Source organism: Pinus tabuliformis, chromosome J, assembly GCF_031772625.1.
Source record: "Pinus tabuliformis cultivar Carrire ecotype Pingquan chromosome J, CPIR1, whole genome shotgun sequence".
In the NCBI taxonomy this organism is placed as follows: Eukaryota; Viridiplantae; Streptophyta; class Pinopsida; order Pinales; family Pinaceae; genus Pinus; species Pinus tabuliformis.
Window position 1 is genome coordinate 347,138,946 of NC_142295.1, and position 72,089 is coordinate 347,211,034.

Here is a 72,089-nt window from a genome sequence, read left to right on the forward strand (position 1 = left end):
TTAATTGACGGGTAATTGTGTTAATTCATTTAAATGATCAACAACAGACCCACCTTCTGACATCTTCATATTAATAGACGCTTCATAAGAAATACCTTATTTGAGGCTGAAGGTTTTTCATATATTTTGGCCAATGTCGTCATTAAACCTTTTTTTGTAGTTTCCTTTGAAATGTTGAATGTCGTCGACGCTGACAGACACTGCAATATTGTTTCTAATGTCTTTCTGTCGAGAATCTCTCATTCTTCGTCTGTCATACTTGTCATTTTTTTTGTTTTTCCACTCAATGGTAGGTACAAATCTTTTTAATATAGAAAATATTCCATCTGCATCTTCCATAGCTGGTAGTTTTGGTTGTTAAATTTCTCAACCATAAACCTACCATCTACTACCATTGCTTCCCCTCCAACTAGGAACCCTTATCTCCTATGAGTTTATTAGCGAAATAGACCTTTGGCTTTGATACAAGTTGTTAGAAATTAATTAACGAAGTAATGAAATACACAAAATATTGCAGAAACACATAAAACAAGAGAGACACAAATATACTTGGTTCACCCAATTTGGACTATGTCCACGGAGAAACAACCAATCCTTCCTTTTATATTATCCAACAAAATGAAGAGATACAATGTATAACAATCCACTATAATTTCCTCTTCGCTCTCACACATCCCCCTCTCCCTCTTTCACTCAGAATAATCGTCCAAAGCCACAATACAATTCCCTCATATATCTGTGAGTTTCCTTCTAAAGCAAAAAACCCTAAATTAACATAACTTCTTCTATCAAATCATCTGCTTAATGAACGAACCAGATTGACTATGAAATTACAATATTTTACAATGCAATTTTTCATTTATTTTTAGTTTTTGGGGCACTGTCTGAAACCCCCGCTAAAGGGGGGCTCATAAAAGTTGTCGTTGCCTCCCTCTAGACCTCCCTAACAATAATTAAACAAGGGGCGTTGCGACCCTATTAGGAATAACGGTCCAACACAACTGAAAGAAAAACCTTTGAACAATCAAGAAGATAATCAGGATCCATACTCAACAAAAAAATCATAAAATAACATTTTTGGCCCTTTTCCACCAAAATAGCTAATAATAAAAAAATGGATGGCAAGGGCCAAGGGAATTGTGATGCTCAGGCTCTATGACCTAAAAGCACTATGATTTGAACATATAAATGTTTATTACAACTAATTCAATAAGTGGATAATCGTTGGTTGATGAATACATTAACCCAAATGCCCATGTTGCCTTGTAATAGTAAAGGAACATTACATCTACCATTGCCATGATACATGTATTGTTACCTAATCGGAATGTATGGCAATCAAATGCCAATATCAATATTGAAAATATTTTGGACATATTTCTTTGTTGACGTAACATTTCTCCTTATCAACTTCCAAACTTAGAGTTTGTTGAACTAAAATTTTCATTGCTAGCAGTGGTATATAAATCAAATGCTCAATATAACCCATTTCCAAAAATATGATAATATAGTTTGGCAATAAAAATCATCAATGCACACTACTCAAATTCAAGATTTTGAATCAATTATAAACGAGCATTCAAGATATGTTCTACATGCACAATTATATGATCACACTTCTAAACTAGACTCAACTTAAATATTCACATGGAATCTACTAATTAGAGAACTTGTTCACTCTTTCAAAGGTTATCTAAAGCCAATGCAAAGTTTAAAAGAACTTAGGTAGTAGATCTATAGAAATTGTAGATTCATGGCAACTACTACAAGGGATCCATATCAATCACTATGAGTGATCCATCTACTACAAATCTAATAAATAATGTGTATCTCAAAAAAATTTAAAATAGATACTCAAATTAACATTATAACCAAATCAACAACCACAAGCATCTCGTAGCAATGCCCTAATGGATCCGTAACAAATGCTACTATATCTTTTAAAGTACAATTTGGGTATCTAAAATTTTGGTGTATTTTTCCATCTACTTATAAAGTTACTATCTACCAAAAATCACATCTACCCATATCATATATTTTGAATTATAAACAAATCAACATCCACATGTGTTCTATAGCAACATTGTAATAGTTTTGTAGCAAAGTCTATAGGTATGTTAAACAACATATATCTTTTAAAGTACAACCTCAATATATGAGATTTTGGTGGATGTGTTCATCTAAATATGAAGTACTTGTCTCCTAAAAATCACATTTTCTAGATCATGTATTTTGAATAATGAACAAATAAAAATCTGCAGTATTTCATCATAACACCATGATGATTTCGTAGTAGCTCTACATATCTAAGAAAAGCATCTTACATCAAGGAATCCTTGCAACTCATCCAAAAGGGTGTATGTTAAAAATTATACTTTTAAACACAAAGATGAATGGTCTAGGAAACACAACATTCACCAATAAGAAAAATACTCCATATTTTGAATTTTCAAAAGGAAAACTCTTACCCTTCACCATTTATCTAAATTGTCATTGATGTCTATATGGCAATATTATGGATACTAAACAATGATGTAAAGCCAAGAAGAGCGTATACATGAAGCAATAGGAGCAAGAAGCCAAAGAGGAGAAACCATCGAGAAGGAAACAGGAACACATCGACAGAAAAACCATATCAAAGTGTTATCGGAGGAACAAAGAAAACAATGTTATATTAGCAAAGGAGCATAAACAATGTTGACGTCTTTATTACATGTCATACTCAAAACTTGCAATTGCGATACCATTGCGGCCCCGCTGCACCATTGTAATATAACTCAATAGAATATCGCATCCATCGCATAATTGCAAAAGTTTGTTATGTATCACCGCCCCAAATCCGTTGATTGTGATATGTGTATTACGAACCCAATAGCTCCATTACAATACTCCTTAAAGAAATATCGCACCCATCACATATCACAAGTCTTAAAGGGATGTCACGATGAAACCTCTGATTGCGATATACAATGCGGACCCAATGGCACCACTATAATATAACTCAATAATATCGCGTCCGTCTCATCGGGATTCATATCGCATGTCTTAAAGTGTGTCATCGCCTGATTGCCGATTGCGACATGTATTGCGAACGCGATGGACCTATTACAACACGTTCTAAAGTTATATCATGTCCACTTTGACAGGGGTCATATCGCAAGTTGTTGAAGAGTTTATAAGGCCAAAACCTCGATTGCAATATATTATGTGGACCCGATAGCTCCATCAGAATACACCTTTATGAAGTATCGCGTCCGGGTATTAAAAGACATTCAAAACATAAAGGACTATCACCGTTGGATCGCCAATTGAGATAAGCCTTGTGGACCCAATGCATCACCGATTGCGATAAGAAGTGTGGACCCGATAAATTATCAAAGCAAGTTTATTGAAATATCACATCCGCTCCATCGACAAAAGGGGATAAAAAAAATGTTATGTAAACCTCCAAAGTTGTGATTGCAAGATTCTCAAGAAAATGCGATGCGATTGAAGCAGTGAAGTGGCATGTGGTACCTTCTTGTGGGTGTAACCTCTCCTTTATGTGGTTTCCGTGAATAATCAAGTCTATGGTATACTTGATTGTAAAAGGCCCTCCAACATATTTTTTAAATGCCACCTCATGCTCAAGTCAGCCTCCCTCCAATAGACGTGACCTTTGGTCATTGGTCAAACTTGTATAAAAACAAGTTAAAACAATTCACTTTGGGTGTGGATGGTGGGGATTAAAACACAGAGAAAATTTCACAACTTGTGAACTTGAAATAGAGGAATCCAAAGGTCAAAGAAGTCAAAGGTGCAAAGGAATCCAAAAGTCAAACAAGCCGAAGGTCTCGCAAACGCCAAAGGTGCAACGGCATCTGAAGGTCGAAGATCCGAAGGTCTAGCACACACCGAAGGTGTAGCAAAATCCGAAGGCCTAACAGAGAAAGTATGCTGAAGGTCAAGCAAGCAAAGAGGAAGTTGAAGGTCGAGCGAGAAAGAAGAAAATTGAAGCTTCAACAGAAGTCAAAGGTCGAACACTCTATTGACTAGGTTATTCTTTAACGGATCAGACCTATAATAAATCTATGAAAGCGCATCCTGCAATCTGTTAAAAAGACTGGATAAGACAAAGTCACTTCTTAATTAAATACACAATCTGAAGCTGTAATAGTCACTCCTAAGCAGTACTCCTGAAACAATTACCGCAATAGTTAGAACAAAGGAGTAAAACAAAGAGTTGTTTATGTACAGAACCTAGTACAATTCATTGTAGACACATTGAAGTTGTGCGAAGACTATTCAAGACCATTATGCATTAGTCATCATGAGGTAGCCTTGAAGTAAGTGGTTGGGCAATATAAAAATTTGTAAAGACTCTTTCATATAAAGATAGGTTGTCATTGATAATGTAGCATGGAGACTACAGTGAAGTTGTAGATGAATAGAACTCAGTGAAGAAATTTTGAGAGACGAGAATTACTACAAAAAACATATCTAGACAAAAAATAGCAATGGGTTGGTGCCCTAGAAGTTGGAGCCTCAAACAAACAAGGTAGGTGCCTTGAAGGATAGGGTTGGAGCCCTAAAAGTATTAGTGTCCTCAAGAAAATAGGTCAGAGCCTGTACTAGAGAAAGGTTGGAGCCTCTAGACACAAATTTGGTGCTTTAAGAAGATAGGGTTGGAGCCTCATAAAAACCCAAGTTAGTGCTTAGCAACAAGTTGGAGCCTAAGAGATTAAAGATTGATGTCTTCATCAAGGCTTGGAGCCCTAGATTATAAAGATTATATTAATAAAAGCATTTATTCTTATTGCTCATTTTGTGTTCTAAATATAATTGATTTAACTGGTAAAAGTAACAATTGAAAAAAAATATTGATTCACCCACCTCTCAGTGTTTCCAACAATTGGTATCATAGCTAATACTTTCACTCAAATCCTAACAACTTGAAAGTTGATCAATTATAACATAAATGGCAAAGCCAAGAAAGTCTCCAATCCTCCTAAAGATGTGTCTCCCTCAACCACCAAACATGAAATCAATCAATTCAGGAAGACTCCGTGGTTCAGTGGAAACTTTGATATATGGGAAGCAAGAATGAGAAATTTCTTTAAAACTCAAAGCATTGAAGTCTAGAAATCAATGATTATTGATAGCCAAATGAGTGGAAAATCCAAAGAATACAATGCAAAAGCGATGAAAGCAATCTTGAATGGGCTACCAAATTGTATAAAGAACAATTTAGGAAAATGTTCGTCAGTAAAGCATATATGGGACAAACTTCATGATCTTCACTCAAAATGAGCATTGACCATGACCACTAGCCAACAAAATGATGGAAACCAAGAAGGAAATCTACAACCCAACATGGATGCTGAAAATAAGAATGATGACATCAAAGCTAAAGAAGACCTAGAAGATGAAAAGAATAAAAAAGATATTGAAAAAGATCTCCTCATTAAACTTATGGTTGCCATGGAAGAAATTATCAATCTAAAAAAGGACACTAAAGAACTTGAGAAGAAAGCACTAGCTAGTGACCGAGACCAGCAAAAAGTTGTTAATCAATAGAAAGAAATTAAAAGACAATTTGATTCAGACTATGAAGACCTCTTAATTCTAACTGTGGAGACAACAAAATTCAAATTGCAAAAACATAAAAACTTGAACATTTGGTGCATGACTATTTGGAATCTATTTGGAAGCATTGAAATGGAGCATCACACTAAACCAATTCTTAAAACGCTGCATGATAGGGGGAGCAATTTGACAAGGATAGGGGGAAAGAAGAATATTGCCATCAATGACAAAAGGGAAATTATTGATCTAGATTGCCATTGATGTCAATATGGCAATATTTTAGATACTAAATAATGATGTAAAGCCAAGCAAACCAAATCTATGAAACAACAAGAACAAAAAAGAGGAACACATCAATAAAAATTCATATCAAGTGTTATCAGAGAAACTAAAAAAAACAATGTTATATCAATGAAAGAGCATAAACAGTGACAACAACTTTATTACATGTCACATTAAAATCATGCTATTGTGATAGCATTGCAAATCCGCTACACCATTGTAATATAACTCAATATAATATCACATCCATCGCATAATATCACATCCATCGCATAATCGCAAAAATTTATTATGTATCACCACCGCAAATCCGCCGATTGTGATATGTGTATTACAAAGCCGATAGCTCCATTAAAATACTCCTTAAAGAAATATAACAAGTTTTAAAAGGGATGTCACAATGGAACTGCCGATTGTGATGGCGGTTCCTATATCCAACTCTATAGGAAAGTAATTGCGCCTAGACGTGCGCAGCAGATAGCCATATAACAAGCGCGCGGTAATGATTAGAGAAGAAAAAAAAAAAGATCCGCGGTGTTATATGGTTATCTCCAGCGCATGTCAGGCGCAATTACTTTCACTTTCCTATGGAGTTGGATATAGGAACTGCCGATTGGGATATACAATGCAAACTCGATGGCACCACTATAATAAAACTCAATAATATCACGCCCGTCTCATCAAGATTCATATCACGTCCACCTTGACAAGAGTGATATCGCAAGTTGTATAAGGGTTGACATGGCCAAAAGATTCATATCACGTCCACCTTGACAAGAGTGATATCGCAAGTTGTATAAGGGTTGACATGGCCAAAATGTTGATTGTGATATATTATGTGGACCCGATAACTCCATTAGAATACACCTTTATGAAGTATCACGTCCCAGCGTCGTAAGACATGCAAAACATAAAAGACTCAACGTTGGAACGTCGATTGAGATAAGACCTGTGGACCCAATGCATCATCGATTGCAATAAGAAGTGTGAACCCGATAAATTAAAACCTTAAACTCTATATATAAAATAAAAACACTTACAAGCATCATCCCTTCCTACAATATTTATGTTTGATTTTTATGTACATTATAAGTTAAAACCTAATAAAAGCACTTACAAGCATCATCTCTTCCTGCAATATTTATGTTTGAAATGTTTATAAGAATTAAATAAATATCAACCCATTTATCAAGATTGTAATCCAAAAGATTAAAAAAATCCAAGGTTATACAACAACAAAATGTATTTAGCATAAATTAAAACCTTAAACTCTATATATAAAGTAAAAACACTTACAAGCACCATCCCTTCCTACAATATTTATGTTTGATGTCTAAAATGCTTATAAAAATTAAATATTTTGAAAACTTTTTAATATTACAATAGTTGTTTTACTATAACATCAACTTCATTGAAAAGTAATAAATCATACTGTCTTACAAAACAAAAAAACAAAACTTATAAAATGTACACACTTGTAATCATAGATTAAAGCACATCTCACATTTGAATATGCAATTATAGACTAACACTTGAATATGCAAGGCACACTCTAATCATCGCGCATTGAGAGCTAATGGTGAATACCTTTTCCAACCTTAACATTAATAGATAGATTGTAATTACATTATAGCAAATAGATTCGTTCACTTGCCCCATCACAAAACTTCGCAATATCTTTTTAATTTATAATATACTATTGCCAGAGCTTTGCCAACCACGGTAAAATCCAGAAACTCCATGGCCTACCAATATACAAATATCCATTAACGAACTTTATAGTGATAATAATCTACCAACAGTTTGGTAGAGGGCAGAGCAATCATCCAGTTGGTTGACTGAATGATAATGCAACTCTAACAAATACATCAACCCATTTCTACTTCTTCATGCCAATTCTATTTAACATTAATTTCTAATTACAGTTCAGTCAATTCAAATATCAGATTTGCTTGCAGTTAGACATGTAACCGCCCTACCTCATTTCTTGGCCTTCTTTGCAGCAGGGGCCGCTGTCTTCGGCTTCAGAGAAGCTGCCCTCTTAACAGCCTTGGCGGGGGCAAGCTTCTTGGGCTTCGGTAGAGCCACCTTCTTCACAGCCTTGGCAGGAGCAACCCTCTTGGCTGGAACTGCCTTCTTCACAGGCGCCGGCTTTTTAACAGGCGCTGCTGGCTTCTCTACCTTCTTAGGGATCGTTGCAGGCTTCGGCTTGGAGACTTTGGGAGCCTTGGCTGCTTTGGCGAGGGTTTTGGAGGGCTTCAAACCCTTCTTGGGCCCAGGGGTTGCCATGGGCTTAGCTGCGAGCTTCTTGACAGGGGCTTTAGCCTTTACAGGCTTGGCCGCCTTCGGCTTCACAGGCTTCCTCAGTTCCTCCGAAAGCTTGAAGGAGTTCTTGACCTTGGTGAGCTTGCCGGATTTGGCAAGATTTCTCAGCTGAACTGCTAGCAGCTTCTTGAAATTGGCAGGGAGTTGGGACTGGTACTTGCTGCCAATATAGGCTGCTATGGCATACTGGCTAGACCCGGTTCTCTCCTTCAAAGAAGTAATCGCCTCCGTGCTCATCTGAAAGAAAAAAGGGAAATTGAAATCCCTGCGTTCAAAATCTAATGTGAGAAAAACATTTCAGCGGCCAAGAATTGAAACCTGCAAATATGTGGGATGAGAAGGTGGTAGTTTCGATCCCTTGGAAACCCTCGGCTTCTTTTCTTTGACAGCATTGATGACTACAGGCTTTGCAGTTGTCTGAGCTGAAGCCATTGTTAATACCATCAAATTGCTCAAGAACTACAATAAAAATGATACCAAAAAACAAGAAAACAAGATCTTCACAGACACTATCGAGAGACAAAACCGTTCGAACTTCGGATGATAGAAATTGGATTGTTATTGCTGGTCATATAGAGGGGAAGGCGTAGGTTACTGGAGATGCTCACCGCTCCCTGAGCGGGCGGCACGTCTACGGCTCATTTTTCCGCCATGCAGTTGATCTGACGGTCGTGAGTGGGCCGGCCATCCTCCCACGGATCGAGTTTTAAAAGAGGAATTTGCTGTCGGCCTTTGAAATTCTCTGCAAGAAATCTCACGGTGCTCGACGAAATCTTACAACTTTTTGTGTTAAATAATGATTTAAAATTTTATTAAAAATAAATCTTATTAACTTTTCCTGGGGTGCTTGAAACATATATACCTTACCTAAACGAGGTGGTCAACGTTCCTTTAGACTGAGAAGCATACAAGTAAATTCAGTGGTTTCTTTTCCGATTAAAAATATATTTTTTTACTTTATGGAATTATCTTTGAACTTAGTTTTATGTATACAAATATTTTTAGTTAATTAAATTTATTTTCTAAATAATAATAAAATATAAATTAATTAGATTATTTCGATTATTGAACCGTTAAATTGATATTCAAATATTATTATAATGGCTTTAAATTTTATTGCTACATAATTTTGAGCTTCAAACGAATATTTTACTTTACAAATAATATAAAAAAATCATAAAATACATTTTCTCTTCATCTTTTTCATCTAATGCTACATAATTTTGAGCTTCACAGAATATCTTACTTTACAAATATTATAAAAAATCATAAAATGCATTTTCTCTATCCCTTTCTTGATACCTCTTTTACCTTTAAATTTTTCTCAAAAGTATTATCAATGTTATTTTTGTTATTTCTTCTTTCGTTTTAAAGATACAAAATCTTTAGCATTTCTTTATATCTAATATTCATTTAAAATGTATCATTAATATTATGAGATTGGTGAATAAAATTTCCATAATTTTTTTTTTAATAAAATATATGTTATTTATATTTTTCTATTTAAATTGAATTTTTACCAATAAAATGTTAAATTTTTAATGAAAAAAGTTTATATATATAGATATCTAAGCTCAAAATATTTCAACAAATTATATTTACAATGTTCTAGTTTGAGCTTAAAAAGTTTCATTAGATTGTATTTACAATGAGTGTGTGCTTTTAGCAATGTATTTTTTCTAATCACTTACATCATCCTCCTTAATAGATTGTGTGTTTGGAGATTATGATTGGATGAAAAGATCTACTAGGTTTTCAAATGCATGAGATTTAGGGTTATGCTAGGTGAAGAGTAACAATGTCAAAGGAGACAAAAGGACGTGTAATTTGGATTATTAGGATGACTCGAGGGCCAACAAATATGGACCAATTTGTCATATTACACACCTAGAGACATGTTAAATTCTCAAAGGTCATATTGCTTGGGGTTGCAACCATGAGACATGTCAAATTCTCAAAGGTCATTTTGCTTAGGGTTGCAACCATTGGAGGACTTGGACATTGTGGCCATCATAGGTGAAACAGAAAAATATTTAGCTTACCATGTATGAGGGTTCATGCTCCATAGAGGGATGAGGTGATGGGACTAGATGATGTTACTCATGAGGTTCTTTAATGCAAGGTAAGTATATCACTTATGATGTATGTCAAATTAGATATGGATGATCCTTGTACTTTAATCCATGTGATAAGAAAGGACATGGGGTTAATTTGGTCTCACAATGGCATTGAAACTACTTTTCCTCTAGTCAATACATGCAAAGATTTCAAAACCCTCTCTTATAGCGAAACTGCAATAAATTAAGTTTTAATTAAGCTTAGGCTTATTGGATAATTATTGGAACTCATACATTTGAGTGAACCCTCAAACCCCATTTTAGAGTGTTTAGGATCATAGAACCTGGAGGGAATGAGGAACCATAAGCAACATGGAGATTATGATTGGATGGAAAGATCTACTAGGTTTTCATATGCATGAGATTTAGGGTTATGCAAGGTGAAAAGCAACAGTGTCAAAGGAGACAAAAGGACAACAAATATATAATTTGGATTATTAGGATGACTTGAGGGCCAACAAATATGGACCAATTTGTCATATTACACACCTAGATACATGTCAGGTTCTCAAAGGTCATATGGCTTAGGGTTGCAACCATTGGAGGACTTGGACACTATGGCCATCATAGGTGAAATGGAAAAATATTTAGCTTACCAATGTATGAGGGTTCATGCTCCATAGAGGGATGAGGTGATGGGATTGGATGATGTTACTCATGAGGTTCTTTAATGCAAGGTAACTATATCACTTATGATGCATGTCAAATTAGATATGGATGATCCTTCTACTTTAATCCATGGGATAAGAAAGGATGTAGGGTTAATTCAACCTCATAATGGCATTGAAACTACTTTTCCTCTAGTCAATACATGCAAAGATTTCAAAACCCTCTCTTAGCGAAACTGCAAGAAATTAAGTTTTAATTAAGCTTAGGCTTATTGGATAATTATAGGAACTCATACAATTGAGTGAGCCCTCAAACCCCATTTTAAAGTGTTTAGGATCATAGACCTGGAGGGAATGAGGAAACATAAGCAACATAAATGTGTTAAAAAATTGCAAGATCCTATCAACCTAAAATTGGGAAGAAAGTTTGGGCTCAATGAAATTACAAATTCTTGTGGGATTTGGCACTCATAAATTAATTTCGAGGTAGAAGGATGAGCATTGAATTGCTAGAAGTATGAACTAAATACAACTTTGAGCCTAATTTCAATTACAATCCTCAACCATGACCCAACAAAAGGGTGGATGGTTTGGGTCTTCAAGATTATTGGAGAGGTTGATAAAATTCTTTATCAACAATGGAAGTGGGGTTCACAACTAATTTTTCTAAAAAATGAGCATATACACTTCAATGCTTGATCTACTCAAGTGGATACCCTCCCAACTTGGGTCAGCCTCTAAGGGTCCTTCGAGTTCTATGTTCAAAGGAAGTGTTTGAGGAAACAAGGAATGACCACAACATCTTTTATACAGTTTGTTTGTCTTTTCACAACTCAAGGTATTTTGGATTGGCTTGTATACATGTAGCTCTATAGATGAGTAAGGCATTGGAAATGACTATGACAACAAAAAATTGTGTAAACTTATTTAATCTGACCTTAAACTATGAAAGTACACCTTTTAGGTGTGGTGTCGGTGATGTCATAGTTATAGGCACCTAGTCACTAATTGTATATATCCAACTTATATAAATATGTGGGCTTAGGAGTAGTCGAGAGATATGGAGGAGGGAAAACAAGGAATAGTCCAAAACTCAAGTACAAAGGAGAATTTGTGAGATAAGATGACTTCTGGATGTCCTTCCAATTGTGCCACCTCTCATTCATATACCTAGTATAAAGGATCCCCAGTTAGATGAGAAATCCCTAAAATGGTCCTTTACAAACTTGAGTATAGCACTAAATACTTTGAAGACATTTTACGATTAACCTTCTTTGGAACCCTCAAAATATAATCTCACCACTAGGAGCAAAGGTACTCTTGAATTCCCAAGTAATGTTGTCAGAGTTTAGGATTCACTGAAGATAGAGGTCAAAAAGCACATTAAAGGGGAAGGAAGTCTTATAAGTCACTAGCCCAAAAACAAGCAATTTTAAAAATCAAATGTGAGAAACAATTGTCATTAATAGGGGCTCTTAGAGAAAATCCTGCCCAATGAGGGTTTTAAATGATTTATTTTGTCATAAATTGCTAAGGGTTGGCCAAATCCTCAAAAAAATTGTCTCTAAAGAGACTACAAGAGATAACAAACCCATCTATCATCTTATTGCAAGAAATTATCATTTGTGGGGAGAAAATCACTCGAGAAATTTAAAAAATGATAGGTAGTTGGGAATCCAATTATTGATGCCACTGCAAGGTCATGGGAGCAAGGGGGACTCTTATGTGGAAGAAATGTTCATTTACCCTTACTAACTCAAGATATTTTACAACAAGTATGGTGGCATCCCTCTTCTCTCTAGATATGATAAAAGATACTGCTAGTTTGAATGTTTATGGACCTTATATGAATAGAGTGGAGTATTGGGATAATTTCTTCAAAATGGATTGTGCACAAACTAGTTTATATGTGATGGGGTGAGGCTTAAATTTTACTCTAGGAGATGTAGAAGTGTACTAGATGTACAAGTGGATTGCCTTTATGGTTATTTTGTAAAAAGGTTGGTAGAAGTAGGATTGTTCGATATTGAACTTACCAAATTGACTCCATCCTAAGGAGCAAGAGATTGTGAGAGGCTCATATTAAAAAGAGATGTGATTTCTTCTTTATTTTTGAAGCATTACATGATGGTGTCATTTAGGTTAAACTATTGATCTCCTTAGGGACAAAGTCTAACCATAATATAGTAATTTTAGAAGTAGCTTGGCCTACACAAGAGAAACAAGGCAATCATGTTAAATTGAACATAAAATTCTTGAAAGAGGAGGAGTTTGTAAAAAATGTCAAAGTTGTATACAAACCTTATGTTAGAAACTTAATAGAATCTTCTCCCATATAATTTCGCTAGAACTTGAAAGAAGGAAAAAAGGTAGTTGCACAAAAGAGACAAAAAGTTAAAAGATGATAGAACTCTTAAGGAAGTGGAAGATGCCTTGGCACCACATTATAATAGTGAGAGTTTTAGTTATATGATTGAGGAATATAAACATGAGGTAATGATACTAGAAGACAAAATATGACATATCCTTATGTGTTTACTTTTGTTCCATGTTGGTTGTAGAGTTCCTCTTTAACCAAGGATACTTAGGGAGGAAATTTGGGCTTATAGTAAAAAACAATCTAGAAGGCATTGGTATTTCTCTTTCCTATGAATTTTTATTCCCCTCTATCTAAGGCTACTTGATTATGTTCCTATTCTCCCCTAGCATATAGAAGCTACTACCTCTACATTGCATCATTTCCTCAGATTTTCTATCCTAGAAGAATTTCAACTTTAAAGATGATAAGAGGGAATAAGACCAAAGACCAAGATAAGGAAAAAAAATGTCTAGTAGAAGGTGCAAAACCAACACCAAAAACTTCCCTCCCTAGGAAGCTCCTTGCTACATCACTAGAGTTGAGAAGGAATCCTAAATATGTTGAAAATAGCAACAAGAAATGATAAAAATAGAAGTGCTAAAAATAGCACTGCTATAAATAGTAGTTCGGTACCAATGTTGGACATAGCAACAAGGAATGAAAAATGGAAGTGCTAAAAATAACATTGTTATAAATAGTATTTCGGGATGGATTCCAATTTTAGTTAGTCCGTGAACTAAAATTTAGAAGTAAAATTTGAATTTGATTAGTTGTTGTTTGTAAAATAATTAATTAATTCATCTTGAGTTAATTAGTTGGAGAAAATCAAACATGAAGTCTATGTGAAGATATGCAACAATTTCTCCATTGATTGAGGAAGTTATCCCTTGATTAAAGGAGATCATGATGAGTTGTACTATGAGTTGTAATTAGTTAGTTCTCCATTGATTGAGGAAGTTATTCCTTGATTAAAGGAGATCATGATGAGTTGTAATTAGTTAGCTTAGTTATCTGAGTTAGGTCCAGTTAGATTAGTTCAAATAGTTTGTTGAACTAATTGTGAGTTCAATTAGTTAATGCTTGCATGCATGTAACTGTTGCTCCCTAGATAACTTAATATTCTCTCATAAATAACTCATGCATGTCAGTTCAGTCAGAGACCTAGTTGAGATCAGAGGATGGACAATGTACTATCAGTTGGAGGATTCTTCCTATATAGGAAACTCATTCATGCAGAAGGAATTATCTCCTTCAGGATTGCGCAGTTACTTTTGAGTTTAATGTGTTGTGTGAGAGGTAAATTCACACAAGTGGCAACATTGGACCCTAGGAGAAACTGCACAAGGAAATAGGAGGCTTGGAGGGCATAGGAGAAGGTTTGTGAGAAGCCTTTGACTGTCTATGCGCAACAGAGGGATTGTACTGAGCGTAGGATAGCTTGTGAGCTAATGCTTTGTGTAATCCAAACATATTTCCACTTGTATGATAATATAGAGATCGGGGTTTTAGGCTGAGGCTTTCCACATAGTATTCTTCTGTGTTCGTGTGTGATTGCTTTGTCATTCTCTGTTATATGTTTTCTAATTGATCTTGCTCATAATCGATTAAGCTTCCGCAAGTTTGTTGTAGAAGTAGATCTAGTATTTTGCTTTAGTATATTGCATAATCTGTTGATCTACAGTGAGAAATTATACAAAATACCGACTAGGTATTTTCACACTAAGGTCCATGCTCAAATTAAAGTGGAAATATACCAAACAAAAACATCAACCAAGGAGAAAATAAAAAGAATATCTAATGAACAAATTGATGAAATTTTTGAAGGATGGATTCCAAATCCAAGATTCTTTAGAACTAGGGATACCAATATTTTTAGGCTTACTTAATCGTATTAGATGAACAACGATTTTATTAATGGAGTAAAGGGGCCCACAACAACAAGTCAAACTTCACAAACTTGAATTAATGGACATAAAAAATTCAAGGAAATATTTAAAATAGTATATAGTGTTAACATTGAAGTTTCATCACCTCATATAATGGCCATTGACACAATTGAGACCAAGGAAGAGTATCCAAGCTCAATTCCTAATCAATCTAATCATATCCTCATCCAAGAAAGTCCTTTGCCTCTTCCTAGATATTAAAAGGGGACTATCGAAATGCAAATAATCCAACTAGAAAAAACATTGCTTTTCCTAATGTTTAATATGGGACTACCACTCCCCGGATGCGGGTGATTAATTGTCCAAAGGACATACAGGCGACGTATCACATGGGCAAGTGTCAGCCCACATATGCCACGAGTCAGGTCGCAGGGAAAGGGAGATGGGCCTACACAAATTCTTTAATGCGGCCATTACTGCGCTCATCCATCGTCTCGCACGCCGTGTCCTGCCGCTCCTTAAACGCTCTTTGCATAACAACTTCAATGCATTCCACTGTCGAGTTTTTGCTTCCAGTTCTGGGCATTTCTCTGAATCACTCTGCAGGGGTTCATAGACCGGTTAATGTGCAGAGTTTGTATGGTTATTGGGAAGTTCCGTTATTACCCAGCTCAGAGCAAGCAAAAATGTCGCGCGAAAGAGTCAGGTTGCTGAGCAGAAGAGGGGGCTCCGGTGGTCGTGCAGTCTCGCAGCGATCTTCAGACACTCTGGAACCTGAGCGGCGCAGTCCACCGGCTACGAGGAGCGGAAGAGGAAGGGGTCGTGGAAGATCTGGAGATGCAGTATGTGAACATGCTGCTCACCATACTGCGCGGTATCGTTTCCCTTGCTCGCTCGATAATGCTACTTTCATTATTTCAGTCACTATCGAAAAGCGTGAAGACAACAGAAATTTGGGAGCGGCCCAAGCTGAAGCAACTGCAGAACAATGGACTGTAAATCTGGAGGATCACTTGAGCCCTGTCATGGAGAATGCTTCGACGCTGAATCCGGCCAACCCCGTTGGCCCAGGTGCGTCCGTGCGTGGCGATCCCACCGGCTCGGTGGCTTCTCATTCGGACTCGGAGGACTCTCTACGGTATGGGTGTTTGGTTGTCAAGGAGGCCTATACTACAGATGATGACTAACCTAGCATAATTCTGTGTGTCTTCGTTGCTATGATTTTGGCTCAGGTTCCTGCTTGTCAATGTGTCGTTACTACATACACCAATTGTTTATGTCTGTCTCAGGGCATGGTCTGTCCATGTTTCTGTCCGTGTCAGGGCGCTGTTTGGCAAATGTAATGGTTTTGTTACTGTTCAAAATTGTAATGTGTCGTAGAAGAAGTTTACACACAGCTGAAGATTCCAACTGCACTGATCTTATGTGTTTTTTTGTAAAATGCCATCAACAGGCTGAACTTTCAAGGCCAAGGCCTTGCTGTAACTTTTTGTATCAATAATAGCAGTAGTCATATTGAGAAAAAAAAAATATGGGACTACCACTCTTTCATCTAATTTATTTGTTATGTTAAAATGCTTCTAAGAGACACAATTATATCTCTATATATTATTGACTATAGATTGATAAGAATGCACAAAGTTGATTGTTAGAAATCCTTTTTACTAATTGCGGTGATAGACATTCCTCAAAGAAAAACACATCACCCACGGGGGCTTCATTGCGGACGCAATACCATAGCACGTGGGTTCATATTGGGGGATATATAATGAGGGGAAATTGACATAATATATTGGGGGATATATAGGGGGTAAAAGGTTTTTATATTGACAGGTATAAAAAATGGAGCTCAAAGTTAATGAAAAAATATAAAGGGGTATAAAAAATGTTAATGAAGAAATGGATACCTACAATATCTAGTAAAAGTAGGGGTTTTTTAAATCGGGGAGGTGTATTGGGTTTATATTGGTAGGGGGTTAAATAATATGATTTTTAGAAGTATTTTCCAATATGTACTCAAATTAAGGGTATTGTTTAATATTCCATAATCGCACATGATATGTCAAAGGTTCATTAAGTGAAGCCTCCGTGACATCACCCCCTAGCGCTATTCTATGCACATACTTTTCCAATGTATTAAGGATCACGTCAATTGAAGTTCGTATGTAAAAGTTACGCCATTGAGCAGTTGACCTTCCTATTTTGACCACCATGATTTTAAAGGATGCCATGTCAGCCCCAATTATTCAAGTAAGAGGGGATAAAAACGGGATCATGATGAAGAAGACTCTGGAAGAGTTAAAATTGTAACTCTAGTTAAGAGTTGAAGGAGTTAAACTTAATCATTATTAGGTTATTTTGTTGTGTTATAACTGCGACCACTAAGAGAAAAAGGGGTTCAATTGTATTCGAGTGCATTTTGCTCCATAAATGAACAAATTAGTTAAGAGTGGATAAAGAGAGAGAAAAATGAGAGGTTTTGTGTACTATAGTAGCCCATGGGACACATTTCTCACTCCTTTGTACTTGCATCCATTTCCATTCAAAGAAAGAGAGAGCAGAGTAGCTTCACCTTCCAACTAGATTTTCTCCTAAAAGGGTTTCCTAGATTATATCATATGTTATTATGGTTGTGAGTGATTGTATTTTTGTTTGTTATTTATTTTCTACATTTAATATATTTCATGCATGAAGACAATAATTTAATCAATCTTAAAGTCTAAAGAAATAACCCTCATAGTAAAGATTTCATATTTAAAGTATAATTATATTTGATTTGTTGTGATGAATTGTCTAGTGGAATATCCACAACAATTTACACATAATACTGGTATTAAAGCAAGTTTGTTTGGGTATTTTGTGTGAAGTTGTAGGAGCTCTAGATCAACTTAAGTAGAAATTTGTAAAACCCCATCCATGACCAACGAATAATTTTATATCCCTTGAGATTTGGTAAAGGAGCAGTTCTCAAGGGTGGAAGAATAGGCCATAGACATCAGTTATAACATGAATCTCCTTATTTTGAATTTAATGAACAAGTTGGGAGTCAAAGAAGACAAAGGCTCCAACTCATAGGTCAGATCAAAGGGGAAAATGAGGGATGGAGAAGAACCAAAGAGGGAGTCTATGAAAGAACTCAAAAAGGAACAACCAATTTTGGGTGCCATGAACCATTCAGAGTCCCTGTTCAAAATGGAAATGTAGGTCAACATCAAGCAATATTAAGGTGAGATTGATGCTTTAAAGTTAAAGCATGGGTTGCAACAGTGAGAGGTTTATTTGGATGGCTAAAATTAAAGGGTCATGCCTTAATGTGGTGGGAAATCCACATAGAAACCCTAAGGTTAGAGGGAGATCCTCTAGTGACTAAGTGGGGGGATTTCAAAACCCTCATAAAGTCATAGTTTTACTTGATCGGATATGTAGAGGACCAGTGGATCCAATGGAATTACTTCTGGAAAAGACAGGGGCAAAGTGTACAGGAGTACACCATAACATTTAGAAAGATGGTCATAATGTTGGGTATCTCCCCAAAGAACCCATATGCACTTATAAAGTATCTAAGGTGTCTACATAGCCATTTATGGAAGAAAGTTATGATGTTCAAACCAAAAAATGGTGGATGAGGCTTTTGTATTGACATGATACCTAGAGAACATGGGTAAGAAGAAAGGGAAATCAAGTGGGTCAAAGCAGAAAGAGCACCAAGAATCTTCCAAGGAGGGGAAGAGAAAGTGGAAAGATGGAAAAGACAAAGACAATAATGACAACACACCAATGCAAAGATTCCAGAGGACAAGTTTTGGAAGTTGCATCTAGATCTTAACCTGAAGAACTAAAAGAAAGATGCCTAGAAGAAAAATATTATGGCCATGAAGGGAAATCAAGTGGGTCAAAGCAGAAAGAGCACTAGGAATCTTCCAAGGAGGGGAAGAGGAAGTGGAAAGCTGGAAAAGACAAAGACAACAATGGCAACACACCAATGGAAAGATTCCAGTAACCATTGAAACCACTATAACATTGATGGTCACACAGAGGATAAGTGTTGGAAGAGCTCAACCCGAAGAATTAAAAGAAAGATGCCTAGAAGAAAAATATTATGGCCACGAATATGAGTAATTACGTGGAAATAAACTCAGACATTGATGAGAAGATTGTTGAACATTAGTGAAAAATGGGGTGAATCTAAGTACCCTTTAGTAATAGGAAGAGGAGGAAATGACCAAATTCTTCCATATAAAGATATAGGTCAAGAAGGAAAAAATTGATGCTATATTTGAATCAGGATCTTAGGTGAATATCATATCAACAAATCTAGTCAAGAAACTAGGTTTGGAGATTCATGACCATCCTAGCCCATATCCATTGGGATGGGCCAACAAGTAGGTAGAGATAAAGGTAACCAAACAATGCAGAATCAAAATTTCTATCAATGTTGACTTTTTGATGAGATAGAACTGGATGTAGTTCCACTTTATGTATGTGGAGTTATGTTTGGGAGTCCCTATATGTACATGTGATATGCAATCTTCATGCAAAGAGTGAAATGGTATTTCCTCATCAAGGGAAAAAAATCCTTCATTAATAATGTGGACAAGGGAAAGACAAAGATCTCATTCGTAAGTTCCAAAAAATATTGAACTTGTTGGGTGTGTAATGACTGGAGGGTATTAAACAAAATTGCACTCAAGAATAGTTACCCCCTACCTAAGATAGATTATTTGTTGGATCAATTTCAACAAGCCAAATACTTCACCAAGCTAGACTTAAAGTTGGGATGTTACTATGTTCAGGTCAGAGAAGAAGATACTTGGAAGATCACCTTTGAAACCAGGCAAGGTTTGTATGAGTTGTTAATCATGTTATTTGGCCTATAAAATTAACCAATTACATTTATGAGACTAATAAATGATATATTGCACCCTTTTATAGATGCATGTGTTACTGTGTATTTGATGATATATCGGTATATAATTGTTGGCTTATAGGGTCCTGACCCAGGTTCGGAAGAGTTATTTAGCCAAACAAAACCCGCGCTACCGGCCCTTTCGGCAACAGTCCATGGAGCGTAGACTGAAGTCTCACCCAAGGTAGTAGGGGGGTGCTAGAACCAGGTTTCCGCACTGTGGGAGTGTCTTGGAGAGGATTTTAACTGTCCGCGAATTGTATCGCAACCTTGCACCCTTTCGTTTCGCGTAGATCAGATGTTTTATTATATTACTTATACCATTAATAAAGTTCATATCTACTTCTTTTAATATTTAAGCAATCATCTCAACCAATAATAATAGTGTGTGTGTTCATTCAACATATACATTTGCAGAACCCAATCATGAACATAACAAATAGATCTTAAACCATGCATAAACCAGAAAAATAACATAACTGCAATTTTCCATAATCACTTATCTTTATTAATATGTTTAGTCCAGTACATTCCACTTTCGCCCTGCGCACACAGTTGCAGACTCTACTAGGCCTCTGCGCACAAAGCTGCGGAGCCTCTGTCTCCTATCACCACACCAGACTCGGACTTACAGACTCATAGCTATATTCGCTTCTTCAAACCCATAACACATCAGATCTAACAAAAGCTACATTCTACCTTAGAGCCTCGCTCTATTTATACCTTCCCCTGGTCCGCGGACCAAGGGTAGGCCGACTCACTCCCTATTTCTTTACATTATTTTTCAGGCAGACAACCCTTTGACTCGACCCATTACATTTCACGCTTCGCGTTTTTTTTTGGAATTTTACCACATCTTTCCCCTAAACTACGGACTCTATGCCCCAAACCGTTACGCGGGGCCTCCGCTACCCAACAGGCCCCCAACACAATCATCTTGACTCGTCGCGAGTCACTCGTCAGTACGACACAACGCTCTGCCATCGCTTCGCGATCCACCATCCCTCTGAGTGACGCTCTACGTATTGGTGTTCCTTCTTGATCTCCTGAAACACTTCTGCAAACTCCTGCTTCATTTTCTTTACTACCTTGCGCAACCAATGATTCTCATTCTACTCTACTCGGTTAACACAGAGCACCCCCTCATAGGATTTTGGCTCAAGCTAGGGTGCCCCATACAGGAACTCTTCGTGCCATAGCAGCCAAACTCTTCGCGCCATAGCAGCCAATCTCCAATCTCTGATCTGCTACTGCTTGTGTTGCATTTTTCCAAGAACGATGCTGCTGTCTGCGAAATCCCAATCTTCAAGGTATTGTGGAGGCGAACTTGTAACTGCAATTCCACCTTTTGTCTCCTTATTCCCGGTCTTTTCCTTTTCATTCATGGGTCGTTGGCCAGTCCGTGGGCTAGGAAACGACATCTGGACCAGTTCTGCTTCGTGTCTATGAGTCGCTGGTTCCTCCCCTACCATCGACACGGCACTTCCCAGAGGGTCCTGCATCTTTATTGGCCATATAACGACCCCCGGGCTGACCCCCTCGGCTTCAATGATCAACACCCCCATAAAAATAGACAAGCAAGATAACTTACTCTCTTCACAACCGCAGCTCGTTCGGTGGATGCTCCCTTGTAATTTATACGCGATTCGAAATTCAAATTTAGTCATTCCCTCCATTTATGGCACTGTATTTCTGCATCGGTGAGGGATCATTCCAAATCCGGCTCGTACCGGGTAACTTAATTGTCTGTTGCCCAGTCCTTTTCGCCTTAGCTCAGATATCTTGTCATGAACAGTGACAGCTGTTGTCACTTCCTCGTTTTGCCTCGCAGCCTCGCATCTCATTCTGCGCAACCGCGAACCTTGTACCATATTGATCCTACGCACACCCTTGGTAACGTGAAGCTTCCTTGCAAACTTCTTTATCGTCCTGTGCTCTCTTCCAACTGCCCGGAGCGGTGAGACTATACATCGGGCAGTTAGTCAGGTGGTCGGCCCACTCATGTAGAGCTTTAGGCTACTGCCATTTACTCTACCCGAGAAGGGTTCTCCATTCAGCTTGGCCAACTGGACCGCACCTCCATCAGTTACTTCCTTGACAACATAGGGTCCCAACCAATGCATTTGAAGCTTTCCAGGAAATTTGTCAAACTTGTTGTCGTAGAGTAACACTAAGTCATTCTTTTTGAATGTGTGCATCTTTATGTGACGATCATGACACGCCTTCTCCCGTGCTTCTGTACCTGCTGATGAAACCTTCCCAGTAATCGTTCCTCCTCCGTACCAATGTTCACTTGTTTTGTTTTCAGCAACACAGTGATGTCGGGGTCCTCGATTGCTGGTCCACGAACCTCGCGACTCCCCTCAGTTTCCGGAATATTGATGTTCCTAGGGTCATCCTCATCATCTTCTACCTACACATTGTAACATTCCAAGGCCTGGCTTAATTGTTGCGCCCATTCCGGCTGCGCTACTTCTTCTAATTTTGGTGGATTTCTAAAAATGGCGTCTTTGACTGCTTTCAGCGCATCATCAACCGTATCCATCCATTCATCTTGGAACATGAATGTTTTCAAGAATCCTTCGTGCAAAATATCCCACTCGCCAGTACCATGTCGCAGCTCTGTTTCAATATACCAATTTCTTGGGATAACATCCAAGGTATGATAGAATAAATGTACCCACTCCGGCTCGGGCTCTTCCCCATAGGCTTTGGTCCATCTTGTAAGGTGCATGTGCGGGTCATCACGTCCATCGTACTTCATGGTCAGTCTTAGTTCCGGTTTCCCAAACCTGATCTGCATCATTCTTCTGTAGTTGCGCCAGTCTTCAAAGGTTCCTTCATGTGTTCCCCACCAACGCGCAGGCGTCGCGTGCAATACCCATTTTAATGCGTCGAACCACTGGTGCTCTGGTACAGTGTTCTCGAACTTGGTCAGGAATATGCCGACCTCTGTCAGCCCATCATACTTCGGTAGCTCGTGATCTTGGGCTTTTACACAATACAGTGACTACGTCATCATGTTGCAGTTTAGTGTGGTTACGTTGCTCAACCGGTTACGCCACCGTTCATCTTCTTAGTCTGAGTCTGGATCTGCGTGTTCCTCCATCATCCTTCCTTCCATGGTAAAATTTACCCAATCCTGCCCTGGCATGGTTATCTTGTAGATGTGATCTAAGTCTATATTCCGTTTGCGAGCAGGTTCCGTGCAGCGCGCTCCTTCTTCTGGGTCGAGCGAAATGACTACGCGTAGGGACTTCTTTTCAAAGACCATCTCCCTTTCCTTTAAATTGATGACTGCATTCATATCTGTGGCCCGGTCGACCCCTAATAATGCAGGATAAGAGCTACGACCATCCATGACTTCTATTACTTCAAAGTCTGTTTGTGTGCTAGTGCCGACTATATCTACTGATATTCCTTTTAGTGTTCCCATGCGCAAAATCATTTGTTTGTTCGCCATCCGTAATTGAATCGGCGACCACTGTAATGCAGGTCTGCCCATGCATTCCCATGTCTGCCTAGGTAGGATGTTTTCATCCGACCCTAAATCCAGAATGATCTGGTCCATCTCATAATCGCCAATCCGCGCCGTTAACTGCATTTCTTTACCAGTACGCAACACCTGCTTCCCCAGTTTCCTGATTACGCGAGGTTCACCCAACCCTACGCATCTATTCATCAGCTCCTGCAAGCCTTTAACCGCCTTACTGTTGAGTAGCAACTTCATACATGTCTCTAAAAAGGTAGTTAGCATCAAGGAAACTATTTCCGATTCAGGTGAGTCCCTACTACCTGGGGTAGAGACCTCCATGAAGCTCTCCCTAACTACCAGTCTTGTTTCCTCGCTGACACCAACGTCTTCCTTGGTTAGGCTTCCCTTATCCTCTCCTGTGGTCGTGCCACTACTGCGCATAAGGTTTACACGGGCATCTTCTTCGCATGGCTCGGATCTCATCATTTGGACATTCTGCGTCGGTGTTGGTTGGGCTGCCCTTTTCTCGTGTATCTGCGCTATCAGCGTGGGGCAATCTACCATTTCATGATCGAACTATTTACAATATGGGCATGAAAATCTTGTAGGGTTAGCACAATCTCGCGCGTAGTGCCCTGGTCCTCCACAATTATAACAAATCAGCTGGCTGCATCCCCTGCCTGGGCCCATGCCTCCCCGTCCTCGTTCGCGTCCTTGGAACCCACCGCGCGCTATCGTCGTGGATAAATCCTGTCCTTGTGCCTCAGTCTGCATCCTGTAGGCGGGTGTTTGATCCATCAATAATTCATAGCTATGGCAGTCTCGCTCATCATGCCCTACCGATCTACAAAACTTACAAAATAGTTGCTGGGGGGGGGGGGGTCTGGGTGAATTTTGGCAGCAAGTGACAGTTGTCCGTGGTGTGCTTTCCTCCCACCTGACAGATCGCACACCAGAGCGAGGGCGCCACGCTTGGCCCTACCGATGCCTCTGGTCGCAATGGCATTGGTCCCCCCACGATCAAGTAGTTCATAAACACCGGACAATGATCTTTGTCGTGACCCTGACCTTTACACTTGATACACCATACTTCTTCGTGCGCTTTTGATCTAGGTTCCTTTTCCTGTTTCAAATTCTGCATCTCTAGACATAGATTTTGGATCTGCGCGTGGACCTTCTGAACTCTGAACCTATGGTCTTGTATTGGCATCTCATGCAACCTCATCGTTGTTTCTAGTGCCTTAGCTTGGGTCGGGACCTTCTGTTGCGATAGCGCTGTCCTGAGGTGTGGTGTGAAAGACGCCACAAACCATGCGCAGTGCTGTGCGTCCGTCAGCGTCATGTTAGCTTCCTGGATCGTACTCTTCAGTATCTGATCCAGATCCCATGGGGTTTCACCCAATAGCATCACGATCTCCTTGAATCCGATGATCGACTGTGTTTCTGATTTCGGTCGACTGAATTCTTTGTTTAATGCATCCTGAATCATTGTTATTCTCGCATTCAGATTATCGCTAGAATGTTTTATATACCATGTCAGTACCCGATCCTACAACGCGCTTACCAAAGTGTATTTTTTAACATTGCCGTCTGTAACTCTGTGCACTTCCCATACTACCTTCACTACAAACCAAAATTGTTCTGGATTTTCACTTCCTACTCCCTTGAACACCGGTAACTTGATCGTGTTTGCCATGTTATCTTCTGATCTAGTCAATCTTCACTCCTTTTCTTCGCAGTGTCCTTTTATTCCACCACCAGACAACCCTCAGGCAGATTCTGGTCCCAGCAACAGAACCATTTGTTGGCTTATAGGGGCCTAACCCAAGGTCGGAAGAGTTATTTAGCCAAACAAAACCTGCGCTACCGGCCCTTTCGGCAACAGTTTGCAGAGTGTGGACTGAAGTCTTATTAGGGTCCCACCCTAACCCCCTTATTTATGTCATGGGATCACGTCATAGTCAAGAGTCAATAAAGCCCATATTAATATTTGTAAGTGGTTAACCCGCAATTAATGACGGGACCACAGTTAGTTGCAAATGGGTCGTAGTATTAGATAGATGGTATTAATAAAACCCACGGTAATGGCCCGTGGTATTGCATGTATGAGTCATATTTAAAGGATAGAGACTCCCTGCGAGGAGTATCGTGTCTTATTTTGTAATCGAGCTCTGCTCTATTGGAGGTTGCCCCCTCGAAGAGGCAAGTGAACATTACTCTCTGAATAATAAAATCATTGCTATTCTGTGTTCTGGGTATCTTTTCTTCGCATATTCTGTATTGGGTATCATTTTGCAGGTTAAGAGCATAACAAGTGGTATCAGAGCACTTTCCAGGGCCGGTGGGATCTCCAATTCTTAGCAATTTTTTTTTTTGGCTAGAGACGTGTTCCGGCGTCTTTAAACCACGGGATCTGTCGTTGAGCGCATAAACCTGCGGATTTGGGGAGGCATGCACGCAGGAAATACAAGAGGTGGTCACGTCTGTTGGACTCCCTTGTAACCCCTGTGGGTACCCCTTCGAGTAGTAGCGCATTAGACAGAACCGCGCACGGACTGTCTTCCACGTACCCTCTGGGTATATCGGAAGCCCCTAGGCTCCCTTGAAACCTCGCCATAGATAAACCGTCGGCCGTCTTGTGGCTACAGTACACCGAGAACAGCACTCGGAGAGATTACTCGCCCGTACGATAGGGTAGTCGGGTTGTACGGCTAAGGGTACGGTCGATCCTCCTTAGTTAGAGCCCTGAAACATTGGGCCGAGTACTACTGCCAGACCCTTATGTATATTGCGATCTGTAGCACCTGACACTCCTCAAGACCATAGTTCCCTTTTCTATCGGGGGATCGCACATCATCTATTCCAGATCCGCTGGTGCAACGGGGTGCAGCAGCAGCCGACATCAGTCCCGCAGTCTCGAGTTCGCAGATCAGTCATTCAGATCTATTAGAGCCAGCTGATCCGCAGCAGCAGTTTGTTCCGCCGCCCAGAGCTATCCGATCTGCCATTCAGATCTCTCAGATCCACCAGATCGGAGTTGTTGTGAAGGGTTCCTACACCGAGGTATAATTTTCGCAGGACTTTTGGCCGCATTGACATTTTGAGGATTTGGCGACTGCAGTATTGATCAGGAAGGAGTAAAACTCCGTTAGGAGTTTTCAAAAAAAAAAAAAGTCTGAGATCTTCCAGGGCGCTTATTGGTGATCTAGCCCATCAGAATCAAGACGACGAGCTGAGCACGGTGGTACCATTCGATTATTAGTGCAAATTTTTAGGCGGTCCCAATTTTTCATCAGGTTGGTGTATGGTAGAAACTAGAGCTCAAGCAATGGCCAATGACAGAATGGACAAACTTGAAGAAATCGTCCAATCCATCAATAAGCAGCTTACCGGACTAAGTCTCTAGGTCCAACAATTACTCTCGAAGGGCAAGGAGCAAGCCCATGAGGAGGAGTATAATGACAATGAATACAATGAGTGTGAGTCTAGCCACTCTCCTCACATCTGGCACACCCATCCACCACCCAGTCAACGACGTCCCAAGTTGGATATGCACAAATTTGACGGTTCTCACCCGTTCGCATGGATAGCACAAATGGAGCAGTATTTCAAACTGAATCATATCTTAGATGATGCGACTAAGCTTATGTTGGGGAGCATGTACTTGGACAATGAACGGTGGCAATGGTGAGAATGGCATCAACGTTGCAATGGACCTTTTAAGACTTGGACCCAATTTACCAAAGCTCTTCGAGACCGCTTTGAACAGGAGGACTCTTATTTGGGTCGTCTTACTAAGCTCCGATAAACAGGTATAGTGGATGAATATATTACAGCTTTTGAAGCCTTAGCCTTCCGCACTTGGGGTCTCTCAAATGTTGACACAAGGCAAACCCTGCATTACCCAGAATCACAACTCACCCGATACATATAGAATGTATCTCAAATCTGCCAAATAAAAACTTCAGATTTCTGGCAATTTCCTGTACTATTGTTGTGGAAGCTTATAAGTCATCATTTCACTATAATTCAAAATCCCTCGGCGTTTACATTCCTTTCTCGAACCCAAGTTCCTCAAATTACATATGCGCCTTTTCCTCTTTACAGCGTACCAAGCTGTCTCACGCAACCATGCATCCACATCACCATCTCACAATTGCTATTTAATACTACAACTCAGCCTCATGTGAAAGCTACAGTTCACTACATTTACTTCATATTCACAGATCTGACCGATCCGATGATTCACTTCAAACTGCAAGTCGACAATTCTAATATGTTTTCCCAGTCATCGACAGTTCTAACAATTTTGATGCAATGTAACTCAAATTACTTTGCAATTGGCAACCAACACAGCGCTATATTTGATACACTTTGACACCAAAAATTGTGGCAGCAGTAGCTCTGGATTCTTCCCCCGATTACTCACACTTGGATCTGCTGTCAATAATTTCACTTTGAACAGATCGGACCCAAAGTTCCTTTTATAAATCAAAGAAATTTAACTCTTTATTAACTCCGATCCAATATACCTTTTGAACTGTATATAACATCATTAAACGCCTTTTATATACAAAACTTCATTTGAATACTGCGCTATCCATTTAAATGATTGAACAATTCAAAACATTTCAGAACTCGAAGGTTGGTAATACATTACAACTTCCCTTTGCGTTCACTACAGCAGCTGCAATATGATGTCAAATTAACAATCAGAAGTCGCAGGGAATTAGATATCAAAGCTTCCGATCCGATCCAGTCGGAAGTCACCAATCGCCCTCTTACAATGGGTTCTTACTTTTAGTGCTCCAAGGTTCCGATCCGATACCATCGGAAGTCACAAGTCGCCGAATTCTTTAATACACAAACCTGTCAACCGTTCCTCAACGCCGATGTGATATAATTTTGAACATAATTTAATTTCTAACTTGATTGATAACTCTACACGTCCAGTTTGATTGTAATATGGTGAGATATTGAAATCTCTTCCGCTCCAATGCGTGCTGAGATGATCTCAAGCGGCGATTACAATCACTATGATTAGTGTCACTATCGACTGTTGACAGCTTTCAGAACCTCGATATGAATTCAATCAGAATTCGGTGATGGCTATGTTCCAACGTTTCCTTCCGTGATCTTAGCGATATCATCCGGCCTAATTCACTTCCAACCCGACTTGTGTTATTTCGTGTCCCATTTCCATATTTAGATGCTGAGATATGGATCACATCTTCAATCCAATGCGATAGCTATACGGACCAGAATTATTTCAAAACTGATATATATATCATTTCAAAAAGTGGTATGAGGTATTCCTTTACTCCTGTTCTCTGCGTTATTAGTTTTCTGCTCGTGGACTTAACTAATTTCACAGCGCCCAATTTGCAACAAATATCGACCTCGTATCGGTTTTTAATAAAACACAATTTGAAATTAATTCAACAATCAATCAGAAACAAATGCATCACTTATGCTCATCACATCGATGTATGTAACATTCAATTTATTATAACATAAAAGGGCAGAGTTTCAGCATCCGCCAATTACACAGGAAAATAACTAAAATAACTCCACTCACACAACACAGTTCTTCGCTACTCTCTCTGGGCTATCACTCCATTCCAGACCATACACTAATTTCTAACAAATCCACCCGTGGCTTACACACAAAAACTATCTCCTCCTCCTACCTCGCTCTCTCCTCTTTTAAAAACAAAAGAGATTACACATATCTAAATTAACCATCTCCTTCATATTTGGAGGAATAAATTAATTCACACCTTATCCTAATCTAAACAAATTATACTACTTGGCTTGATCTCCACGCAGGGAGGATTACTTGCCATTTTATTCCCAATTTCTATTCAAAATTAGCCCACTCTTAACTACTTACATTTAATTAAAATTAATACAAATTTAACAACCAAGTCTACCTCCAAACTTGTATTAGCCACAGCATGTGACCATTTCATCACATTGCTGGCTAGGTCTAGATGCTCCTGCATCAAATGTGTTCTACACGGAATGTTTTATCAGTGGTCTTAAAGAAGCCATCAAAGCTCAAGTCTTACTGCACCACCCTCCCACTTGGACAGAGGCTTGCAAGGTAGCCCGTAACGTGGAACATGCATTAGCAGCCCAATACAGTCGCCCAAATTTCCCCGCTAAATGTCGTCCCCCACAGGCTCACAACACGACTCAAACACTTAAGTTCCAAAAGGTGTCACCAGCGGAAATGGCCAAAAGAAGGAAGCAAGGACTATGTTACTACTGTGATGAAAAATACTCCCCATGTCATAAATGCAAGGAGCCCAAATTTTTTCAAATAGATGCCACTGACTACAGCTCAACAAAGGAAGATCCACCACTTGAGGAACATGAGGCGCTAGAAGAAGACAACCCAAAGGAGAATGTCTCTGACAAACCAGTTATTTCGCTGCATGCGTTGGCAGGGATTCTTCCCCTCAAACTCTCAAAATCAGGGGTTTTCTTAAACATCGCCCAGTAGTAGTCTTGATTGATAGTGGAAGTACCCATAATTTCATCCATCAAAAAATCGCAGAAGCAGTGCATTGTTTTGTACGAGCAGTTTCTAACTTCCAAGTCCAAATTGCGGATGGGGGCACAATGAAATGTGAAGGCCACTGTGAAAATGTCAAACTTCAAATGGGGGATTATCAGTTGAAAACCCACATGTTTGCCATACACATGGGGGGTTGCGACATTGTCCTCGGCGCTGAATGGCTCCGCACTCTTGGGCCAATCACAATGGATTTTCAGGAGTTATATATGAGTTTTAAGCAGAACAACTACACACATACCCTCCGTGGACTCCAGGCGGGAGCCCCCTCTATCATCAGCTCGCATCGGATGGAAAAGTTGTTAAAAAGGGGCAATAATGGAGTGGTAGCTCAATTTAATGCCATCTAGGTCGTCGAAACCAAGTCTCTGCCAATTCATCCTAAGATGCAACAGATTTTAAATAACCATCTGCCGGTCTTTGACAAGCCTCATGAGCTTCCACCCTCGCGAGGGGAACATGATCATAGCATCACCTTGGTTCCAGGGACCCAACCCCCAAATGTGCGGCCATACAGATATCCGTTCACCCAAAAGAATGAAATAGAAAAAATCATCAAGGAACTTTTGGAAGCAGGTGTCATTCGTCCCAGCATTAGTCCTTATTCATCCCCAGTGGTCATGGTGCTCAAGAAAGATGGGGAGTGGCGGATGTGTCCCGACTTCAGGGCCCTCAATAAGTTGACAGTCAAAGATAAATTTCCCATTCCGGTGGTTGACGATTTGCTGGACGAACTCAATGGGGCTCAATTATTCACTAAGCTGGATCTTCGCTCAGGCTACCACCAAATTCGCATGAAGGAAGTCGACATTCCCAAGACTGCTTTCCGAACTCATGAAGGCCATTATGAGTTCCTGGTCATGCAATTTGGTCTTTGTAATGCCCCCTCTACTTTTCAGAGTCTTATGAATCACATTCTCAAACCATATCTCAGGAAATTTGTCCTTGTCTTCTTCGATGACATCCTCATCTATAGTGGCACTTGGGCTGCACATCTTCAGCATATAGATCTACTTTTACACCTGCTCCGCAAGCATAAATTATTTTTCAAGATGTCCAAGTGTTCGTTTGGCATGGAAGAAGTTGAGTATTTGGGCCACATTGTGGGGCGTGAAGGTGTCAAGGTGGACCCCAAAAAGATCCAGGCAATGCAAGAATGGCCTCAACCTAAGACCTTGAAGAGCTTGAGAGGATTTTTGGGTCTCACAGCTATTATCATAAATTTGTCCGCAACTATGGTTGCATAGCGAAGCCCCTCACTCAACTCCTAAAGAAAAATTCCTTCTTCTAGAATGAGGAAGCTCAACAGGCATTTACCGCTCCAAAAAACGCCATGTGTTCCACTCTAGTCTTAGCACTACATGACTTCACCAAATCCTTTGTCATTGCATGTGATGCTTCGGGGACCGGTATTGGGGCGGTCTTAATGCAGGAAGGGCGACCTTTGGCCTTCACAAGCCAACAACTAAGTGGGAGGAATCTGGGCCAATCTACCTACGAAAAAGAAATGATGGCCATCTTACATGCAGTCAAGACCTGGCGACCTTACTTATTGGGGCGACGTTTCCAAATCCGCACAGATCATCACAGTCTTAAATATTTTTTGGAGCAACGCCTATCCTCCCCACAACAAAATAAATGGCTCGCCAAAATGCTGGGATATGATTATGAGATCATTTACAAGAAAGGGAAAGACAATAGTGTAGCAGATGCATTTTCTCGCCAATTTGAGGAAGAAAGTACTCTGCTAGCAATTTCCCTCCCCATTCCAGAATGGATTGAAGAGGCTCGCAAGGAATGGTTTTCACACCCCGGGCTATCCCAACTCATTTCTCAATTGTAGGTAGATCCAAATTCCACCAAGGGCTACTTGTGGTAGGATGATATTCTTCGCTACAAGGACAGAGTCGTAATATCCCCAACATCCACCCTCAAAGGTCGCATTTTGGCAGAATTGCACTCATCGCCCATTGCAGGACATTCGGGCTTTCAGAAGACGTATGCTCGCACCAGAAGATCATTTTTTTGGACAGGCATGAAAAAGGACATCCTTACTTTTGTAGCAGAATGCGATGTCTGTCAACGCCACAAAGGGGAAACCGTCAACACTCCAGGCACATTACAACCATTGCCCATTCCGACATCAATTTGGACGGAAGTTTCTATGGATTTCATTGCAGGTCTTCCAAAGTCTGGGAACAAGTCAGTCATCATGGTGGTTGTGGACTGACTATCGAAGTATGCTCATTTCTGCGCCCTACCCCACCCATTTACACCAACTTTGGTCGCTCAATATTTCATGGATCAGGTTTTCAAATTGCATGGCATGCCCACTTCTATTGTGTCTGATCGCGACCCGATCTTCACCAGTAATTTTTGGCAGGAACTCTTTAGGATGCAAGGCACTCAATTAAAACTCAGTACTTCCTATCATCCGCAAACGGATGGTCAAACTGAAGCCGTCAACAAATGTCTAGAAACCTACCTTAGGTGTTTCACTTCAGAAAAGCAACACCTTTGGGTACAATGGTTACCTCTGGCTGAATGGTGGTATAACACCAACTATCATGCCACCACCAAAATGACTCCCTATGAAGCAGTATATGGTCAACTTCTGCCTTCCCCTACCTCTTATCTCAAGGGGTGCTCCAAAGTACAAGCAGTGGATCAACTCCTACAACACTGCGCAACCATGCTCGTCCATCTTAGAGAGAATCTTCATCAAGCTCAGAACCGCATGAAGCAACAGGTAGACCAGCGTCACTCAGAGCGCTAATTTCAAGAAGGGGATCAGGTCTTTTTGAGGCTGCAACCATATAAGCAAACATCACTCAAAGACAAGGGTTGTCAGAAGCTATCTCCAAAATTCTACGGACCATACCAAGTACTTCAGCGCATTGGAGAAGTGGCTTACAAGTTGGCTTTGCCACCTACTGCAAAAATCCATCCAGTTTTCCATGTATCGTGCCTCAAGAAAGTGATCGGGAACAATTGCCGAGTTCAAACCAGTCTACCTGAATTGGACGAAGAAGGGTCAATCTGGCTTCAACCCGAACAGGTTTTAGACACAAGAGACAAACCCCTGCGGGGCCGCATGATTAAGGAAGTCCTCGTCAAATGGAAAGACACCTCTCCGGAAGATGCAACTTGGGAACCAGCCACTATTCTTCAGCAGTTTCCGCAGCTTCAGCCTTGAGGACAAGGCTAGTCTTAAGGGGGAGGGCATGTTAGGGTCCCACCCTAACCCCCTTATTTATGTCATGGGATCACGTCATAGTCAAGAGTCAATAAAGCCCATATTAATATTTGTAAGTGGTTAACCCACAATTAATGACGGGACCATAGTTATTTGCAAATGGGCCGTAGTATTAGATAGATGGTATTAATAAAACCCACGGTATTGGCTCGTGGTATTGCATGTATGAGTCATATATAAAGGATAGAGACTCCCTGCGAGGAGTATCGTGTCTTATTTTGTAATCGAGCTCTGCTCTATTGGAGGTTGCCCCCTCGAAGAGGCAAGTGAACATTACTCTCTGAATAATAAAATCATTGCTATTCTGTGTTCTGGGTATCTTTTCTTCGCATATTCTGTATTGGGTATCATTTTGCAGGTTAAGAGCATAACAAGTCTCACCTGAGGTAGGAGGGGGGGTGCTGGAACTAGGTTTCCACACCGTGGGAGTGTCTTGGAGAGGATTTTAACTGTCCGCAAATTGTATTGCAACCTTGCGCCCTTTCATTTCGCGTAGATCGGGTATTTTATTATATTACTTATGACATTAATAGAGTTCAGATCTACTTATTTTAATACTTAAGCAATCATATCAACCGATAATACTAGTGCGCACATTCATTCAACAGATACATTTGTAGAACCCAATCATGAACATAACAAATAGATCTTAAACCATGCATAAACCAGAACAATTATAGAACTGCAATTTTCCAAAATCACTTATCTTTATTAATATGTTCAGTCCAGTACATTCCACTTCCGCCCCACGCACACAGTTGCAGGGGTCTGTGCACACAGCTGCGGACTCTACTAGGCCTTCGCGCACACAGCTGCAGAGCCTATGTCTCCTCTCACCGCCTTAGACTAGGACTTATAGACTCAGAGCTATATTCGATTCTTCAAACTCATAACACATCAGATCTAACAAAAGCTACCTTCTACCTTAGAGCCTCACTTTATTTATACCTTCCCCTGGTTCGTGGACCAAGGGCAGGCCGACTCACTCCCTATTTCTTTACATTATTTTTCAGGCGGACAACCCTTTGACTCGACCCATTACATTTCGCGCTCCACACTTTTTATGGACTTTTACCACATCTTTCCCCTAAACTACGGACTTTATGCCCCAAAACCGTTACGCAAGGCCTCCGCTACCCAACACTAATCCTATCAAGGCGGAGCACATCTCACATTTGATGTAGGTGCTAGAGATATTGAAGAAGCAATAATTGCTGCAAAATCTCAAGAAGTGTGAGTTTTCAAACAATATTTGGTATATATAGGATATGTGATAGGTGGACAACCTAAGAAAACACAGGGCATTTGAGGAGTCAAATAAGAAGACCAATCAAGCACCAACTTTGGCATCACTGAAATTACAACAACCTTTCGAAGTGGAGATAGATATCAATGGTTATGTTATGGGAGTGGTATTGATGTAGGGATGAAGGCTTGCATGCTACCATACATAAGTATTTTGTAGGGAAGTTCTTAACTACCCTACCCATGACAAGGAGTTATATGCCCTGGTGCAAGTTGTGAATAAGTGGAAACACTACTTGATGGGAATGGAGATAATAATCTAGACTTATCGCCAATGAATATAGTACCTACAAGCCTAGAGTAAGCTACAATAGACTAAGCATTACAAGTGGATGGGGTTTCTAGAACAATTTCATTTAGTTATCAAGAATAAGAATGGAAGCACAAACAAGTTAGTTGACATGCTTTCAAGGCAACCCACAAAAATGATCATAGTTTTGGAACTCCAATGTACCTGGAATCATTCTCCCATGAGGTCTACAAAGATATTCAGAGGATGAGGAATTCAAGTAAGGTGTTTTAGCCATTGGAGATCCAAAGTCGTGTGCACGATGGTGACAACACCATTGACTACCATCTCCAATACAAGTTACTCTACAATTTGAATAAGTTATGTGTTCCTAAAGGTGAGCAAATGTAGTGAATCATAGAGGCTCACCCATATAAGGTTGCACGGAACTTTGGTGCAAGGAAGATGATGGCCAACTTGCAGAGGTATGTCTATTGACCCAAGATGCAAGAAGAGGTAGCTAGGTTCATAAGAGAATGCATGTTTTGTTGTAACAACATGCATAGTAATAGGAAACAAGGTCTATATCATTGCTTTCTTATACCCACTCACCCTTGGGAAAAATCTTCCATGGAGTTTGTGGGAGGTCTTATTAACAACGAACAAAGGACATGACTAATTGTTCATGGTAGTTGAAAAGTTCAACAAGATGTGTGTTCTAATTCCCTATAAAAATACCATCTATAGAAAATAAGAATTGAACTTGTACTTTGGACAAGTCTAGAGGATTGTTTCAGATATGACACAAGATTTCTCAATGCATTCTAGACTACATTGTGGGAGAAGATGGACACGAAGTTATGTTGAAAATGCAGTGAGAAAATCTAGTTTTGAGTTTGCTTTGGTTAAACTAGATTAACATTCGAATTTCAATTTCAACAGAATACTTGGAGGTAGTTAACTGAGGTGACATGGCTCTGGTCACTCGATTAGCTTAATAAATTTGAGTTAGAGACACTTGAGCTCAATTTTACATGATTGATTGCTAATCTATAGCAATCCATTTTAGTTAATTTTAGTTATTGTCAGTTTAACTAGTTCTAAGTTTCAAAAGAACTGGAGGAGGTCAAGTTGTGGGTGTGTAACTTTTTCCACACTTAGCCATCATCTAGTTAACCCAATTAGCCCAAAATAATTGTTGCATGCCGAGAATTCGAGTTACCCAATTGACATTGGAGTTCAAGGGCAATGTACTATAAGTTGTAAACTAATCCAAGTTGTACAAGTGGTGCATGTAGTTAGAGGATTGGCCTATGGTATTTGCCTGATTCCTTGGTGTGAAATTCCTAAATAATAGGGGCAATTTCCCAAAGGAACAACGCAAGGAAATAGGAGCTTACGAAGGATTGAAATTGGCTAAGTGTTGGGCCAAGTTCAGTTAGTTAGATAAAGAGATAGTCTATACTAGTGCAGGGTATTCCCAGGCTTGAGCAAGCATTGTATTTCTTCTCTATTCTCTTATTAATGCAATACATATAGTAAGCGATTTTGAGTAATTGCTTTCTCGTAGATAAATCTATGTGTATGTGTGTGTTTCCTATTACATGTCAATGATTCTTGTTTTAGATGGTGAATTAACTTTTGCAGAAGAGTAGAGTAGCTTCAAGTCTTTTGATTTAGTAAATTTCATGAGCAGTTTTGAAACTACACATTAATTTCTACAAGTTGAAGAGGTCTACAACATTTCATCCATAAATAGATGGGAAAACAAAAGTAGTCAATGGGACTTTGTTGTAGCTTTTGAGCGGTTATAATCAGAAGCACTTGAAGACTTGAGATGAAAATCTAGTATATATACAACACTCTTATAATAGACCAATCAAAACTTCTATTTGTAGCTCCCCATTTGAAACCTATTTTGGATATTTTCCACCTTCACCTTTGGATATTACATGTGGGAAATGAGTGAGGGAGGACATAGACTCTGCCTTGAAAGACAAAAGGCTCAAAATCGTCTACAAAGTTTTCAAACCCAGACACCATTAAACAAAGGAAGAGACACAAATATAGCCAAGAGCCCCAAATCCCTACTCAATGCACACAACCCCAATACACTGCCCACCAGGGCCTTGCCTCACTATAACCTTAGGACGTCGACACCCTAAATATTTAACCCATTCAATAACAGACTACCCAAACTTTGACCAATTCCAGGGGCCTCCAACCAAGAGACGCATACAAAATGACAAACCACACAATCCTTAACCAAAGCCGGAGACTGGTGCTCTAGACACAAAGGAAAATGCTCTAAGACCTTAAACCCAAACACGACACTGCAAATAACTAAAATAACAATACACATAAAGAAAACAACCTAAGATTATGTGAAGGAAAGAACAATTGATATTGATGCCATCCCACCAGACACTGAAGTTCCCAACAAAAATACATAGACTAAAATTCCCAAGAATCTTTGTCATTTCCTCCACCACCTTCGCAAGACATCGCCTTCACTTCTCTATGCCACAATTCTTGAATTAAGTCTCAACGCAAATATCTACATTAGCATAGGTAAGATGGAATACATGCAACTAACATAGGCAAGATGGAATACATGCAATAAGAGGCCGAGGACCAAACCTCGCCTCCAATAAAACACTGACCAATTGATCGTAAACCTGCCATGTGGCCTCAGTTAATAGTAGATGCCAATTGGAGTGTTCCGTGTTGATGCATGTGATGGTAAGTCGATTCCTCCTCTCTTAATTACTCATCACGTTCAGGTGGTGGCGAGCACTGCCTTAAAGCCCCCACTTCCACGCCATTAACACACCCATCGGGGGTTGACCAACTTGAATATAAATCTAATAAATATTTTATTTTCCTTGACTAGTATAGTTTTATTCAATACTAGTATTTAATGTTTTATAAATTTTACTTTATTTTATATTTCTTAGTAAACTTTATATTATTTTAAAATCCTTACAAAACATTGTCATTTTTTTTTCAAATATTGCTCTATAGTTTTAGGGTTTCTTCTACATAGTCATCCATGCTCAACTCCACGAGAGGGGGCTCTTCCCCCTGTAGCCAAATTATTTTAGGAGTTCACAACGATTCTGGATCTATTGGTATTCCCCTCAATCTCTTCATCTTTGACATCCTTTTCATGGAGTAGTTGGGCAAAGTGTGGTTTCTAGTTTCACAACAAAACCTCTACAGGTGCATCTTGGCAAGCTAGAAATCTAGGGCATTGGCTGTCAAAAGCGGTACAAGATCCAAAATATGAGGTTAAATCTACTAAGATCAGAGAATATATCTAATATATGCAAGATCGTACTTTAATATACAAATTCATTGGATTATGGCCCTCTGAAAGGTATCTGATTAGGTGGATTTGAAATAAATGGAACCTCTACGGTCAAATAGAATTGAAGCTAGGGGCAAAAGGATTCTTCACAATCATTTTCTCCTGCTTGAAAGACAGATCGAGGGTTTTTGAAGGAGGGTTGTATTTTTTAAACAATGCAGGGATTTTCATGTGATTTTAGAGAAGACTTCCTTATTTCCCCAATGTGAGTACAACTCTTCTCTCTTCCTAAGGAATATTCGAAGGAGGAAACCCTTGAAGGCATTAGCAATGCCATCAGAAAATTTGTCAAAGTATCAAAGGCTACTAAGAGAGAGAGGTACACATCATATGCTCGGATATATGTTTATATGAATATCTCCTAGCCTCTTCCAGCCTCCATAAATATTTATTATTAAGATAGTGTTTGGAAGCCGTCTCTAGATTATGAACATGTCCCCTTTAGATGTAGACGATGTCATGAATACAAGCACTTTATTAGGGACATCCAATGAATACGCATGAGTCGCTTGAAGAACACCCTTTTCAAAAAGAGAAATATGTTTTGGAAAAATTCTCCCAAAGAAGTAGAAATTTGAGTCCTCGGGGTACCTCAAATCTTGACTAGATCCCTACATCTAGAAATAGATTTGAGTCTCTCTACTCTTCGAATGAGCCTCCAAAGCAAGACAACATTCAATCAACATGCAATTAACAAAAGGAAAATCCCATATACCCCTACTAAATCCTACAAAGTCCATGCAAAAGTCTCTTGACGAGCACCAACCAATTCGATTACCACGTGAAAAGATTAGCTCCCTATCGGGAAAAGCTAAAGTAGAAGTCGTACTAGAAGATATGGATCTAGATGATCCACAACTTACTACCCTTGCAGAAGAATGACATGGAAAATATTTGAAATACATACCAGCTCATCAGGCTAGGATTTTTTACAATGCATATCTTCAAAACAAGTAAAAAGACCATCTGGACTCAAGTTCTTCACAGTCCGATCTTGGGGTTCACATGAAGGATTTCAAGGTGGTCTCAAAGAAAAACAAAGAAGCCAAAAAACAAGGCCACAAGAGCAGTACGACATCGATCCAAGAAGAGAGTGAACAATTAGCCAACTTAGGGAAAATCATGCCAATGTCAAAGACATTTCTTCCCTTCAAATCTTGAATCTTGAAGGAGTTTTTTATGTAGCCATGATTGTCGTAGTTAATTTCTATGCAACTTGTTAATGTCAAGAATCTCTTGGATTTTAGTACTCTTTTGAAAATCCAAGCTATGTAATTTTTTTTAACTAATAAAAAGATACATTTGCCCACGAAAAATAAAATCCATACACTTTTTTTAGAAAATTATTGTATTTTTTCAATAATTGTTATATATTTTAGATAAAAATAAAATTTAAACAAATTTTAAAATTTGCTATTAAATATGTTATTTTTTATTACCAACATAGATCCATCTTAACTCGAGATCTATCAAGCGTTGAGAGGGATCAAATCTTCGAAGATGCAAAACTCTTTTTGAGTGCAAAATTTGAGGAAAGGTTTGTGACCTTGAGAGATTTGGCTTAAGATGGATCTTTGATGGTTTAAAATTAATTTTGAAATATATATCTAGAGTTAAGATAAATCAATGTTTTGAGCAAAACATTAATAAAATGTTTTAGCTATAAGATTTTTATTTTTATTTATTTATTTTTTCACTTGTTTTATATAACAAGAAATTTTTTTATTTTCACTTTTTTTAACTATAAGAATTTTTTATTATTATTTATGATTCACATTATTCACATTAAAATTCTAATACATACCCCATCATATTTTATGGAAAATAGAAAACATCTCTCTCTCTCTCTATATATATACACACTTTTTAAAATGTTATATGCCAACTCCAAATCTTGCTCATACATTGAATTAGAAAGAGCATAATAATGGAGTAAGAACTTTCTTGTTTTATTATCCACATTAAAAAAATGTTATTAATATTTTCATATGTCAAATGCTTATTAAAAATGTAATAAATTAGGCATCACCCTCACCATTTTTTAAAATTTAAATTACTTTATTTTTCTTTCTATAAAGTTTATTAAAATATTTTATTTATGGCTAACACTAATTTTCTGTTTTAAATATTATATGTGAACTTAACATCAAATGAATTACACATTATATAATATCAATAATATTATTCTTACATGTCATCTATGAATTCCATATTAAGTAGTGAAGGAACTTCATATCTCCCTCATACCAAGAAGTAAATTAATCTTGTGACTTTCAATTACTTTTGTAGAAATTTTGAATAATATGACACTTATTCACAGAGATTATTCTGATTATACACTATTGCGGAATGCATGCATAATACATAACCTCCTCTATGTTGATCATCAATTTTGCAGTATTTAGAAACAATCGCATGCGCACATTGAAGCATCAATCACACATATCAACACAGTATATCACGGGGAAAGCATACAGTTGAAAACCCCCAACTATCTATATATTATATTGATTGAGAACATGTAACAATACATAGTACAATACTCCTCGCAAGTACTCAGTACTATCTCCACCTGTTACACACAAACTAGCTTAGATCTGAATCAATCACAAGTTCAAATCTCCTCCGCTGCTTGCCTGCCTCTACTGCGCAATCTTGCATGAGAATGGATGAGAATGATTGATCCAAACTCGTATTTCCCTTGGCTGAACCACGCAATCCTCATTGGCAATACTCAATCCATTGATTGTGCAAATCTCATGCACAACTATAGTCACAACTGACAACTGTCTTGCCCTTTCACTCACCTCTAACACTTGTCTCCACTGAACTGTCCATGCACTGAGTTAACTGATGTATTCTTTAGTTGATTTATGAGTTAATAATTAGTGAATTAATTAATAATTAATTCACATCACTCATCACTAGTGTATTCTGCAGTTAGACTAAATACAACTAGTTCAACTAAGTCAAACTGAACACAACTCCATCAACTCCTCAATCAACTCCACCAAACTCAATCACTTGAGTTATAACTGAAGTCCATCATGCAATAGCTCAACTGACCCATAAGAAAAGCGTATATCCTTCTAGCAGTTGCATGTGCCACATTAGTAGCTCGAACTGAAGTGCTCCAAGAGGATAAGATAATGTTTATAGTCTAAATATTATTAACAGCTAATAATATTCGACTGTTCTATTTTTAGCCTGACAGTCTAAAAATAGACTCTGCCCATATGTCTAAAAATAGAAGTCCATATATTTTTACCAACATCACCAATCATTCACAAATAGCATCCTGCAACTCATAGACCATGATCCATATGTCTAAAAATAGACTTTGTGCCAAAAATAGCCCGCGGGCCCACTTAGTGAAGGCAAATCCTTTTCACTAAGCTCCATCATCTTGTTGCATTTTCAACACTCCCTCTCAACAATATATGGATTTTGCAACCCCTATCCTGCAACTCTGGAATGTTCTGCATGCAACACATTTGCCCGTTCCACTTGCTCCAACAACACTTGGAACAAAAACACTCCCAACTGACCACTATGTTGGGCTAGGAACATACTCTGATGCTGAAGCTCTACCTGCTACTGACAAGTGCTCCCTCTTTGACATCTGCGCTACTGCAACATCTCCATGCATCTCACATCATTGCACACTTCTCTGTGCCACCTAGCACTGTGCAAAACACTTGTGCTTCTTGCATTGCTGCAGCTTGCTAGCTATGCGTTGTCCTGGGATTCCCTACACTGTCGCTCTCTATGCTGCTCCATCCGCATCTGTCTCATCCAAGAGGTTGGGTACCTCAAGGATCCTGCCCCTCCTCCTTGGGACGATCACTCTATATTGCCCCACCTCCTACCTGGAGGTATGGCTGCATGTGATCCCTCAACCCACCTGGCTCAAAGTTTCCCCCTACTAGAGGTCTCTGCATGAGTAGATGTCTCTACTCGATCTCCTCTCAGCTTCTCTTGTTGTGGCTGCTGCACAACCTCCTGAAGCTGTTGCACCAATCGTGGCTCCTCCACAATCGTCTGAGACTTCTTCTGGATCTGCATGTTAAGAGGTAATATACGTTGCCTCTCAACCACCAAGTCTCCATCAGTTGCCTCGCTGCTCAAGGCTTTGCATGCATCTTGAACCTCAAGAGCATACAGGTTCTTGACCCATGAACCAATCTGCTTCACTTGTCTAGTGATGATGTGTCTAAGGAAAACCTTTCCCTTACTAAAGACTACATCATAGCCTCTGTCTTCCAGCATCGCGATCGACACCAAGTTTCTCTTCAGTCCTGGTACATACTTGACATCGGTCAAGGTAAGGCGAGCTCCATGCTCCCTCTGAAAAATAATCGTGCCTACACCTGAGACACTATACTTCTCATCATTACCCATTGCTATGAGTATCTGGAGATCTTTCTCCTCCAAAGTACTGAACAAGCTCTTGTCACCGATCATGTGGAAAGAAGTTCCACTGTCAAGAAACCAACCACTTCCCACCATGGATGAAACCATGCATGCGAAGAGTATGAAATCCAACTCGAACTGTGAAGCAAGTGCCTCACCTTCAGATCCTTCCTCGGATCCCCCCTTGGATTTCCTCCATGGACAATTTATAGCATAATGGCCCACCTCATGACAACGAAAGCATCGCACTTTCGATTTGTCAACCTTCTTCCCATCATTGGAAGAACTGGATTCAGAAAGAGAACCCATTTTCCTTCCCCTTCTTTGCTTTGGCAACCAAAGTGCAATTATCTTCATCAGATGCCTTTGACAAAGATTCGTCCTTGGTATTTCACCTGATCTCCTCCTGCACAAGATCTGACCAAAGTCTCTCCCATCCTGGCAATTTCTCCCGACCATTGACAAAGCCCTGATAGGAATGCCAACTCTTCGGAAGACCAAGTAGAGCCAAGCTCACCAAGTCCTCATCATCGACAGTCACCCCCACACTTCCCATCTCATCTCGGCACTTGGTGAACTTCATGAGATACCTGGGCATACTGTCTCCATTCTCACACTTAATGTTTCTGAGTTTATCCTTGAGCACCAACTTCCTCTGGTCGCTCTTGCTTTGGAATAGATCTGTCAACGCTTTCCACATCAAGTATGGAGAAGACTTTCCATGCAGGTTGGATACAATGTGATCCTTCACGCCCTCCAACGGAATCCTTCGACACTTTGCTGTATTCTTTTGCCAAACCTCAACGTGAGCAGCATCAATAGGCTTTGGGACCTTAGCCTCTATGAACTCCTTCAGCCCATTGTGATCTAACACCGCCTCCATCCTATCTTTCCATGCAATATAATTCGAGTTGCCCTCAAGAGCATACTCCAATCGCAATTCGTTGAAAGACATTTCAACTTTGACACCAAAAAAACATTGCGGAAAATTCGAATTCCACCAGCTCAAAACTCAACCGCTTCCGATCTAAAATTCGTGAGAACAAAGTATTTCTCGTACGAAGATTGACTGTATGGGCTTTTACCGGATATCTCACCTTCCAAAGGAAGGATGAATCCAGAGGCTACCTGGCCCGATTACAGACTCTGCCTGAAGAAATAAAATGTAAACACTTTCTGACTAATAGATCTGATGATCAACTGCTCTGTTACCATGTAGAAATTTTGAATAATATGACACTTATTCACAGAGATTATCCTGATTATACACTATTGCGGAATGCATGCATAATACATAACCTCCTCTACGTTGATAATCAATTTTGCAGTATTCAGAAACAATCGCATGCGCACACTGAAGCATCAATCAAACATATCAACACAATATATCACGGGGAAAGCATACAGCTGAAAGCCCCCAACTATCTGTATATGATATTGATTGAGAACATGTAACAATACATAGTACAATACTCCTCGCAAGTACTCAATACTATCTCTACCTATTACACACAAACTAGCTAAAATCTGAATCAATCACAAGTTCAAATCTCCTCCGTTGCTTGCCTGCCTCCATTGCGCAATCCTGCATGAGAATGGATGAGAATGACTGATCCAAACTCGTATTTCCCCTTGGCTGAACCACGCAATCCTCATTGGCAATACTCAATCCATTGATTGTGCAAATCTCATGCACAACTATAGTCACAACTGACAACTGTCTTGCCCTTTCACTCACCTCTAACACTTGTCTCCACTGAACTGTCCTTGCACTGAGTTAACTGATATATTCTTTAGTTGATTTATGAGTTAATAATTAATGAATTAATTAATAATTAATAATTAATTCACATCACTCATCACTAGTGTATTCTACAGTTAGACTAAATACAACTAGTTCAACTAAGACAAACTGAACACAACTCCATCAACTCCTCAATCAACTCCACCAAAATTAATCACTTGAGTTCTAACTGAAGTCCATCATGCAATAACTCAACTGACCCATAAGAAAAGCGTCTTTCCTTCTGGCAGTTGCATGTGCCACATCCGTAGCTCGAACTGAAGTGCTCCAAGAGGATAAGATAATGTTTATAGTCCAAATATTATTAACAGCTAATAATATTCGACTGTTCTATTTTTAGCCTCGCAATCTAAAAATAGACTCCGCCCATATGTCTAAAGATAGAAGTCCATCTATTTTTACCAACATGACCAATCATCCACAAATAGCATCCTGCAACTCATAGACCATGATCCATATGTCTAAAAATAGACATAGTCTAAAAATAAACTTTGTGCCAAAAATAACCTGCGGGCCCACTTAGTGAAGGCGACTCCTTTCCACTAAGCTCCATTATCTTGTTGCATTTTCAACAACTTTATCTCTCTATATAGATTTGATGTAAAATTAAAGTGGAAATTGAAGTATTTGATTTTTTTTGTCATTAATGTTTTTAAATTTGTTTTTTTTTGTAAATATAAATACCTCATATATCATTCCAAAAAAATAAAGACTACATAAGCAACACTATACTAGATAATGCCATATGAACTCTAATCATCTAAACCTCCAAACAACAAAAGACATCACCCACATAGAAACAAAATAATTCAAGCTTTGGATTAAAACAAATATCATGATTCCGAGCTAGTTTCGAATGTCCTAATCTTACCACCAAAGAAAACAAAATACCATCATAAGTTTGGAAATACATAACAACCATTACCCATACAAAACCACTATAATACAAAGATATTCAATTTAATACCAGAGCCCCATAAGACAACCACATACAAGCACCTAATTACCCATCGACAAAAAGGAGAGCATCAACATGTAAAGAACCAAAACCATAGACGTTTGTTTATCCATTGCCATCATAGACCCAAAGAACAAGAACTATCCCGACGCTCCACCATGTCTAACGGAAAAAACGTTGAAACAACCCAACGGCCACCCAAAACCATAGAGCCAAGTGACAACCCACCATGCATGAGAGAATGGCACCAAAATAAAACTCCAACAGTCACCCAAAACCATAGAGCCAAGTACCAGTCCACCATAGCGGAGAGAAAAGGCACCAAAACAAACACCCTAAAGGGTTGCCTAGAACATGCCTAATGTAAAAGGTATCACAATCAACACTCCAAAGTGTCACCCAGAAGCTAGAGGACCAAGTGACATTGTCAAAAAGCGTTGAAACCACCATGTTAATCATTGTTTAAAGAAATCAAAGAAAGAATCTAAAATTGTTGTTGGTTAGAGGATCAGTAAGATCTCCTGAAGCAAAATCAATAACAAAGAAGCCCTCCACTTTTTCCAAACAAGAATTGACATGATCAAGAGAAAATATGATATTACAAAGCGCATTTGTTTAATATATTCCAAGGAAGAAAACACATTGTAATTTTCAACCTATTTATCTTTAAAAGTGAGACTCAACAAAGTCATCATATGTTGAATGAGGGCCAAAGAACTCAAAAACTACAACCTCCTTCTCTGGAATCTACCACGAGTTGGTAGCCATTTAGCATCCTCACCCACTAATTTGAACTCAGAAAAATAAGGACAATCCCCTACTTCCTTGTTCTCCAAGACTAATATCTCCCTACTCACTTCAAGGGGGACAACATCAAATGCAAAGGCCACAATATCATAAGAAAATGGGTAAACCCTTTTGTGCCCAATGTTATTGCCACCTCCCCTTCAACTGCTCATCCTCTATCTCAAAGGCATGAGCATTGCAACAAATAGACACACAGGACAACAACTAGAAAAACCTCAACTAATGAAACTAGACAAAGAACAAAACAAGAAGGTTGTCACCTAAAGACCAAACAAGAGGCCCAAAACCCCCAAGATATTATCCAACTCACCCAATATGAAAAACATACAACCTTCTTACTACCCAAACTAAACTTAAAACAACTATAACACAATTTGGACACCAAAAATGATCAAATTGCGAAAGCAAACCACATAGTATGAACTACAAGCAATATACCCACTACCAATTGACTAGAGATCTTACCAATAAACTTATCACTAAAACATTGCAATTTGGACACCAAAAATGATCAAATTGCTAAAGCAAACCACATAGTATGAACTACAAGAAATATACCCACTATCAATTGACTTGAGATCTTACCGATAAACTTATCACTAAAATATTAGGACTCCAATAGAATAATACCCAAAAACACAAAATAAAGAGCCCAAATTAACCCAATTAACTTGAGTCAATGCGCAAATAATTTTTAAAACCAACATAAAACAATACAAACATGGAATTTCCATAAAGGCCTTGAAATTAACCAAAAACTCAAAATAAACCACTCTAAAATAGAGAATGAAAACCAATGTTTCCAACATAAGCTTGTACAAATCAAAAGGGAACTCACCAAACTCCAATGACACTCACTATATACCAAAAAGGGTACCAACAAATTGAGCAACAACCACCACCATTAGAGATGCACAAATTCCTTAGCAAATTGCTCAAAAACACACATATCCACACCATTTTCCACAAGGAGCATCAACTAGAGAACCCACTCAACATAAAATTCATGAATCTAACTCTCAAATACCAAAAAACACTACCAAAAAAGTCATTCTCATACTTCAATTATGCAACCATCAATGAAAATCAAGTACCATGACCTCCTTGCTCAAACAATCTAAAATTATGTTCTCCCATCTTCATAACACTACAAATTAATACACCTCACAACACACAAGTTGAGGAACTAGCATTAACTAGTCACTCACCCCAAAAATAAACCAAATATTCATTTAACACTCCCTCCAATTATGTAAGTGCTATATTATTATTATTTTTAACTTCCAAGTGCTATATTATTATTATTTTTAACTATAAAAAATTACATGACAATATCTCCTCTCATACCAAAACCTATATAATAATTAATAAAACATCCTCCTAACTCATTTTTTTAATTTATCATATTACCCCTAACTCAATATTTATGTTTTTAAAGGTTACCAATAATAGATTATAATTACACCTCTATTTTTAAAACTTACCCCTCCTAGATTATAATTGCATTATATAACGATCATCCATTCACTTCCCAATAAAAAACACATGGCAATACCCACAACTGGTTGATTTATAACATACTATAGCCACAACTAAATGCAACACAATATAATCCAAAAAACATCCTTTATCACAAGGATCAATGTTAAATTACAACAAAAATTACAAATTTAGAGTCTTTTCATCTCACAGAAAACCATTAATCAACTTATGTGTTAATAATAATGATATTAGAGAAGTGTGGTACAGGGTAGAGGTAATCATCCAGTTGGTCCTGACCAAGTGACAATTAACCTCCACTAAATACATCAAATCATTTCTACTTCTTGACGCCATTTCTAATTACATCAACCCATTTTTACTTCTTGACAATTCTAATTAAATTAATTTATAGTTACAATTTAGACAATTCAAATACCAGATTTGCAGTTAGAAATATAACTGGCCGATCTCATTTCTTAGCTTTCTTTGCTGCAGGGGCCGCTTTCTTGGGCTTCGGAGAAGCCGCCCTCTTTACAACCTTGGCCGGGGCAAGCTTCTTGGGCTTCAGGGAAGCCACCTTCTTTAGAGCCTTGGCAGGATCTGCCTTCTTTGCAGGTGCCGCCTTTTTAGCAGGCGCTGCTGTCTTCTCTACCTTCTTAGGGGACGTTGCAGGCTTCGGCTCGGGTACTGTAGGAGCCTTGGCTACTTTGGTGAGGGTTTTAGCCTTCTTGGGCCTAGGGACGGCCTTGGGCTTAGCTGCGAGGTTATTGGCAGGGGCTTTAGCCTTTACAGGCTTGGCCGCCGTGGGCTTCAGAGTCTTCTTCAGCTCCTCCGAAAGATTGAAGGAGTTCTTGACCTTGGCGAGCTTGCCAGATTGGGCAAGATTTCTCAGCTGAACCGCTAGCAGCTTCTTGAAATTGGCAGGGAGTTGGGACTGGTATTTACTGCCAACATAGGCCGCTATGGCATACTGGCTGGACCCGGTTCTCTCTTTCAAAGAAATAATGGCCTCCGTGCTCATCTGCAAAAATAAAAAGGGGAAATGAGACCCCTGCGTTCAAAATATAATGTGAGAAAAAAATTCAGAGGCCAAGAATTGAAACCTGAAAATATGTGGGATGAGAAGGCAGCGGTTTCGATCCCTTGGAAGCCGTCGGCTTCTTTTCTTTGACAGCATTGCTGACTACGGGCTTTGCAGTTGCCTGAGCCGAAGCCATTGTTAATACTTCAAAAGAAAATGATATCAAGAAACCAAAAAACAAGATCTTCGCAGAGAAAAGGAAATTGAGCAGACAAATATTGAGAAAAAAACTTTCAGATGATAGAAAATTGATTGTTCGTGCTGGTCATAAATAGAGGGGAAGGCGAGGGTAACTGGAGATGCTCACCGCCCCCTGGGCGGGCGGTACGTCACCGGCTCATTTTTCCGCCATGCAGTTGATCCGACGGTCGTGAGTCGCATATATACCTTTCCTAAGCGAGGAAATGAACGTTGCTGTACCATGAGAGCCGTACTTGTTTCTTTACGGTGACCATCTTCTTCTTCTTCTTTTTTTTTATTTAACTGAAAGTATTTTTTAATTATCTTTGCAATAAATTTATTTCATTTATAAAAGTAATTTGAAGTAATTAAATGCAAATGCAAACTTTTAAACAAAAATAAAATATAAAACGAAGTTTGCTTTTAAAATTCATTTTCTCTATTCTTTTTAATCTCATTTTTTTTTTAATGCCTCTTTCATCTTTAATGTTTTGAGTATCATTAATGTTGTTTTATCTATCTCATTTTATGGTATTTTTTTAATCTCAATTTTTTTTTAATGCGTCTTCATCTTTAATGTTTTGAGTATTATCAATGTTGTTTTTGCTATCTCATTTTATGGTATTCTTTTTATTCTCAATATTTTTTTTTAATGCCTCTTCATCTTTAATGTTTTGAGTATTATCAATGTTGTTTTTGCTTCCTTTTATATATGATTTTATTATTATTGTTATGGAATGGGATTAGGTAAACAAATTTTTTTAATAAGTTAATTATTTGTAAGTGTTAATGGTTAGTTCAATTGGTTGAGTCCTTGTCCTTAAAGCATTTTTGTTAGTGAGCATTTTTGTTAGTGAGAGGTTACGAGTTCAATTATCTCAAAGTCCCCATCCTTAAACTGCCTTTGTTATTGAGAGGTTACGAGTTCAATTCTCTCAAAGTCCCTCACATTAAAGCACTTTTTCTATTGAGAGGTTACAAGCCTTTGTTATTGAGAGGTTACGAGTTCAATTCTCTCGACACTCTCAAGGTTAAGCTTCATGGTTGAGCCTGCATGAAGTGATCCCTTTGGATGGATCCACTTGGTACAAATATTTTGTGGATGTAGGAATCACAAAGAAAAAATAATAATCATTTATGATTTCTTTAAATAACAATTAGGTTTAATTATGATAGTTAAAAGGAAGACTGCTATTTTTTTTTATCGGGAACTACATAGAAAAAAAAATCATTTATGATTTCTTTAAATATCAATTAGGTTAAATTATGATAGTTAAAAGGAAGAGTGTTATTTGCAAGTGACATAATAAATTTTTGATAGGAATTTGGTTTAATTTCATCTCTCTCTCTCTCTCTCTCTCTCTCTATATATATATATATATATATATATGCCCTACTTTGGTCTCAAATGTCTCCATAGATTGCATCTACAACAACATAAGGGAGACTCAAGAATAATAGATGTGGAATCTATGCATATCATGGAGGAGGAAGTAATGGATTATTTCAAAGATGCATTGGAGGACCAGGAAATATGGACCAATATGTTGTATTACACATCAAATATTTAGAGAACATATCATCTATCATCATACCCATTGGAGGAAGAGATTGTGGCAATCATAAATGAAAGGTCACAAGCTCTATTTAACCATTGTGCGAAGGTTGATGCTCCATCGAGGAATGGGGTCATAAGACTAGATGATGTTACTCTTGAGCTTCTTTAATGCAAGGTAGGTACATCAGAAGAAAACAAGGGTTTAATTTAGTGCCATGATGATGTTGAAGCAATGTTTCCTTTAATTGATACATCATAGATTTTTAAATCCCTTACGAAAGTATTGATAGAAGAAATGAAATTTTAATTGAGCCTAGGTTTATTGGGGAATTATTAAAGCTCATACATTTGAGTAGTTCCTCATGTTGAATTTTGTAGTTATGGTTGGTCTTCATAATTAATATTTTAGCCCTTGAATTATGTAAGACATGTTCTTTGTGTCATTTTTACTTTAGCCCTTGAAATATAATTAATATAAGGCATGTTCTTCATGTCGATTTCAAAAGAGAAATTTTGAATTTCTAATATTGAATTCTTAGCTCCAAATCATAAAGTTGACCCTCCAACAAGTTAGGTTGCCCTACCCCTTTGGTCACACCCATTCGACCTCCTAGAAGAGAATAACTAAAGGCTTCGACCTCCTCCAAGAGAGCAATTTAATCATCATGTGTACAACACAATTTGGATCATCTGAGGCAAAGGAGGACAAAATCTAAGGCTAAATAGAGAGACAAAATCTAAGGAAGACTAAAATCTCTAAGGCAAAAAATAATCATTTGATGAGTAGACTGAATCTCTGAGGCAAACGAGTTCTTGGGAAAAGGATTGATTCTGAGCAGACTCATTTCTTGGACAGAGTATCGAATCTAAGCATACCTGTATCTTGGGTAGAGGGCCAAATTATGGCAGACCTATCTCTAGGCAATTGATCCAGGTGGATATTGGTGGCCACCTGCCAAGTCCACCTGGACCCCCACCATTGTCTTTCTCAGCATTTTCAGTTTCCTTAATTGTAGCACAACTTACTATTTTTAGCAGTTTTTCGGGTCCTGAACTTCCGAAGCCGTTTTGAGGCCCTAAACGACGTTTTTTGGGGAATCTGGGGGCAACACGAGTCCATGGAATGGACTCGTGTTGCCCGTTCCAACAATGATAGTGCTCGGATAGATCTTTCTAATGAGCTATTGTACGCGTCAAACGGAGATCATATGCCAAAGTTACGACCCCGGGAAGTTGATGTACCAACTTACCCCCAAACGGGGCCCACAGTTTGGCGTTTCATCTCCTAGGGTTAGGTTTTGGAATGTTAAGGGTTTTTCCATTGTTTCTCAACAATAAATAGGCCTTCGAGCCTCATTGTAACACAGTTCAGAGGCATGTAGCCATCACATCTCTTCTCAGAGATAAGCTACCATCGCCCTAGCTAGTTTATTGCCATTTCTGTTTGTAAGCATATTTCAGTATTTTCCATTAATGAAATGAAGTATTATTTCCGCTGCATCTTTGTGTATATGGTTATCTCTGTAATTTGTTGCGTTCCTGTTTAAATCCGGATCAGTGGTATCAGAGCGGTCTGCTTTTTCTCTGTTTTTCTTTGCATGTCCCCAACAAGGTCGGGATATAAGGAGTTAGGGCTTGAACTGGTTGAACCTTTGCAAGACCAGCCTCGCAAATCCCGACGGCCTCCCATGGCGGACGAGAAGAAAGACGAGGGGGCAGGAGATCCCATCAAAATCTTGCTCGAAGAAGCGCTCGAGCGACAACGGAACGCGATGATGGACAACTTTGCGCAGATCCTTCAGCGGCTACCCAGAAGCGGCGCATCGGCTTCCAGCAGCTCCTCTGGAAACGCCACACCCTTTAAGGTACAAGTTAATTTTGAAATCCCCATATTCGAGGGTCAGATAGACGCCGATGCCGTAGATAAATGGTTAAATCTGCTAGAGGGTTATTTTTCTGTTCATGAATTTTCGAGTCGGGAAAAGATTGTTTTTGCTCTTCTCAAAGCAGCCCCCCACGTCAAGGACTGGTGGGAAACCTACTGCGAGCAGAAGGATGAAAGTACTGGCGCACTATTTTCAGCCGCACCCACCTGGGATTCGTTCCGGGATGCCATCAAGGAGCAGTACTACCCTGTCGGAAGCTATGAGGATGAATACATAAAGTGGACCACGCTGCGGCAGGGAAGGGACCAAGACGTGCCGGAGTTCACCAATCTTTTCCATACCCTTCACACAAAGTTGGGTATCAAGGATTCAGAGCAACATTTGATACTCAAATACCGTGGTTGCCTGCACAAGTACATCCAGGAAGAAATACAGTTCCTAAACATCCCCTCGCTCGGCGCAGCATACCGGTATGCCGTCAAGGTCGAGCAGAAGTTTAAACAAAAGAAGCGAAACTTTGGATCTGCGAATCCAAAGCAGGGGAAAGGTGCCCCTAAACCACAGAACAAAGGACAAAGCCAAGGCAGGACAACCCAAGAGAACCAGTCGAAGCTGCAAGCAAAGAGCAACGCCGCGAAGCCGAGAAAGGACACTGGAAAATGGTGCGAGTTCCATAAGAGCTCCACTCACAACACAAGTGAGTGTCGGGCCAAGCAGTCACTGGTGGCTGAGCTAAAGGTTTCAGAATCAGATGCATGTTCCGACTCTGAGTCAGAACCCGATAAGGGGTATGAAAAAGGGAAGCAGATCATTGATGCGGATCCCAGTGCCACTGTTGCTACTGCAAAGATCCAGAAAAATGAACCCGAAGATCCAGAGGAGGAGGAGCGTCTCTTCCACTCCCAGATGTGGGTAAAGGGCTCCCCGATACAGTTCATTGTTGATAGCGGGAGTCAAAAGAACCTCATTTCGGCAGAGGTCGTGAAGCAGTTGGGCTTACCGACCACAGCACATCCACAACCATACACCATTGGGTGGCTTCACCAAGGGCGAGATCTTCGCGTGAGCCAACAGTGTCGCCTTCCATACAACATCAAGCCCTTCACGGATGAGGTATTGTGTGACATTGCTCCCCTTGAAGTTTGTGATGTATTACTAGGACAACCATACTTGTGGAAGCGACATGCTGTGTATGAATCAAGGCCCCATGCTGTTATTATTACATTGGGAAATAAGTTGTTCAGGATACCAGAGGTAGCACCACCTGCCGCCATCTCTTTGATTACTGCAAAACAATGCAGTAAGATCATTTCCAAAACCAGGAAATTTGTTGTCCTGATGATACGACCTCAAGGGAAGAAGAAGACAGTGGCCGCGGCCTCCAAACGGGGTCCCTCTGCACGGCAGCTACAGATGGACAAGATTGTAGAGGAGTACGAAGACATCTTCACCTCCCCGGCAGGGGTTCCTCTGCACTGTCAAGTCAAGCACTCCATCGATCTAACCCCAGGTGCGCCGCTACCCAATGGACCAATTTATCGGCGCTCCGTTCTGGAGAACAATGAAATCAAGAGGCAGATTCAGGAGCTCCTGCAGAAAGGTCACATCCGTCCGAGTTCTTCGCCCTGTGGGAGCCCGATAGTGTTGGTACAGAAGAAGGATGGGACGTGGAGACTCTGTATTGACTATCGGGCACTGAACAAGATCACTGTCCGTAATAGGTACCCGATCCCGCGGATTGATGACCTCCTAGACCAACTAAAGGGGGCGAAATATTTCAGCAAGATCGATCTGAAGTCAGGATATCACCAGGTACCAATTGAACCCTCATATGTGTGGAAGACTGCCTTCAAATCCAAGGAGGGCCTCTTCGAATGGTTGGTCATGCCTTTCGGATTGACGAATGCTCCTGCAACCTTTATGAGGCTAATGGATGACATCTTGCGGCCATTCACCAACTCCTTTGTAGTAGTATACTTGGATGACATTCTGATCTTCAGCCAGAGTTGGGAAGAGCACCTCCACCACATCCGACAGGTTCTCCAAACACTGCGGCAACACAAGCTATGTGCCAATTTGGAGAAATGCACTTTTGGCATGACCGAGGTTCAGTATCTGGGATACATCATTGATGAACAGGGGGTGCATGTCAATCCAGCCAAGGTCCAAGTCATTCGGGATTGGCCCTCTCCAACCACTCTAACAGAGCTCCGCAACTTTCTAGGTCTTGCCAACTTCTACCGCAGGTTTGTGTTGGGATTTTCTCATATTTCTTGGCCCTTGAGTCAAGTCACCAAGGGCGGGGCGAAAGCAAAATTCTTTTGGTCTGAATCTCAACAGAAAGCATTCAGGGAGTTGAAGGATCGCCTCTGCACGGCACCAGTGCTCGCGTTACCAGATTTACAACAACCATTTGAGGTCGAGACAGATGCCTCTGACTATGCTATTGGGGCAGTCCTTACTCAACATGGACATCCAGTGGCATATCACAGTGAAACACTTTCAGACACAGTCCGGAAGTACCCCACTTATGATAAAGAGATGTATTCCATTGTACAGGCCTGCCAACAATGGAAGCATTACATTTTGGGGAAGGAAACGATCATCCACACAGACCACCGACCTCTGCAGTTCATACAGACCCAAGGGAAATTGCAGAATGATCGCCATCAGAAGTGGTCTACATACCTGCAACAGTTTCACTTGAATATCAAGTATAAAAAGGGCAGCACCAATAATGTTGCAGATTGCCTCAATTAACCATCGATCATGGCGCTAACCACCGTGCTCAACTCTTGCGGGCACGAGACTTCTGATTGGCCACTTCTCTACAAAAGTGACCCAGAATTCGGCCACACATACCAGACACTCTTGGAGGGTCGACAGGTTGCAGATTTTCACCTCCAGGATGCCCTATTATGCCACCTCGGTCACCTCTGTGTTCCTTCAAGCGAGCGTGTCAAGATGATTTGGGAAGCACACTACAGTCGGGCTGCTGGGCATTTCGGGGTCGAGAAAACAGTGGCAGTACTGCAAAACTATTTCTATTGGCCGAATCTTCGACAAGATGTTGGGAAGTACATCCGATCATGTACTGCCTGTGCCATTGCCAAACCGACCATTAAGAAGCAAGGCCTCTATACCCCGTTGCCTACCCCTAGTCGACCTTGGGAATCCATCTCCATGGATTACATGTCAGGCCTTCCTTCCACTAAGCATGGAAATGACTGTGTTTTTGTGGTCGTCGACAGGTTCTCAAAGATGGCCATTATGATGGCCTGCAAGAAGAATATCACAGCAGAAGCCACTGCTAAACTCTTCTTTGAACGAGTGTGGGTGCACTTCGGGATCCCACAGTCTATCATCTCAGATCGGGACAGTCGGTTTCTCAGCACCTTTTGGTCCAGTCTCTGGTCAATGCTGGACACCAAACTCACGAAGTCCACAGCCTTCCATCCTCAAACTGATGGCCAGACAGAGGTTGTCAATAGGATGATTGTGCACATTCTGCGTATGTATAACTCAAAGCATCCACGCACATGGGACGAGAGCCTCCCCTACGTCAAGCACAGCTACAACCGAGCTCTTCACAGCTCCACTGGCCATAGCCCTTTTCAGGTGGGTTTGGGATTCCAGCCACTATGCCCCATTGATGTGGCCATGCCACTTGCAGCTACTCACATGAATTCAGCTCATGTCCAGTCCGAAACAGATAAGGCCACCAGCTTCATTGAGCGCATCCAACATATTCGCCAACAGGTCCATGACATTCTTGAGAAATCAAATGCCAAGTACAAGCAGCGACATGATCAACATCGGGTGCCACACAAGTTTCAGGTGGGCGACAAAGTCTGGTTGCATTTGCAAAAGGAACGCCTTACTGGAGCCTATCGGAAATTGAGACCACTCCGATATGGTCCTTACACCATTACTAAGGCTATGGGAGACAATGCATTTGAGCTCAGCATTCCCCCATTCCTTGGCCTACACCCAATATTTAATGTGGACCGCCTTCGGCCATACTTTCCACCATTGCTAGACACATCCGAAATTGCAGAACAGCTCAAACCCACAGAATTAAATCCCGATTGCATGGAACAAGCTGCAACTGATCGGATCATGGACACACAGATCAAGAACACTCGCCAACAGAATATCCAACTGTATCGAGTTGTCAAAGCGGGCCAACTCCTTCAGCAGGGCAAGTGGCTCACCAGGGAACAAGTTTAACAGAAGTTTCCTCATCTCATGGAGGAGCTCAACGCAATGGGGACCATTGCTTCCTAAGGGGGGAGGAATGATCCAGGTGGATATTGGTGGCCACCTGCCAAGTCCACCTGGACCCCCACCATTGTCTTTCTCAGCATTTTCAGTTTCCTTAATTGTAGCACAACTTACTATTTTTAGCAGTTTTTCGGGTCCTGAACTTCCGGAGCCGTTTTGAGGCCCTAAACGACGTTTTTTGGGGAATCTGGGGGAATGGACTCGTGTTGCCCGTTCCAACAATGATAGTGCTCGGATAGATCTTTCTAATGAGCTATTATACGCGTCAAACGGAGATCATATGCCAAAGTTACGACCCCGGGAAGTTGATGTACCAACTTACCCCCAAACGGGGCCCACAGTTTGGCGTTTCATCTCCTAGGGTTAGGTTTTGGAATGTTAAGGGTTTTTCCATTGTTTCTCAACAATAAATAGGCCTTCGAGCCTCATTGTAACATAGTTCAGAGGCATGTAGCCATCACATCTCTTCTCAGAGATAAGCTACCATCGCCCTAGCTAGTTTATTGCCATTTCTGTTTGTAAGCATATTTCAGTATTTTCCATTAATGAAATGAAGTATTATTTCCGCTGCATCTTTGTGTATATGGTTATCTCTGTAATTTGTTGCATTCCTGTTTAAATCCAGATCAGCAATTTGATTAGGTTTGACCATAGTGATATTGCTGGTTAGTTTGACCTTGTTCTTGGCTAGAAGAATTTAGATGTTTCTCTATAGAATTGAATAATTTATCTAAGAAAAAGGTTGTTGGGTTTTTCCCCTATGTGGGTTTTCCTGGGGTGAATTCTTGTGTCTCTTGTTTGGTTGTCTCTTTATGATCCTACTAGAATTTTGTTTCTACTGTTGAGATCTTCTATGTAATTTATTTATGATGAATTTGAATGTAAGAAAAGATTAATGTAAGAAATCATAAGAAGTAATTATCAGTTAGAAGATCCTATGAAAATTCAACATGGTATCAGAACATGGTTTGAAAGGAGTAGCCTTGAATAAGCCCTTATCCAAATCTCTATTTGCAAATGTATATGTTCTGGCTAAGGTTAATTGTGAGGAACGAGGCCCTAGGTGCAGGATTGGACTAGGTCGAAGCCTGATTAGGGAAGACCGCAGGAGAAGACCTTAGTCCAAGTTTTCGAAGGTTGAAGATGCCTCAATTTTTGTTGCAAGAAGGTAAAAAATCCTCAGGACTAGTGGTAGAAGGTCGAGCAGCCTTAGACATGGCCTCATAGAATCTGAAGTGTCTCAATTAATGGAAAAAACCAACTTACAATTTTTTTGGTTTCCTTTTGTGGTATAATCAGATCATAGATTTGACTAATGTTTCATAGGACCTCTTCATCATGATCACAAGAACTTGGAACATACCATGATTGTTTGATGATATCACCTCATCATCAAGGAGAATCCATGTTAATAGGAGCATGAACTTGTGATGGAATATGTTGATGTAATCGTGAGTGTATTGCAAATCTAAGCCTATATGACTAAGGTTGAGAAATCTCAAGAAGCACCCAAAAGAAGTTCATAAATATTTATGTTTGAGAATAAGCCAAAAAATCCATCTTTTGTGCATGAAGTCTACTTTTGTGGGAGGGATTGGACTGATGTTTAATGGAAAGTTTGAAGTGTTCTCCTTGAATATTTGTTTTGGATACCAGCTCTGATAAAAGATACCATCAAAGCTACAAGAGAACAACAAAGCTATAAGTCATCTGGTTGATGCTTGGAGTGAACGGTATGTATCATCAAATTACCTACAATGATTGAGATCAAGGTTTAACTTTGGAAACATTCTTGTAAACTTCAACTGGAGGGAATGATCAAATAATTAATTAATATGCTTGGACTTGTATCAAAGTTGTTTTCATGAGAAATTAGATAGGACTATGATCCGCTCCTTAATCGTTGGGTGTGGAGCTTGATTATCTTCTTGATTTAGAGGTCTTGTTTCATCCACGTTTGGATCTCAGTCCCTAACGGGGGGGTGTTGGGGGGATTTCCCTCGCATTAGTGTTGCTACCATGATAGGGGTTCGGGGACAACACCCCTTAAAGATTTTTTTTAAAGAAAAATGCCTTGTAAAATATTGTAATTTTGTAGTCAATCTAGGTTGCTCATTAAGCGAAATATCTAATGGTATAAGTTATGCTAATTTATCTTCTTCTTTTTTCCCTAGAAGGAAACCCTTGACTTATATAAGGGAATTGTATTATGGCTATGTATTATTTTATGCAAAAAAGAGAGGAGATTGTGTGAGAGTGAAGAGGAAGTTACAATAAATTTATTGTAGGTTGTATCCCTTCAGTTTGTTGGAAATATAAAAGGAAGGATTGGTTGTTTCTCTGTGGACGTAGCCCAAATTGGGTGAACCACGCATATCTGTGTCTATCTTGTTTTATGGTTTTTTGTGTTTCCAATGTTTTCGTTTCATTTCTCTATTATATAATTTCTAACATTAGTCAGATCATACAATCAAGGGATCCTTGAAGAATACATTAAGGACAATTATTATGATTATTGAAGGAGTCCCTTCACCCTACAAGTTCATTGGTTTGTCTCACAAATGGTATCTGATCATGCTCGTGCAACTATAAGAAAATATTTTTAAATACGTTGCTAATCTGCAGCATGAAATTCATTTCAAGAAGTAATGACGATATCACAATTCAAATTTTTGCTCAAAGCAAGACAAAGCCACATAAAGAAAATATGTGATGCATACATGTGTTGAACAACAAACATGTGGTTTCTTTAAAGATGTCGCCGGACATTGCTTTAATGCTACAATCTCTTAAATTATTGATGAAATTTGTTCTCATGGACCTTGTGTTGAAGAATCTAGAGAAAAGTAGTGTAGCGTGATTCTTCATTACTTTGATAACAATTTGTGGAGTATTTTTAATTTTCCTTATTAGCTTATTCTTCTTATTCTTATTAGTGCATATGTGTGTACTTCATCAAACTGCTACCAAAACATAAAAAACAAGAACACAAGATGTTGGCTCTTTGCCAGGGCCAAAACCTCACTTCTCTTGAGAGGAAAACCCTTTAGTGAATTTCTCTTATTGAAGCTTCTATTGATCAATGCCAAACCCTAGACCCTTGACTATAAGATCCTCCAAGCACAAGTCAAGTCCTTTCAATATCACTTCCTCTTGCAACACTTTGTCCTCTTCCTTCCAACACTTTGTCTTCCTCTCTTTGGCACTTCTTCCAGCAACTATAGAGACCTTAGATTGTGCGTTCTAGGATGATCATTGACCTCTTCTTCCTTCGCTTGAGATGCAGTCTTTCTACCTTAGGATGATGACCTTTTATCCTTCCAACCGAACCTTTTTCTCTTGACAATTATTGTGGACTTAGGGTGGCAACAATGTAGCCCCAATTCTTCGCATGTGTGGAGGATTCTCTTCACTAAACCATGTTAGACTTGTCTTCTACCCTTCACTTGCATACCCTTCTTCCACGCTTGAGAGAGAGGCATTGTAGTCCTAGTTTGCACCCAAAATAATGAGATATGGTGAACTATAATTTTTTGTTGTCACATCCGAAGGGACTGCTCTCCTTTCCTCACACGTGTGGCTATAACTAGTCCTTTGATCCTTCAGTTTTATCCTTCCTTTCTTCGCTGCCTTGGAGGCTTACTTCTTGTCCTTTTGATGCCTTGTCCTTGTCTTGTACCCTCGTAGATTTCAGAGGATTGCATTGTGCTTTTGAGGGAGTGGACAACCTCTATATATAGAGGTTTGTCCTTCCTTTTAGATCGACTAGTAGCTTTGAGGCCGACTTGATTTTCTTGCTGAAATAGGTGCTTTTAATGTTGTCATTGCCTCTTTTGATGGTGTCTTTTCCATGTAGGATACTTCACTTTGCTTGGAGGTGTCTTATTTGACTTTTATACATGAATATACATAATGTAACATACCCTTAAGGTCTTCAACCTTTTTCTTTTGACCATTTGACTCACCTATAACACTTTGACATGCGCTAGACCTACTTCAATGAGCAAGAAAATCATTGACATATATTATAAAAATAATATTTCTTTTTCTTGAATAAATACAAATATCAAAAGTACATTTATGAAGATCGAACCTAGTTAGATTTCCTTCAACACTCCCTCTTAACTAGGGAGATATTCATACAACATTACAAGGTGTTTGGCTATTATCAATCTTGAAAAATTCACATAAGAGAAACCGGATTAGCAATCCATCTGTTATATCATCATATCCATCAACATTGTCATAGTGCAAGGCCTTGACTAACAACTCCATCTCTTTACGAGATCATGAGCTACAATGCTGGTGAGACCAATGATTTATAGACACCTTCATCATTGTCTCTCAAGGTACATACCCACTCGGGTGTTCTCCAAGTATGACCTTCTAGGACTATTCTTATCTTAGGTTTCCATCCCTTAAAGAATATTGGTCCTATTGCCTACTCTTCTCTTGGATGCCCTACACATCTTCAAAGAGTATTGGATGCCAGATGATTACCCAATCCTCCCATTCTTTCTTCCCAAGTGAAGACAAGAATGTTGTGTCTATCTTGTGTCTACATTTCCATTCATGGCCTTCATTTAGACTTACGATTGTTAGTCCTGTTAGTCGCAGGGGTTCCTCTGCATTGTCTGGTCAAGCACTCCATCGATCTGACCCCAGGTGTGCTGCTGCTTAATGGACCAATATATCGGTGCTCCATTCTGGAGAACAATGAAATCAAGAGGTAGATTTAGGAGTTGCTGCAGAAAGGTCACATTCATCCGAGTTCATCGCCCTGTGGGAGCCCGATCGTTTTGGTATAGAAGAAGGATGGGACTTGGAGACTCTGTATTGACTATTGAGCGCTAAACAAGATCACTGTCCGTAATAGGTACCCGATCCCATGGATTGATGACCTCCTGGACCAACTGAAGGGGCAAAATATTTTAGCAAGATCGATTTGAAGTCAGGATATCACCAGGTACCAATCGAACCCTCCGATGTGTGGAAGACTGCCTTCAAAGCCAAGGAGGGCCTTTTCGAATGGTTGGTTATGCCTTTTGGATTGACAAATGCTCCTGCAACCTTCATGCGGCTAATGGATGACATCTTACGGCCATTCACCAACTCATTTGTAATGGTATACTTGGATGACATCCTGATCTTCAGCCAGAGTTGGGAAGAACACCTCCACCACATCCGACAAGTTCTCCAAACACTGTGGCAACACAGGTATGTGCCAATTTGGAGAAATGCACTTTTGGCATGACCCAGGTTCAATATCTCGGATACATTATTGATGAACAAGGGGTGCATGTGGATCCAACCAAGATCCAAGTCATTCGGGATTATCCATCTCCAACCACTCTGACAGAGCTCCGCAGCTTTCTAGGTCTTGCCACCTTCTACCGCAGGTTTGTGTTGGGATTTTCTCATATCACTTTTCCCTTGACTCAAGTCACCAAGGGAAGAGCGAAAGCAAAATTCTTTTGGTTTGAATCTCAATAGAAGACATTCATAGAGTTTAAAGATCACCTCTGCTCGGCACTAGTGCTCGCATTACCAGACTTGCAACAACCATTTGAGGTCGAAATGGATGCCTATGACTATGCCATTGGGGCAGCCCTTACTCAACACGGGCACCCAATGGCATATCACAGTGAGACACTTTCAGACACAGTCTGAAAGTATCCCACTTATGACAAAGAGATGTATTCCATTGTGCAGGCTTGTCGAAAATGGAAGCATTACATTTTGGGGAAGGAAACGGTCATCCACACAGACCACTGACCCCTGCAGTTCATATAGACCCAAGGGAAATTGCAAAATGATCACCATCAAAACTAGTCAACATACCTGCAACAGTTCCATTTGAATATCAAGTATAAGAAGGGCATCACCAGTAATGTTGTAGATTGCCTCAGTCAACCACCGATCATGGCGTTAACCACTGTGCTCAACTCTTGTGGGAATGAGACTTCTGATTGGCCACTTCTCTATAATAGCGACCCAAAATTCGGCCACACATACCAGACACTCTTGGAGGGTCAGCATGTTCCAAATTTTCACCTCCAGGATGCCTTGTTATGCCACCTGGGTCACCTTTGTGTTTCTTCAAGCGAGCGTGCCAAAATGATTTGGTAAGCACACTATAGTCGGGTTATTGGGCATTTCAGAGTCGATAAAACGGTGGCAGTACTGCAGAAGTATTTCTATTGGCTGAATCTTCGACAGGATGTCGAGAAGTACATCAGATCATGCATTGCCTATGCCATTGCCAAACCAACCATCAAGAAGCAATGCCTCTATACCTCGCTACCTACCCCTAGTCGACCTTGGGAATCCATATCCATGGATTACATGTCAGGCCTTCCTTCCACTAAGCATGGAAACGACTGTGTTTTTGTGGTTGTCGCCAGGTTCTCGAAGATGGCTTGCAAGAAGAATATCACAGCAGAAGTCACTGCTAAACTCTTCTTTGAACGAGTGTGGGTACACTTTGGGATCCCACAATCTATCATCTCAGATCGAGACAACAAGTTCCTTAGTACATTTTGGTCCAGTCTCTGGTCGATGTTGGACACCAAATTCATTAAGTCCACAACCTTCCATCCTCAAACTGATGGTCAGACAGAGGTTGTCAACAGGATGATCGTGCACATTCTGCTCATGTACAACTCAAAGCATCCACGCACATGGGATGAGAGCCTCCCCTATGTTCAGCATAGCTACAATCGACCTCTCCATAACTCGACTAGCCATAACCCTTTTCAGGTGGGCTTGGGATTCTAGCCACTATGTCCCATTGATGTGGCCATGCCATTTGCAGCTACTCACGCAGATTTGACTCATGTCCAGTCCGAAACAGATAAGGCAAACAACTTCATTGAGCACATCCAACATATTCACGAGCAGGTCCATGACATTCTGGAGGAATCAAATGCCAAGTACAAGCAACGACATGATCAACAATGGGTGCCACACAAGTTTCAGGTGGGCGACAAAGTTTGGTTGCATTTGCAAAAGGAACGCCTTACCAGAGCCTATCGGTAACTCAGACAACTATGATATGGTCCTTACACCATTACAAAGGTTGTGGGAGACAATTCATTTAAGCTTAGCATTCCCCCATTCCTTGGCCTGCACCCAGTGTTCAATGTGGACCGCCTTCGGCCATACTTTTCCACCATTACTAGACACATCCGACAATGCAGAAAAGCTCACACCCACATAGTTGAATCCAGATTGCATGGAACAAGCTGGAACTGATCGGATCATGGACACACAAATCAAGCACACTCACCAATATAATATCCAACTGCATCGAGTTGTCAAAGCAGGCCAACTCCTTCACCAGGGCAAGTGGCTCACCAAGGATCAAGTTCAGCAAAAGTTTCCTCATCTCATGGAGGAACTCAACGCAATGAGGACCATTGCTTCCTAAGGGGGGAGGAATGATCCAGGTTGATATTGGTGACCACCCGCCAATTCCACTTGGGCCCCCACCATTGCTTCTTTCAGTTTTTTAGTTTCCTTAATTGTAGCATAGTTTACTATTTTTAGCAGTTTTTCGGGTCCTAAACTTCTGAAGCCGTTTTGAGGCCCTAAATGACGTTTTTTTGGAAATCTACCACCAATGATTTTTTTTTTTAAAGTTGTCTTTTCTGTCGTAGTCCTCGGAGAGATCTTTCCAACGGGTTATCATGCGCATCAAATGGAGATAATATGACCAAGTCACGACCCCGGGAAGTTGGTTGTCCAACTCACCCCAAAGGGGCCCATAAACTCTTGGCGTTACATCTCCTCGGGTTAGGGTTTTGGTTGTTTAGGGTTTTCTCTTATTCTTCAATAATAAAAAGGCCCTTGAGCCTCATTGTAAGGCAGTTCAGAGGCATGTAGCCACCACATCTCTTCTTAGAGATAAGCTACCATCGCCTTAGCTGGTTTATTTCCATTTCTATTTGTAAGCATATTTCAGTATTTTACATTAATGAAGTGAAGTATTATTTCTGCTGCATCTCTGTGTTTATGGTTATCTATGTAATTTGTTGCGTTCCTGTTTAAATCTGAATCATCCATAGAATCATCTGAACAAAGGTCAATGATGAGGACATGTTGTCGAAGGCGAGGAAACCTGCCATTGAGGCATGCAGGGTCCAAGGTATTAAAGGGAGGTTTCTATATCAACTTCCTAGATACTGTGTTGAATTCGATAGGAAGTGACTTGTCACAAGAGGGCCCATGATACGAAACACATGTCAAGTTTTGAAGAACAAATTTAGAGTGATTCATAACTCACTCAAGGATGGTTGACAGGATAGAAGGCTTTAATGATTGCAATGTGATTTTAATTGATGTTGAACTTCTCTTGAACATATTGGTGACACGACATTTGACTTAGCAACATTTGACTCAAATCAGGACCAAAGACCAATATGAATACTTTCACTGAGGTGTGATCAAATGAGGCAAATGGATTTCCCAACCCTAAGATGAAAATGTAACGAAGTGTCATTTTCAAGAGCAACATACTATCTTTTCAAATAAAATAAATAAATGTTCCTTTCCCATTTCCCCTACCATTACTCGCAAGTACCTCTTTATTTTCACACAAGCTTAACATATGCTTGTCATATAAGCTCATTCTTCAGATGAGTCTTTCAGAGTATTTTTAACGAACCTTAGGAAGGAGTGATTCTATCTCATCATAATTGACGAGTCCTACTTTGTTCAAGTTTTACGAGTCTAATGAAGGGGTAAGTACTTATTTTTCATGTTTAGAGAGTTTGAAAAAAGGAATAAAAAGGAAACTCCACAAGATCTTTTTTCATAAATTTAGTCTCTTAAGGTCGAAAAAAATATAAAATAATACAAGAGAGAACTCTTTTAGTCATGATTGACTAAAGTATTCATTTTTCATAAATAATTTTCTTAGTTTGGAAAAGTCTTAAATTTATACTGGGTAAATGTTTCTTCAAATACTTTTACGAGTGTCAACGAAACAAGCTTACTTGACTATATTTTCATGTTTAGAGAGTCAGAATAACACTTAAAGATAACTCCAAGGGGTCCCTTTTTCATATAGTTTTAATGAGCCCCGAAAAAAGTGATAAAAGGATACTCACGCCATTACGTTTCATTTCAACCTATTATTTGCACACTAAAGCCAAAAATCATCATATATGATCGAAGAATGGATAAAAAAGGGTTTATTTTTAATTAATTAAGAAAAATTTGGCAAAACTAATAATTAAAAGTAACATAATTTTCTATAAAAGGCCAAAAAGTCACTTTATTTTTACCATTTGAGTTTTTGTCATTACAGGTTGGCAAAAAAAGTATTCTTTACCCTTATCTTTTGGAGTAGATTGTGACCAATCTGGTGGACGATTTCAAACGTCATTTCTTCCAGGTAAGATCTCTCTCCTTCCTCTCCATTTTCATGGTTCCATTTTTCATTTTTAACGATTAAATTTATGGTTTCAAGCTTGTTAAAAACCTAGGTTGCGTCACAATATCGTCGTGGGTTTTCTCTTCGGACTCGTGATGGTTGCGGATCCAAAGAGAAAAAGCATGATGACATCGATTTGTTTTAAGAAACAAGTGTGATGGGTAGAAAACAAATTGAAAATTAAGAAATGTTGTTGAAACTAATTCGATTTTTTCAGATGTTTGTGATCTAACATTTTCCTCTTTGATTTTTTAACAGGATTTTATCCATCATGGTGGCTGAATGGATGGAAAGGGAACATGAAACTGAGTATTCCATTGCAACAAATGGTCCAAACACTGCTTAGCACTTCGGTGATATGGATTGGCCAAATTATTCTTAACTCTTGGCATGAGAGCTCAGCCAAAGCTCTTGGATTTCTTGGTAAGGGTGTGGAATGTCAATGAGAAACATTTTCAAATTGGTTCACATTCTCTTACAATTGAAATACAATACATTTATTTTCTAATTGGATTGTCAAGGAGAGGAGCTAGGGTTTTGTTATCTATCCATCGTGGTGATGGTGAATCCACTGATTACTATATTGTTGGAAATTGTGTCCAAGGATCTTGTAAAACAAGTAGCGGAAAGTTTGAGATCAAGGATGTACAAAACCTGTCCTTGAAAGCTATCTTATTTACCATTACTCAAGTGCCCAAGAGTGTAAGTTTTCATGTAGCCACAAAATCTCAAATGTCATACACCATTGAATGCATGGAGCCCATAATTTTTAACTGGTGTGAGGGGTTGTTGACAAACATGAAAGAACAATTGAACAAGTGCAAAATCGGTTGGTTGAAGCAGTTTGGATATGGATCTATATTGGTATCTCTATTCTGTTGAAGAATCAAGGGCAGTTATGTATAGTAGGATTCTTCTAGACTTGATAACAATTTGTGAAGCACTTTTCCAATTTATCTTTGTTAGCTTGATCTTCTTCTTATTATTATTAGTGTGTGTGTTTACTTCATCAAACTGCTAGAAAAACACAAGAAACATGAACACAAGATGTTAGCTCTCTTCCAAGGCAAAGCCTCTCTCTCTTAGAGAGGAAAACCCTTTCGTAAATTTCTCTTATTGAAGCTTCTATTGATCAATGCCAAACCCTAGACCCTTGACAAGAAGATCCTCCAAGCACAAGTCAAGCCCTTTCAAGATCACTTCCTCTTGCAACACTTCATCCTCCCTCTTCCGACACTTCGTCTTCCTCCTTCCGACACTTTGTTCTTCTTCTTCCGGCAACTATTGAATCCCTAGATGGTATGCCCTAGAGTGATCCTTGTCCTTCTTCTTCCTTCTCTTGAGATAGAGCCTTTCTAACTTTAGAAGATGAACTTGTCACCTCCCAACCGAGCCTTCTTTTCTTCACGAGGATTGCAGACTTAGAGAAGCAGTAATACAGTCCTAATTCTTCGCACATGTGAGGGGATACCTTCACAAAAACTATGTTAGATTCCTTCTTCTTCCTTCGCTTGTGTAGCCTTCTTTTTCGCTTGAATGAGAGGCCTGATAGGCACTCTTTTCTAGCCCAAACATGAAAAATACATGAAAAACAGTGCTAAAAACGAAAAGTGTGTATATTAGAACGATGGTTTTTTTTTAGGTTCAATTTTGAACATGTTTTAAAAATGGCAATGAGAACGAATTTTTTGTGCAAAAATTGTGCAAAACCCAGCTTGAAAATGAAAAGTGCTAATAATGGAACGATGGACTTTTTTTTTTAGGGTTAATTTTCAACATTTTAAAAAAATGCTAGTAAACCGAATTTTTATGTGCAAAAATTGTGCAAAAAACATCCTCAAAACGAAAAGAGTTGATGCTCGAATAACACTTTTTTTTTGGGTAAATTTTCAACATTTTGAAATAATGGTGTAAAATATTTTGTTATGACTCTGAAAAACATTAAAATTAAAAAAAAAAAATAACGAAAATATAAAATTAGAAATAAAAACAATGAAAAAACAAACCAAAATGTAAATAAAAATATATATTAAAAACAAAACATAAAATTAAACGAAAAAAATAAAAAATAACCTATAAAATATAAGAATTAAAAAATTAAAAAAATTTAAAGAAATAAATAATAATAAAAACATATTTTCAAAAAAAATAACATTTTTTTTAATGTGGTAAACCATAAAAAAATTTGAAAAAAAAAGAAAAAACTATAAAATTAAGTAAAAATAGGAAATTTTAGAAAAGCATTAAGAAAAACTAAAATAAATAAAATAAATTAAAAACAAACTAGATTAAAAAAAATAGAAAAATAACAAACAAAAAAAATTAAAAAACTACAAAAATTAAGATTAAAAACATTTTCAAAAAACCCTAAGAAACAAAAATATGCTGAAATAAAATAAAAGTCCAAAAAACAATTAAAATTTAAAAAATACATATTTTCAAATTAAACATCATTTTCAAAAAAAACATTAAAATTAAAAAGAGTTAAATATATTTTTGATATTTTTTAAAATAACATTTAGAATATATATATTTTACAAATATATATATTAAAAAAAAAAACATTTAAAATATATATATCTATATATATATACACAATAAACATATTTAACAAAATTTATTTTTTATTTAAAAAAAGAAATTTATCGGCCATCGCCCGGCTGCTTTATTTAACAAAATTTATTTTTTATTAAAAAAAAACAATTTTATCGGCCACCGCCCCCACGGGTGGCCGGGCGGTGGCTATTCGATTCCGAGAATCGAATAGCCACTTCCCGGCCACCCCCACGGGTGGTTGGGCGGTGGCTATCCGATTCTCGGAATTGGATAGCCACCACTCAGCCGCCTGTGGGGGTGGCTGGGTGGTGGTTATCTGATTCTCAGAATCGGATAGCCACCGCCACGGGCGGCCGAGCGGTGGCTATCCAATTCTGAGAATCGGATATCCACCTCAAGGGCGGTCAGGGGGTGGTTATCCAATTCCGAGAATCAGATAGCCACCGCCTGACCGCCGGTGGGGGTGGTTATCTGATTCTCGGAATCGAATAGCCATTGCTCGACCACCCGTGGGGGTGGCTATTCGATTCTTGGAATCAAATAGCCATCGCCCGGATGTCCGTGGGGGTGGCTATCCAATTCTCATAATCGAATAGCCATCGCCTGATTGCCCATAGCTATCGCCCAGCCACCCATGGGGGTGGCCGAGCGATAGCTATCTGATTCTAAGAATCAGATAGCTATCGCTCGACCACCTGTATCAGATAGCCACCGCCCAGGCACCCGTGGGGGTGGTCGGGCGGTGGCTATCTGATTCTTAAAATCAGACGGCCACCGCTCGGCCGCTCGTGGGGGTGGCTGAGCGGTGGCTATCCGATTTCGAGAATCGGATAGCCACCCCCATGGGCAGTCGGGCGGTGGTTATTTGATTCCGATTATGGGAACTGATACCGTTATGCGCTCAATATTTGTAATATGTGATTTTCGCATTAATTTTTAAGTTAATCATTATTGTTTGAAAAAAAAAAGGTGATTATTATTATTTTTTTGACATGAAATTCATTAAAATAATAATAATAGCAATAGAAATAAAAATAAAAATTATTTGACTATTTTTAGTTAAAATTTTCGTATAAAAATTGTGATTTTAACATGTCAATTCTAGCAAAAAAATTATCAAAAGTGTAGTTTTTTAGTTCTATTTATGTTAAAAATGGTTATTTTTATGTCCATTGTTAAAAAATATTGTTTTTTAGAAACAATTATTTCATGTGGATTGAAAAATTAATTAAGGATGTATAAATATGTGAAATATCGAAAATTTAAAATATCGACCTTCTAGTTTAAAAATGCAAAACAATAAAAATCTCATTACAAAAATTTTAAATTAAAATAAAAACAAGAAAATATGAAGAAAGCGACTACTTCAAAAATTATTAAATTTACAAAATAATTATTTACATTTCATACATTAGAAAATTTAAAGTAAAAAAATAGGTCTTTTAAAAAAAGGGTCTGATGCAGAATCACCATTTTTTAAAATCAGCATGAAAATCACTATCATTCTAAAATGCAATGTACACAAAAAAAATTAAAGTGTCAAAAACTATGCTCTAAAAAAAACATGTGTGTTCTGCATCACCCCTTTTCAAAATCAGGTCACTTTTTTGCTATCTCTACGAAATAGGTAACCGCATCAGTTCTCGTTTCAAAGTTTACATTGTTTGGCTTGACTTCTTCATACCCTTTACTCGTCCTCTTTCTCGCTCATTTCAAAGATATGATAATTCTTTGAGGAGGTCGAATGGCTCCTTATATAGGAGTTTGTCTCCTTCTTTTAGGCCGATTTGAAGACTTGAATTTGACTTGCTCTATGTAATTTAGATTGCTTCTTTTGATGGTGCCAATGCTTGGAGGAGGCTTATGACTTTGCTTGGAGGTCTTCTTATGACTCTAATACATATTATTACATAGTGTAACAAGCCCATAAGGGTCTTTAATAAATACATTGACTCTTTGACTTCCTAGAAGCACTTAAATATGTGCTTGACCTAATCAATGAGCAAGAAACTCATTGTTATAAATAACAAAAATAATATTTCTTTTTCTTTACAAGTACAAAGATCAAAATTACATTTATGAAGACCGAACCTAGTTACACTTTCTTCAACACTCCCTCTTAACTAGGGAGGTATTCATAAATCATTACAAGGTGTTTGGCTATTTTTCAATCTTGAAGAATTCACATAAGAGAAACCGGATTAGCAATCCATCTGTTGTAGCATCATACTAACCAACATTGTTCATAGCAAGGCCTTGACTAACAGCTCTATCTATCATAAGATCAGAGCATAATGTTAGCGAGACCAATGACTTATGGAAACCTTGGTCATTGTATCTCAACGTACATACCCACCTGGGTGTTCACTGAGTATGACCTTCTAGGAATATTCTTGTCTTGGGTTCCCAATCCTCAAAGAATATCGGTCCTCTTGCCTACTCTTGTCTTGGATGCCCTACACATCCTCAAAGAGTATCATATTCCAGATGATTACCCAATCCTCCCATTCTTTCTTCCCAGGCGAAGACAAGAATCTTGTGTCTATCTCTTCCTCTTAATTGAGGAAGACATGCCCAAGTTTCCTCTAACAAGGAACTTTTCCAAGCGCCTTTTTAATTGGGAACTTGTTATAACTCCCTCTTAGCTAGGGACTTGTCCGTTCATCAACAACTTCTTCTTCGTGGGTCCTTTTGTTGCTTGATCTCCTTCTTTCCTTTGATGTCATGAAGTATTTATTTGAACTTCTTCTTGGTAGGGCACAGGTCATTGATCACTTTCCTTCCTAGCTTGTCATGTCATTGCTCCTTCGTGTAAAGTGGCCTTCTTGATGTATGTCAGGTTCTTCATCATCTCACTACTCCTTTGTCATTTGTCTATGCTTCATAATACTTATCACATAGATGCATAGTTGTACTTGCTTGTTCCCATTCGTTGATTTAGTAGCCCTTCACGACTTCATCCTCACATTGCTCCAACATTAAATAATGTTTTTGTTTGATGGTTTCTTCATCATGACATCTTTGTAGAGTTGAATCAGTTACCTACACCTTAATATCTCCAAGGCCTTCACAGGTGTCAAGGGTCCTTTGATCTTTTTCTTCCTTTGTCAGAGTTGTCATGCCTTCTTTTGGGAGATGTCTTTAATGGATCTTGTCAGATAGTGATTATTTATGACCACGGTGTCCTTCACATGCTTGATCTCTTTCTTCATTTGCTTATTCTTGGATTGTTTAGATAACAACCTTATACTTCCTCATAAGAGCACTTTTCTTCCTTACCTGCTTCTTGGACTAGTCAACATTTCTTCTTCACTTGCTTATTGGACTAGTCAACAACATTATACTCCTTATGTGAGCATTTATTTTTGTTGACCTTTATTA

General features: G+C 39.2%; 1 protein-coding gene across 3 annotated transcripts; it reads right to left on the reverse strand.

Annotated features, from left to right (window-relative positions):
* Positions 1 to 7,416: 7,416 nt before the first annotated feature.
* LOC149227173 (histone H1-like) lies at positions 7,417 to 49,181 on the reverse strand. 3 transcript variants are annotated; one of them, XM_089375449.1, is made up of 2 exons: positions 48,831 to 49,181; positions 7,417 to 8,409 (listed from the first exon to the last, which is right to left on the reverse strand). In XM_089375449.1, the coding sequence occupies exons 1-2, from the start codon at positions 48,942 to 48,944 to the stop codon at positions 7,828 to 7,830; spliced, it is 696 nt and encodes a 231-aa protein (XP_089231575.1). In that variant the 5' UTR covers positions 48,945 to 49,181; the 3' UTR covers positions 7,417 to 7,827. The 3 variants fall into 3 exon arrangements, with proteins under 3 accessions (XP_089231575.1, XP_089231574.1, XP_089231576.1); XM_089375448.1 differs by lacking the exon at positions 48,831 to 49,181 and adding an exon at positions 8,491 to 8,716 and having other exon boundaries at positions 7,418 to 8,409; XM_089375450.1 differs by lacking the exon at positions 7,417 to 8,409 and adding an exon at positions 47,945 to 48,748.
* Between the last annotated feature and the right edge of the window lie 22,908 nt (positions 49,182 to 72,089).

Excerpts from the sequence above, each read along its gene's own strand:
- LOC149227173 (XM_089375448.1), bottom strand. The coding sequence starts at position 8,616 with ATGGTATTAACAATGGCTTCAGCTCAGACAACTGCAAAGCCTGTAGTC. Across the intron at positions 8,410-8,490 it reads CTCATCCCACATATTTGCAG|ATGAGCACGGAGGCGATTAC; the intron begins GTTTCAATTCTT and ends TTTTTCTTTCAG.